The following is a 72,089-nucleotide window of genomic DNA, read 5'->3' as shown; positions in this document are numbered from 1 at the left end:
TGTTAAACAACTGACTTGGTGGGTGTTAAACAACTGTCTTGGTGGGTGTTAAACAACTGTCTTGGTGGGTGTTAAACAACTGACTTGGTGGGTGTTAAACAACTGTCTTGGTGGGTGTTAAACAACTGTCTTGGTGGGTGTTAAACAACTGACTTGGTGGGTGTTAAACAACTGACTTGGTGGGTGTTAAACAACTGACTTGGTGGGTGTTAAACAACTGACTTGGTGGGTGTTAAACAACTGACTTGGTGGGTGTTAAACAACTGACTTGGTGGGTGTTAAACAACTGACTTGGTGGGTGTTAAACAACTGACTTGGTGGGTGGTAAACAACTGACTTGGTGGGTGTTAAACAACTGACTTGTTGGTTTGTGTAGCTTCTAAACTTAACTCTCATAAATTTTTCCTTCTTTAATTAATTTTCAGAACGACATTAACCAAACTTAATTGACTACCACTTTTATTTACAGAAGCCTAAGCTCAGCTATTTAACTTAGAAATTCAAACGGTTTTGAATTCAGAATTAGGCGCGTCATGGTGCTTGCCACAGCCTACAGTGCTGCCTCTGCTCTGTAAGATCTCTTCTTGTTCCATTCCTCCTTCTCTGCTCTTATTAATGTTCTTGCCATCACTATCATCCTATGTACGACATGTATGAACATAATGTTGATATTACATGAGGATTTCACTTGGAATGAGTAAACGGAAAGGCGCAGAGCCGAAGGTTCCTTTCCCGCCGAAGTTACGCGACGTTAGAAACTTCCAGCAGCATGCTACGTGACGTTACCATGGAAACTGTCAATGACGCTGGAGGTGAAAGCCAATCAACGGAAGGAGAGGCTGTGATTGGCCCAAGGAACTCATTGAATGATTGGAAGCTGGAGAGGACGCATGTGTCACAACTGAGCTCTACCATTGCCCGATTTTGTCATCTAGTGGATGATTTGCCGGTAGGATTGACCCCTGTGAGGAAGGGAGGAGGAGGCCAGAAGCGTGTGTGGTAGGTCAGGAGCCGCGTTGAAATAGCAGTTCGTCAAGAACAAACACTACAAGCTGAGAAACAAGACTGTTTGGATGACAGTTTTATTGCTTCACCCAATGGACTGACTTATGCCGTCTGGGGAACAAACACTACGTATGTAGTGTGTGTGTCGGAGGAGGAGGAGGAGAGACGTTTCAAGTAATGTCTAAGTTTCGCGTCATGAGTCCTGTTCGAGTAGAGTGTGTGGTAGTGAAGGTCCTGACTGAGATAACTGAACGTGGGGACCGCAGAGAGTGTCTCCCTTGTCGTCATAGTGTGTGCACCACCACCTCATCGACAGACATTTACAAACTGCTCACGACAGCGACTAAGACGCTGGAGTTGTCCCTAAGGTTTGGGAGTTCAGTTGGCAGTACACCTCATCGTACGACGCTCTGAAACTGCTGACGGCTTAAGCCTTCATCTCGCATAACGTGTTCCAACAGTCTACGACTTTCTACAAATAAAACAGTCTAGATATTTAAAGAAATCTAATATTTTTATCACGTCTTTGTTTCCTTTGCTTGAATCTATAAGTCTTCTTGTTCTTGACGGTGTAGGATCAAATAATTCCTCTGACAATTTTGGGATTTATGCTTCTCTTTTGTAAGTTTACATCGTGAGAATATTCTTTCATGTCGCCTATTTTCCCTTCTATCTTTTAGTTTGACACATTTAACACCTCGAGCCTCTCCCACTGGCTCCTGCTTTTCAGTTCCGGAAGCCTTTTAGTAGTGTGGTGTACTCACCTAGTTGTGCTTGCGGGGGTTGAGCTCTGGCTCTGTGGTCCCAGCTCTCAACTGTCAATCAACTGGTGTACAGATTCCTGAGCCTGATCTATCATATCTACATTTTAAACTGTGTATGGAGTCAGCCTCCACCACATCATTACATAATTCATTCCATTTGTTAGCAATTCTGACACTTAAATATTTCTTTATAATGTCCCTGTGGCTCATTTGGGCACTAAGTTTCCACCTGTGTCCCCTTGTTCGTGTCCCACCCGTGCTAAAGAGCTTGTCTTTGTCCACCCTGTCAATTCCTCTGAGAATTTTGTAGGTGGTTATCATGTCTCTCCTTACTCTTCTGTTTTCCAGGGGACGTGAGGTTCAGCTCCTTTAGCATACCTCTCAGTTCCGGGACGAGTCTGGTGGCTTACCGCTGAATCTTCTATAACTTTGTCATGTTTTTAACTAGGAATTGTTATGATCCCAGGAAGCTGAAAAACGAGTCTACCCTTGAGAGTTATTTAGCCACTAACTAAGTTACTATAACTAAGTTAAGTTACTATAACTAAGTTAAGTTACAAACTTAAGTAGATGGGGTCGCCATGGGTTCTCCCCTAGGTGTCCTGTTTGCAAACTTCTACATGGGTACCATCAAACAAAAGGTCTTAGTCGACATGAACTTGAAACCGGCCATATACTGCAGGTATGTTGACGACATTTTTACACAGGTACCTGATGTCAGACATCTGCAGGAGCTGAAGGAGGCATTAGAGCGGAATTCTGTGTTGCGTTTCACGTACGAGATGGAGAAGGATGTGAAGCTGCCCTTTCTAGATGTAACAGTCATGGAAAGGAGCGGAGGTTTCCACACTGCAGTATACACTGAGGAAACAAACATAGGAATGTGCCTCAATGCCAACAGTGACTGCCCAGACAGGTACAAGAGGAGTGTCGTTAACGCTTATGTCGACTGTGCTCTCAGCCACAGCTCAGGATGGAAGCAAGTCGATGAAGAACTCTGTAGGGTAGGGCAGGTCCTAGTCAACAACAGCTTCTCCAATGGTTTCGTTGAAGACATCATAAGAAGGAAGGTGAAACGCCATGCAACCTCTGAAGAGACATCTAACACAACACCTGTACCCCCTATTAGACTATTTTACAGGAACTTCTTTTCCACAGCTCATAAAATGGAGGAAAGGGTCCTGAAAGATATTGTTAATAGAAACGTTATCCCTACAGACAAAAATCAGATGATGCAACTGACGATCTACTATAAAACCAAGAAAACGGCCAACCTACTCATGAGAAACTCTCCAGACACAAAGCAGAACGCTTTAAAAGAGACCAATGTAGTCTATGCCTTCAAATGCCCACTTGGGGACTGTAAGCCTCAAAGAATTCAGTATATAGGCAAGACAATAACATCTCTTTCCAGGCGATTAACGATGCATAAGCAACAGGGCTCCATTAAGGAACATATAATCTCTTCCCACAACCAGACCATCACCAGAGAAGTCTTAACAAAAAACACGGAAATCATCGATAGATACAGCGATAGTAGGCGGCTTGATATCTGCGAGGTACTACACATTAAGAAGTCGACACCAGCAATCAACAGCCAATTAATGCACAACTATATTCTACCCACTTCAAGACTCCGCACCAATATAGAAGTATCAAGAAATATGGGCCAATAGGCCCTCTGCAGTTACTTCCATTCTTCCCTTTAACTTACAAAATATTATACCCATTGTTTCGTGTTCTGTCGTGTGTTGAAAGTTTGTTTTCACCTCATCCAAAACTGTTGTAACATATCACCTCACCCAAATGCAGGTATAAAATCGAAGCTGTTTGAACTCTGTTCAGTTATAGTTGTGTGTGTGTAAACTAAAGTCTCTGAAAATGTAATAAGTTTTACGAAACGTTTTCAAGTGTCGCGTCAGACTAGAAATAAAAATGAATTTTGGAGAATTGATTTTTCAGTTGCCATCAACAGTGAAAAGAAATATAAGAAACATAGAGAAAATTCGTGTTAGAATTATTAATCTTACTTTTTCGGTCATATTTAATAGTATATGTCTACAGGAAAGACTGCTAACAATATATATATATATATATATATATATATATATATATATATATATATATATATATATATATATATATATATATATATATATATATATATATATATATATATACTATGTGCAATATTGTCTTATGAGACTTGATCTACTTGGTGAGGTTGGTGGTATAAGTGGTGAGACAGCAGTTACACTGCCGCTTGAGATAAGGAGCTGATTGAGTCCCGATGGGATTGGATGCAATCTGATTGCAATAGCATAGAGTGTTGGAGTTATTATTGTATCTTGTGTATGTTTGTATGTTATCTGTATATTAAATGTTTATAACTAGAAGGTGTTTGCCCTTGTCGTAGTGAGGCTTAACAGAAAGTAGAAAAGAGAGAAAGAGAGAGAAAGAACCACAGCTGTGGACAGGGTTGAACAGAATAATAATAAGAGAGAGGGAATTGAGGAGATCATACCAAATAAGGAGAGAGTGGGGAGTCACTGCGGCTCGAGTGGGTGTGTGCACGTGACAACGAGGTCAGTATTGGAGCCGCATCGCCTAAACGTGTGACGTTGAGCCCCTCTCCAAGTGCCAGAAGCACCCAGGGTGATCTCCTGGTCAAAATTAGCACTCTTCGGAATTTTGGGTTGGTTGTCCGAAAGGAAGGATGGATAACCGACCGACATCAACATCATAATAGTATGTACTCTATTCCAATCCTGGAATATGCAGCTAGAGCTGCATATTCCGGGATTGGTCTGACATGAGTGGTATGCAGGGTCCTGAACTATTGCTTACACAGGTTTCTAAAGGCGGTTCTTATGTTTGCCAACGTAGCATATGCTACTGATAATAACCTGTTCCTAGAAGCCCACTTCAAAAGGATCAGTGTGATATCAACCCCCAGATCTTTCTCTTTGTTTGACTCTTGCAGCATTTCACCTCCCAGATGGTACCTTGTGTTCGGCCATCTGCTCCCATCGCCTAATTTCATTATTGTACACTTTCCTGAGTTGAACTTTTGTAGCCATTTTCCGAACCATTCCTCCAGTTTGTCCAAGTCATCCTGTAGTCTCTGTCTATCTTCATCTGTCTTGATTCTTCTCATAATTTTTTCATCATCAGCAAACATTGAAATTGAGAGGAATGAATCTATACCCTCTGGAAGATCGTTTAACATATACTAGAAACAGGATGGGTTCAGGTACAGAGCCCTGTGGGACTCCGCTGGTGACTTCTCGCTAATCCGATATCTCCCCCCTCACAGTTACTGTTGTTTCCTGTTGCTTAATACTCCCTTATCCACCAACCCGATCTCGCACTTTCGTATGGTCAATATTGACTTATTAAATACGTGCATATGTGACACACTAAACATACTAGTTTACCTTGAAAAGCTTCATAAAAAACACCGACCTTACCTAACCTTCTTAGTATGTTAAGATAAGCATCTTATTGCTTCGTAATTACAATTATTACTTATACCTATTATAGGTATAGGTTAAGTAATAATTGTAATTACGAAGCGATAAGATGTTTATCTTAACATACTAAGAAGGTTAGGGAAGGTCGGTGTTTTCTATGAAGCTTTTCAAGGTAAACTAGTATGTTTAGTATGTCACATATGCACGTATTTAATAAGTCAATATTGACTATAAGAAAGTGCGAGAACTTGTTGTATCCACTGGAGCACCTTACCTTTTACACCTATGTATGCAGGTACCTGATGTCAGACGTCTGCAGCAGCTGAAGGAGGCATTTGAGCAAAATTTTGGAAAAATTTAGGGAAGACCCCCTTAATTATAGACCTGTATCATTGACAAGTGTAATAGTCAAAATATTGGAAAAAATAATTAAAACTAAATGGGTAGAACACCTGGAGAGAAATGATATAATATCAGACAGACAGTATGATTTTCGATCTGGAAGATCCTGTGTATCGAATGTACTCAGTTTCTATGATCGAGCAACAGAGATATTACAAGAAAGAGATGGTTGGGTTGACTGCATCTATCTGGACCTAAAAAAGGCTTTCGACAGAGTTCCACATAAGAGGTTGTTCTGGAAACTGGAAAATATTGGAAGGGAGACAGGTAAGCTTCTAACATGGATGAAAAATTTTCTGACTGATAGAAAAATGAGGGCAGTAATCAGAGGCTATGTATCGGACTGGAGAAATGTCACAAGTGGAGTACCACAGGGTTCAGTTCTTGCACCAGTGATATTTATTGTCTACATAAATGATCAACCAGTTGGTATACAGAATTATATGAACATGTTTGCTGACGATTCTAAGATAATAGGAAGGATAAGAAACTTAGATGATTGCCATGCCCTTCAAGATGACCTGGACAAAATAAGTATATGGAGCACCATTTGGCAAATGGAATTTAATTATAATAAATGCCATGTTATGGAATGTGGAATAGGAGAACATAGACCCCACACAACCTATATACTATGTGAGAAATCTTTAAATAATTTTGATAAAGAAAGAGATCTAGGGGTGGTTCTAGATAGAAAACTATCACCTGAGGACCACATAAAGAATATTGTACGAGGAGCCTATGCCACGCTTTCTAACTTCAGAATTGCTTTTAAATACATGGATGGCAATATACTAAAGAAATTGTTCACGACTTTTGTTAGGTCAAAGCTAGAATATGCAGCTGTTGTGTGGTGCCCATATCTTAAGAAGCACATCAACAAACTGGAAAAGGTGCAAATACATGCTACTAAGTGACTCCCAGAACTGAAGGGCAAGAGCTACGAGGAGAGGTTCGAGGCATTAAATATGCCAAAACTAGAAGAGAGAAGAAAAAGAGGTGATATGATCACTACTTACAAAATAGTAACAGGAATTGATAAAATCGATTTGGAAGATTTCCTGAGATCTGGAACTTTAAGAACAAGAGGTCATAGATTTAAACTAGCTAAACACAGATGCCGAAGAAATATAAGAAAATTCAATTTCGCAAACAGAGTGGTAGACGGTTGGAACAAGTTAGGTGAGAAGGTGGTGGAGGCCAAGACCGTCAGAAGTTTCAAAGCGTTATATGACAAAGAGTAGTGGGAAGACGGGACACCACGAGCGTAGCTCTCATCCTGTAACTACACTTAGGTAAAACACTAAGGTAAAACAAAAAAAAATGCCTGTTGCTCCAACTTTTGTAACTGTCTGTTATGGGGTACTGTGTCAAAGGCTTTCTGACCGTTCAAGAAAATGCAGTCTGCACACCCATGCTTTCCTTGCCTAATTTTTGTTGCTTGCTCATAGAATTCTATTAAACCTGTGAAGCACGATTTACCATCTCTGAACCTATGCTGGTGGTGTCTTACAAAGCTATTTCCTTCCAGATGCTCTACGAGCGTTTTCCTCACGATCTTCTCCATCACCTTGCATGGTATACAAGTTAGGGAAACTGGCCTGTAGTTCAGCGCCTCTTGCCTGTCACCCTTTTTGTATATTGCGACTACATTAGTACAACATTAGTACTACAACAGTACTACATTAGTATGACTACACTACAGCCGAATTGAAAACGAAGGTAAACAGATTGATGGAAACTGTGAACGCCAAGAAATCCGGACTCCACCTGCCAAATGTTATTGGGGAACACAAACCTGGGTATGCCTATGGGAATGTCAAGACCCACAAGCCTGAAAATCCACTTCGGCCAATCATCAGCCAGATACTCACACCCACATGCAGACTGGTTACTCAACTACCTGCTGACTCCTTGGTGTGCCTTGTGCTTTAAGCCTGAAGTCTCAGAAGGAATTCGTTGACTTACTGCCGGGAGCACAGGCCAATGGGAAAACAGCCTCTTTGGATGTGGAGTTGCTGTTTACCAACGTGCCTGTGGACGAAACAATCAGAATGATGATGATTTTAAGATTCACTTATGAGATGGAGAGTAATGGAGGTTGCCCTTTCTGGATGTAACAGTCATGGAAAGGAATGGAGGCTTCCACACTGCAGTCTACACTAAGGTAACGAACATAGGAATGTGCCTATCTATCGACGATTTCTGTGTTATTTGTTAAGATTTCTCTGGTGATGGTCTGGTTGTGAGAAGAGATCTCCTCTCTCTCTCTCTCTCTCTCTCTCTCTCTCTCTCTCTCTCTCTCTCTCTCTCTCTCTCTCTCTCTCTCTCTCTCTCTCCCTCTCTGTCTCTCTCTCTCTCTCTCTCTCTCTCTCTCTCTCTCTCTCTCTCTCTCTCTCTCTCTCTCTCTCTCTCTCTCTCTCTCTCTCTCTCTCTCTCTCTCTCTCTCTCTCTCTCTCTCTCTCTCTCTCTCTCTCCTCTCCCTCTCTCTCTCTCTCTCTCTCTCTCTCTCTCTCTCTCTCTCTCTCTCTCTCTCTCTCTCTCTCTCTCCTCTCCCTCTCTCTCTCTCTCTCTCTCTCTCTCTCTCTCTCTCTCTCTCTCTCTCTCTCTCTCTCTCTCTCTCTCTCTCTCTCTCTCTCTCTCTCTCTCTCTCTCTCTCTCTCTCTCTCTCTCTCCCTCTCTCTCTCTCTCTCTCTCTCTCTCTCTCTCTCTCTCTCTCTCTCTCTCTCTCTCTCTCTCTCTCTCATATATATATATATATATATATATATATATATATATATATATATATATATATATATATATATATATATATATATATATATATAAATATTTATATATAACCCTATGTACACCAGAACATAATTGGCACTGAAGGGGCAACAGAGAGCAAACTCATCATATGGAGGGAGGCTCGGAACAGTGCTTCTTCTTTTCGCCCAAGTTACTCCAGCGCTGGTGACCCCATTTATGGGGGCGTAAAAAGAATTTAAAGTCAGCGTAAACAATGGGAAGAGCAGGGCAGAGAGGGCGCGTGCTGTAGGGACAGAGAGGGAAAAGGGGTAGAAATGATCGTACAAATATGAGAAGTGGATAGGGGGCAGTTGGTGAAGAAATATATGGCTTTTGAACGGTGGATTTACGAGAGAGAGAGAGACAGAGAGAGAGGGAGAGAGAGAGAGAGACAGAGAGAGAGGGAGAGAGAGAGAGACAGAGAGAGAGGGAGAGAGAGAGAGACAGAGAGAGAGAGACAGAGAGAGAGAGAGAAAAGACAGAAACAAAGAAAATAAAAAATTATACAGAGAGAGAAAAGAGAAGGAAGTGAGTAGGGCACATATGTGTTGGAATAACGACATGTCAGCAAGAGTTGCGGCTTAACTCACCTGTTTGGCTTCTGGATCCCAACGTTACTCAGTTCGAACCCAACCATGAATTTCTTCCTTCTACATATATATATATATAATAGCTGTACCCGGCCACAGCAACCTTCCCTTGTCCCCTTGTCCTCCCCACCATTCCCTACTCCCTCGTCCGATGCATTTGCAAATGATCTGATATTCTCCATCAGAAAACTGGGAACATCAAATGATCTGTTGTTCCCATCACTGAAGAATATGAACACTTAAAAAACGAAATGAAAAATAATGAAAAAAAAATAAACTGTACTCACGAAATGAACGGTATGGTAAACAACACAGTTCAATTCCAATGCCATGTCACGCAAAATAATTAAAATCAAAATGAAAATAAATCGAAATTGATGAAAATTCAATTTATCAATGCAATCGGAAACATTGAAATGGAATCGTAACATATTTAGTATAACGTATGTGTTGCTCTTATGTGCAACAGATGACGCTGTTTATCGAAAAATGCATGTTTTTTTCCTGTCACAGGTGAGGCATGTATATAATAGGTACATAAATACACGCGCCTATTCAAATGCAACGTTGTAAAAAAAAATCAAAGCAATCGGTAAAGAGGTTTCGAAGATTTCCCTCACATGAAAAACACGCACGTTTTTTCCCGTCACAGACGTGTACAGTATGTATATAAAAATATATAGCTGTATGTATATATAGCTGTATAGTATGTATATAAAAACCCGCTCGGATGCCAATGGAACGTTGTGTGAAAATTTCAAAGCAATCGGCGAAGAACTTTTGGAGATTAGCGATTTTGAACAAATGAAAATTTACATTTATATTTATATACATATCTGACCACACTTACCATTCCATAAGTATTTGCCTAGCGAGCACACAAATAGGCTCCTTGATCACATATACAAATCAAGCACAATTCATACCTGGCACTTTTAAAGGAATCATTCAAACCCGTCAAAATTCCGGATGTTTAGGTAAATATTAATGACACAGAGATCGCGGGGAAGAAAACGGGCTGTGAAGACTTCATGGAGACACTTAATAAATAATAATAATAAATGTTTATTTAGGTAAGGTACATACATACAAGAGATTTTACAAAGATTGATGGATTTTAGATAGAGCTAGTACATACAATGCCTAAAGCCACTATTACGCAAAGCGTTTCGGGCAGACTTGAAACAAGCAGAGACTACCTGGAAACAGTCTACTGTTTCCTGATGAAATACCTTAAAATCCTGATTAGATCGGGGTTGGAATGATGGGACCAGAGCCCTTCTTGTCAGAATAGAACAGAATAGAAGCACAGAATAGATTTCTTAGGACCACATAAGCACAAGAGAGATTCTATTTTGAGTAACAATGACACGAACCTTATGGTTTGTCTTTATAATAAAAGGACAGATAATGTTTTGACAATGTGTAAATAATTAATGCAATCTGGGCAAATAAGTCCAGGAGTGATCCTATCATAGCCCAGGAGATCTGTTCGTGTCATTATTGCTCAAAATAAAATTTTTCTTGTGTTTATGTGGTCCTAAGAAATCTAATCTATTCTGTTCTATTCTGTCAAGAAGGGCTCTGGTCCCATCATTCCAACCATGATCTGATCAGGATTTTAAGGTTAATGGCCCAGGAGGTCATGACAGATTATTTCACAACATGAGACGAAGACAGATTCTAGGAAAAAACATGAGACCAGGACAGATCCCATCAAATATGTGAGACCATTAACGATTCTATCACAGCAATTTGACTTTGCCTCATGTGTCACAACACATGAGGCATAGAGCGATCCTATCAAAGTAAACTATGCAGAAAGCCAGGGAGAGTGATCACTGTACACCTTGCCTGAGAGAGTGATCACTGTACACGTAGCCTGAAGGAAGGATCACTATTAAAGAGGCAGTATAGTTCGAGGCTTCACAATCTAAGAGAATGCCTGCAAACCAACTGCTGCTTTCCCTGTGTAGTTAATGATACCTTCTCTGAGATTCTCCTTGATGATTGGCTGCCTCTGGGACCGTAACTACGTCATTGTCGTTGTTAGAGCACATGACAATGCCCACCTCGATGTTCGTGCCGTTGCCAAAGCCCATTCCGTTCTCCACGCCCTCCACGGAGCCAACACCAATGAGAGAGCCTTTGGCAGAGCCCTTGTTATCAACAGAGCCTATGACAGGGTCTATATCGTTAGCGCCCTTGGGCCCATACCGTTGCTCGTGCAATTGACAAAACCCATACAGTTGTTTGGGGCCTTGACAGAGTCCCATGTCACTGTTCGAGCCATTGACAGAATCTGTACCTTTGTTCGTGCCCCTGACAGAGTCCATATTGCTATTCGTGCCCTTGAGAGCCTTGACTTTTCTGGCTATTTAGCGTATTCGTTTCGCATTTCGTGCCAATGTCATTGCCAATAGGAAAGGTCAGATCTAATTATCAGTTCCCATATGCATGCCCTGAACTATGTCTGTGCCAATAGCCACACACGTGCCCAGACTCATGAGAGTGTCCAAAATCACACACATGCCCAGGTCTATGACAGTGACCATACCCATAGGCTTATTTATGTACATATCAGCCAATGAAAATGTTTCAGGAAAGAAAGAAATCACAGTTTTATTTATTCGATGTAATATTTTTATAAACATTTGTCGTTCATAAGGCTCTTCAGTTTGGGTATCAAGTGACGTCCAATGTGGCCAGTTGAGAGACACACCTGTACTAACTCTGGTAATATCATTACCGACTCGTGTAACGTCTGTCCCGACTCGTGTAACGTCAGTCCCGACTCGTGTAACGTCAGTCCCGACGCGGGTGACGTCAGTCCCGACTCGTGTAACGTCAGTCCCAACTCAGGTGACATCGGCTACAATTCCTCAAGTCACGCCGTTCACATAACATTATAACGAGGATTATTAAGGAATATGTCTGTTGCTAGACAAAAAAGATTTTACTCTGATAAATACACGACCATGAAAGGTGACCTCTGACCTTGAAGTGTCATCTATTGTACCAAATACAAGGTACACGTAACACGGAAGGTAATTTAAAATCAGAAATATTTGGAAAAAACAAAAACCCTGAAAAAGAGAGAGAGAGAGAGACTCTTATAGAGCTACGAATGCAACATGATCTCTACCCTTCGTTCGTTGTATGTATTTTCCGCTACAAGGAAGGGCACTTGTAGGTCAAAAGGTCAGCAGAGTTCAAGTTTGTGACCGGCGGCGCCTGTCAGCACTCACTCCATTATTAGCTTCATTTGAAAACATAAATATATAAAGGATTTTGAACGTGCCTGCAGCTATACCTAATACCTCTCCAGTTTAATTCATTCCCTATTTATATCAGTGTTTTACGTAACTCCCTCGGTTCTTTATGATGGGTATCTACGTGTGTCGCCTGGAGGGCCTTGCAAGGGTATGTACATGAATTCTTGGATTCATTTGGTAACTAAAATAATAACTAAGTGCATAATTTAGTCATAAGGAATATGGAGTTTAATAATGCAACCAGACACATAGACATTATTCAGCTCATAAACTTCCATATACAAACACACACACACACACACACACACACACACACACACACACACACACACACACACACACACACACACACACACACACACACACACACACACACACACACACACACACACACACACACACACACACACACACACACACACACACACACACACACACACACACACACACACAGGCAGGGCGAGACAGCTAGGCGCGTCTCCTTGCACCCGTTGACTCTGTTCACCTAGCAGTAATTAGAAACTTGGTTGTTAGTCGACCATTGTGGTCGTTTTCTGAGGAATAGTCAGATGCTGTTCATAAATTCGAAGAAAACTTCGAATTTCCAACAAAACATGGAAACTAGATGAGTACACACAAGCTTGAAAGAGAATCCTCCCCAATACCAAACGCAAACCACCCCTCAGGGAGATGGTAATGTTCCTGTAGAGGGAACATCTACAATACAACCATCATTTGCAGACTTGTTTAAAAAGAGCCCTGAAGCTGGGTCTGCAATAAGGCAAGTTGCCATGGGAGTGGCTTCTTCTCAGGAAGCAGCTAGATGTACTAGTCGGCTCATAGAGCAAAAAATATCAATAGTAATAGTAGGCATTAAGAAGCAAACAGAGACCTGTCCAGCGGAGTGGAGAGACAAGGACAACAACGAAGTTAATCAGATCCTTAAAGAGGTAAAGATGGAAAGGGCTGACCAGAATATTGAACAGATATTCACACATTGGGCAGTACAACAAGCACAGAGACCGAGTGATAAATGTGGTATTCACGAGCGAGAACACAAAAGAGGACCTGTTAGCAAGGAAGAGCGGATGTATGTACTGCAAATGTACTGAAGGTAAAAAAGGTATTCCTGCAGAGGGATAAGACAAAGGACGAGAGAATGAGGGCAGCAGCAGCAAGGAGGGAGCGCAGTTAGAAAGAAGGGAATCAGAGAACCAAAACCCCGAACCCTACAATCCCAGAGGGGAGTGGGGAACCGTCCACAAGCAGTTCAACAGTCACAATGAGAGAAGCACAACCCCCACCTTGCACCCAATAGACGTCCTACCTGCTCCAACCCCTATTAGCCTCCCACTAGGTTCCCACCTAGGGCTCCCTCCCCCACTCCCACCCCCTTCCCAGGACCTTCCTTCTTCCCCACCCCTCAAGCCCTCCATTCCCCCAACCCTCCTAAGCCCTCACTTCTCCCCCACTAACCTAAGCCCTCCCTATTTCCTCACCCCCTCTGCCCTCCCCCACTTCTCCCCCAACCCCGTGAAGCCCTCCCCTCCCCCCAAGCCTCCCTTTCTCCCACACTCCCCCAAGTCTATCCCTCTCACCCCCAAGCCTCCCCCTCTCACCCTCCCCCGGAAGCCCTCCCTCATCCCCCAAGACCTCCATCCTGCACCACGCTCCTCGTACCAGATCCTCCCAGCCCCCACACACCCCACATTCCCCAGGTCTTCCTTCCTAGACCCTACCATCCCGGACCCTCCCTGTTTCCCGGCTTCAGGGGAATCAACAGAAACTGAGGAAGGACAGAAGAGAGTCAGTCTCAGAGTGATGTACTCGAACATAGATGGGATTACAAGCAAGGCTCTCAGGAATCATAACGAATGCAGTGTTTCCCTAGGATTACACAGTAAAAAGGAAAGAGAGGGAAGGAAGGGGAGGAGGCGGAGTGGTCCTTCTAATGAGAAAGGAATGGAGTTTCAAGGAGACGGCTATCCCGGACTGCGAGGAATTCAAAGACTCCATAACAGGCACCATGACAATGGGAGGACCAAGAATAGTAGCAGCAGTGATATACAACCCTCCACCAAATGACAGAAGACCCAGGCAAGAGTATGACAACAACAATAAGGCAGTTAACACTATAATTGAGAGGGCAGCCGCAGCTGCCTGTAGAAATAGATCCCACCTGCTCATCATGTGGGACCTCAATCACGGAAGGATAGACTGGGAGAACAAAGAACCGCATAGAGATGAGGATACATGGAGAGCTAAACTATTGGAGGTGGCGACAAGAAACTTCTTAAGCCAGAATGTCAGGGAACCCACAAGAATGAGAGGAAACGACAAACCAGCGAGACTTGACCTGGTCTTTACTCTGAATGACTCCGACATAAGGGAAATCGGTTTCGAGGCACTTGTAGGAATGAGCGACCACAGTGTACTGACGTTTGAGTATCTGGTTGAAGACGGTTTAAAGAACTTGAGGAGGGGAACTGAAAAGAAAAGGCTGGCATTCCGAAATGGAAACTATGAGGAGATAAGGAAATTCCTAACATATATAACATGGGAAACAGAGCTCAGGGGAAAGACAACCCAAGACATGATGGACTACATCACGCAGAAGTGTAAGGAGGCAGCAGACGTCACAAGTTGAGTTCCACAGGGGTCAGTCCTTGGACCAATACTCTTTCTGATATATGTAAATGATCTCCAAGAGGGTATTGACTCGTTTCTCTCAATGTTTGCTGATGATGCAAAAATTATGAGGAGGATTGAAACAGAGGATGATAGTAGGAGGCTACAAGATGAAATAGAAAGACTGAATGAATGATTCAACAAATGAATGCTAAAGTTCAACACGAGTAAATGCAAAGTAATGAAACTAGGCAGTGGAAACAGGAGGCCAGGCATAGGATACATAATAGGAGATGAAGTACTTAATGAAACGGAAAAAGAGAAAGATCTAGGAGTTGATATCACACCAAACCTGTCTCCTGAAGCCCCCGTAAAAAGAATAACGTCTGCGGCATATGCGAGGCTGGCTAACATCAGAACAGCCTTCAAGAACCTGTGTAAGGAATCATTCAGAATCTTGTACACCACATATGTAAGACCAATCCTGGAGTATGTGGCCCTAGCATGGAGCCCGTACCTTGTCAAGCACAATACGAAAGTGGAAAAAGTTCAGAGGTATGCCACTAGACTAGTCCCAGAACTAAGAGGCATGAGTTACGAGGAAAGGCTGCGGGAAATGCACCTTACGACACTGGAAGACATAAGAGTGAGGGGAGATATGATCACTACCTACAAAATCCTCAGGAGGAATGGACAGGGTAGACAAGGATACACTATTCAACACTGGTGGTACGCGTACAAGGGGACACAGGTGGAAACTGAGTACCTAAATGAGCCACAGGGACGGTAGAAAGAATTTTTTCAATGTCTGAGTAGTTAACAGGTGGAATGCATTAGGCAGTGATGTGGTGGAGGCTGACTCCATACACAGTTTCAAATGTAGATATGATAGACCCAATAGGCTAAGGAATCTGTACACCAGTTGATTGACAGTTGAGAGGCAGGACCAATGAGCCAGAGCTCAACCCTCACAAGCACAACTAGGTGAGTACACACACACACACACACACACACACACACACACACACACACACACACACACACACACACACACACACACGGACACACACACACACACACACACACACACACGGACACACACTTGCCACTTGACTAATTCTCACACCAACTCACACATCAGCTAAGACAGGGCAGAGAGGGCACTCTGCATATTATATAAATATCAGAAAAGCCTTTAACATAGTACCTAATTCTAGTTGTGCACAATCTGAAGAAGCAAACAAAAGTGACAAAGGTGTTCCAGTGTAACAAAAAATGAGACTTTAGGCACCAGAAGACTGAGCGATTCACTGAGAGAGGTGAGATCTCAGAGTGGCGAGACTACGCAGGTAATCTCGCCTCTATAAGATCTTCGTCTCCGTCTTCCTAAATTATCTGAGGCAAAGATCAAAAGCATAGTTTGACGGAAATATAGAAATATAAAAAATATCTTCCATTTTCTATACTTTTGAAGGTGTAAGCAATCAGAAAAATGTTTCTACCCGAAAAAAATGAAATAAAAAATATATATGCTACACTGAATTAGTAATTGAGTATTTATTTCAAACGCTACGAGATGTGGATTCCAATATTTCCTTTGAATATTTCATACATTTATACACTGTTTACTTAAATTTTCCAACTATGGCCCCACCAGACGTCTTTCGTCATTTGATCTAGCCATTCCTGAAATTTTTCTCCGAAGATTATGAACTCTAGTTTCATTTCCACGGCTCTGCATTTGTCGGCCTTGCAAGCCACCCACCCGTCAATCACCCACTGGCAAACAGCAGCAGGGACGCGTCAGAGAAGAAAAACTGAGCAAATGAAAATAAAACAAACACTCACTTATTGAAGAAGATGCAGATATTAAGTGACTGGCCGCTTATGGTTTGTTAAACGTGTACAAAAATACACAAAATTTTAAAACTCACAAATACACAAAACTTTAAAATACAGAAATGCAGAAAAATTTAATAATATAAATACATAAAGCTTTAAAATACAGAAAACAAAAAAATTTTGAAAAAAACAGATATGCACACATCTTTAAAATAGAGAAATTCGTACACAAAGCACTGAATTTCAGAAATATACGAAGCTTTAAAGCACAGAAATACACAAAGCTTTAAAATACAGAAATACACGAAGCTTTGAAATACAGAAAAACACACAGCTATAAAATTCAGAGACCCACAAAGCTTAATTTTCACATATGATCTTCACTCGAGAAAATAGAGAATAGTGAGAAAACAATTTTATTTCTTTTATATTAATGTATTTTAAATAAATACATTTATCCCATACAAAGATAAAGATACAACTAAAACAATTAAATAAGATGGATGGTTCTATTAGCAAGAAGATGGATATAATGGGAAGACGATGGATATAATGGTTCAAGACTGAATGTAATTAGCAGCTAATATGGGAGGTTCGATCTAATGGGAAGGTTTATCTAATGGGAGGATGGATCTAATGGGAGGGGGGATATAATGGTTGAGAGACCATCACCCGGTGCTCTTCCCGCCTCTCCCTCTCCATTATATCCCTTAACCTTCGAAACTCGACCCTCCACTCCTGGCTCCTCCATTCAACCGTCTCTTCCCCTTCCCTTCCGTCCCATCTCTTACCCTGTCCTCCTTCCTTAAATCGTAATGGCAGATCTCTCTTGCTCCAGCCAATTTCATCTTGCTCAATGCATTTCCATTTTGCTTAAGCCAATTTCGTCTTGCTCAACCCAGTTCCCTCTAGGACAAGTCACTTCTGGGGTGTGGAGTTTTCATTCGCATGTATTCTTGGGGACCATTCAAGCTTGTTCGCATTTGTATTGCTCACGTGGCTCCATAAAGTGAAGTCATTTGATGAAATAACTATGCCCAAGATTACCATCAAAGTGCCGTCGGGGAGGTGGTTCAAATAACCTCGGCTATAACCTCCTTTTGTATGGTCACTGATGGTCGAGTGGTGAAGGTACCGTGTACACTAGTTACATAGTGCTCCTGGCGGTCCAGGTTTGAGTCACTTTGGGTAGGAGGGTCTTAACACCTTGTGGCAAAGGCGTATGGTTACAAACCCTATTACTCCACCCCCTCCCCCTCTTACCCCCCATCTCACTTTCCCAAAACACTCTCCCCCCCCCCACTCCCACTCTCCCCTACCACTGACCACACACACACACACACACACACACACACACACACACACACACACACACACACACACACACACACACACACACACACAGTAGTTAGTAAACAGTTGATCGACAGTTGAGAGGCGGGCCGAAAGAGCAAAGCTCAACCCCCGCAAAACACAACTAGTAAACACAACTAGTAAACACACACACACACACACACACACACACACACACACACACACACACACACACACACACACACACACACACACACACACACACACACACACACACACACACACACACACACACACGTCCAGTCAGGCTAGAAAGGATTAACACCTTTCGTGGAAAGGGGATAAAACCTCACTCATAATCCACCCCCTCTCTTACCCCCCTATCACACTAACCCAATACAGTCCCCCCCCCCCCCCGCCCTCCACTCCCACTCCCCACACTCTCTATCTCGCTCTCTCCTTCTTTCCCTCTCTCCTCCTCTCTCCCTCACACACACACACACACACACACACACACACACACACACACACACACACACACACACACACACACACACACACACACACACACACACACACACACACACACACACACACACACACACACACACACACACACACACACACACACACACACACACACACAGGTAACAGGGACAGCAACTGTGAGCTCACTGGGAACCCAGGTAAACCATTAATCCCCATTCCGGAATCTGAAGACAACACCTCACCCACCTCCTCTTAACCTCCATCACACCCCACCCTCTCTCTCTCGCTCTCTCTCTCTCTCCCTTGCTCTCTCTCTCTTGACAAGGGACAAAATGGCATGAGGATGCAACAGGGACACAGGGAATAGTCAAAGTGACCAAACGAGGGAAATGTTAACCCAAGTTCTGGAGGAATTCAGGAGGGAGATACATGAAATGAGGATTACAATTAACAACCTGCAAAGTGAGCTGACATCAGCAAGGGAGGAGATCAAATCTCTCACAGAGAAAAATAAAGAGACCGAACATCAGATTATCATCTAAAAGGAAGGTGGGAATGTAACGTTGGAAGGAAATGCCTCTGTACCTGAAACATTTGCGGAAAGACTGAGAAAGAGCTCAGAAGCAATGGACACAGTGAGGGAGGTAACCATGCAAGCAGCTACCTCACAGGAAGCAGCAAGGTGCACCAGTCAGCTGCTGGAGTGAAAAAGATCAGTGGTAGTTGTAGGCATCAAAGAATATGAAGGATCCAACAGGCAAGAATGGAATAGCAAGGATAGAGAGGCAGTACATGGGCTACTGAAGGGGGTTACAGATGGAAGGGGATGAACAAAACATTGAGAAGGTTTTCAGGTTGGGATGGTACAACAAGGACAGAAACCGACTTGTAAAGGTGGGATTTACAAACTAAGCCGTAAAGGAGGATATACTCGAAAGGAAGAGTCGTCTGCAGTATGTGGAGGGATACAAAAAAGTATTCCTGCAGAGGGACAGAACGAAGGAGGAGAGAGCCAGGGCAGTAAAAGCAAGGAGGAAGCACAGGGATAGAGGAGTAAACCAGGAAATTGCAGCCCCCATCACAACAGTCACAGAGCAAGAGGGGGAACTCACAACCAGCATCCCAGAAGGGAGGGCAACACTACCACTCCTCTCTGCATAGAAACCCTCCCTTCCCCTCACCCTACCTGCCCCCACTCAAATGATCACCCAACCCTCCCTCCCCCCACCCCATTCTGACCCTGTCACCCCCCCCCATTCCCACCATGTCCCCCCCCCCTCCTGCCTTTCCCCCCTGTCCACCCCTCTCCCTTCATCCCATACCATCCCTATCCCTCCTCCCTCCCTCACCCCCGTATACTCCATGTCCCCCCTATCTCCTTAACCCACACCCTACCTGTCAGCCCATTCCCTTCAACCCCCACCCCCCACCCCAAAATCCTCTGAGACCCTGCAAACCGTCTCACAGATCTTCTCACCGAGGGAACAGCTTTCCACATGGGCAGAATGCTTGTCAAGAAGAGGGCAAGAAAATGAACAGAAGAAAGTGAGCTTCAAGGCAATGTACACTAACATATATGGGATTACAAATAAAACAAATGAACTCAGAGAATGGGCACTAGAAGAAAATCCAGTCATAATAGCACTCACAGAAACAAAGCTAACAAAAACCATAACAAGTGCAGTGTTTCCACAGGGCTACTATGTAGTGAGGAAAGAGAGAGAAGGGAGAGGAGGTGGTGTAGCATCGCTAATAAGAGAAGGTTGGAATTTTAAAAAGATGGTAAATCAGAGCTGTGAAGGTTTCAGTGACTACATATCAAGCACCATAGCAACTGGAAGACAGAAAATTATAGTAGTAGTCATATATAAACAGCCACCGAACGACAGAAGAACCAGACACGAATATGATAGAAACAACATGGCCACCATCAATACAATAGAGAGAGCAGCTTCTGTGGCTAGCAGGAACGGATCCAGACTACTAATCATGGGAGACATCAACCATGGGAAGATAGATTGGGGAAACAGAGACCCACATGGAGGACCAGACAAATGGAGAGCTAAGATGCTGGACGTGGCAACAAGAAACTTTCTAAGTCAACACGTTAAGAGACCGACAAGAATGAGAGAAGATGAACCAGCTTTGCTTGATCTGATATTTACTCTAATTGAGTTGGATATAAGGAAAGATAAGTTGCAAGCCCCCTTGGAAATGAGTGATCATTGTGTATTGAACTTTGAGTACCTGGTTGAGCTAGGAATTATCTCCCCTCAAAAAGAACTGAGAAAGAAAGGGATGGCGTACTGAAATGGAAACTATGAGGAGATGAATAAATTCCTAAGGGATATACAATGGGACACAGAACTCAGAACCAAGTCCTTACAAGACATGATGGATATGTCACCCAAAAGTGTCAGGAGGCGATAAACAGGTTTATCCTGGCCCGACAGGAAAAAACCGAGAAGCAAAAGAAGAATTCATGGTTTAATAGGGCATGTATGACAGCAAAGGAGCTGAACAAAAGGGCATGGAGGAACTTCTGTAATAACAGAACACCAGAAAGTAGAGAGAGATACCAGAGAACCAGGAACGAGTATGTTAGTGTGAGAAGAGCAGCTGAGAAAAGGTATGAAAATGATATAGCTAATAAAGCCAAGACCGAACCCAAGCTACTACACAGTCACATCAGGAGGAAGACAACAGTGAAGGAACAGGTGATGAAACTTACCCCAGGTGAGGACAGGTACACAGAGAATGACAAAGAGGTGTGTGAAGAACTCAACAAAAGGTTCCAGAAGGTCTTTACAATAGAACAAGGAGAGGTCACGGCGCTAGGAGAGGTGGCAGCAAACCAAGCGACCTTGGAAAGGTTCGAAATTACAAGAGATGAGGTAAAGAAGCGCCTATTGGAGATGGACGTGAGAAACGATGTTGGGCTGGACGGAATCTCACCATGGGTATTGAAAGAGTATGCAGGACAACTTTGTTTGCCACTCTCCATAGTGTTATCTTGAGGTTATCTTGAGATGATTTCGGGGCTTTAGTGTCCCCGCGGCCCGGTCCTCGACCAAGCCTTCACCCCCAGGAAGCAGCCCGTGACAGCTGACTAACACCCAGGTACCTATTTTACTGCTAGGTAACAGGGGCATTCAGGGTGAAAGAAACTTTGCCCATTTGTTTCTGCCTCGTGCGGGAATCGAACCCGCGCCACAGAATTACGAGTCCTGCGCGCTATCCACCAGGCTACGAGGCCCCTTGTAGTGTATAGTAGGTCAGAAAATGATGTATTTCTGGAAGCGGACAACTTACCAGAAATATGGAAGACTGCTAATGTAGTCCCAATATACAAAAAGGGTGACAGACAAGAGGCACTTAACTACAGGCCAGTGTCCTTAACTTGTATACCATGCAAGGTGATGGAGAAGATTGTGAGAATAAACGTAGTAACACATTTGGGGAGAAGGGACTTTGTGACAACCCATCAACATAGGTTCTGGGAGGGTAAATCTTGCCTTAATAGAATTCTACGATCAGGTGACAAAGATTAAGCAAGAAAGAGAAGGATGGGCGTACTGCTTTTTTTTTGACTGTCGGAAAGGCTTTGACATAGTACCTCATAAAAGGCTAATGCACAAGCTGGAGAAAAAGGCAGAAGTAACTGGTAAGGCGCTCCAGTGGATAAGGGACTACCTAAGAAATAGGAAGCAGAGAGTTGCAGTGAAGGGTGAGACCCGTAGATTGGCGTGAAGTCACCAGTGGAATCCCAGAGGGCTCTGTACTCGGACCTATCCTGTTTCTGATATACGTAAATGATCTCCCAGAGGGTATAGACTCATTCCTCTCAATGTTCGCTGACGACGCCAAAATTATGAGAAGGATTAAAACAGAGGAGGACAGCTTGAGGCTTCAAGAAGACCTAGACAAGCTGCAGGAATGGTCGAACAAATGGTTGTTAGAGTTTATCCCAAGCAAGTGTAATGGAATAAAGATAGGTGTAGGGAGCAGGAGACCAGATTCAAGGTATCATTTAGGAGATGAAACACTTCAAGAGTCAGAGAGAGAGAAAGACCTTTGGGTTGATATCACGCCAGACCTGTCCCCTGAAGCTCATATCAAGAGGATACCATCAGCGGCATATGCCAGGTTGGCTAACATAAGAACGGCCTTTAGAAACTTGTGTAAGGAATCTTTCAGAACATTATATACCACACATGTCAGACCAATCCTGGAATATGCGGCTCCAGCATAGAGTCCATATCTAGTCAAGCATAAGACTAAACTGGAAAATGTTCAAAGGTTCGCCACCAGACTAGTACCCGAGCTGAGAGGTATGAGCTACGAGGAGAGACTAGGGGAATTAAACCTCACTTCGTTGGAAGACAGAAGAGTTAGGGGGGGCCATGATCACCACATTCAAGATTCTCAAGGGAATCGATAGGGTAGATAAAGACAGGTTATTTAACACAAGGGGCACACGCATTAAGGGACACAGGTGGAACTGAGTGCCCAAATGAGCCACATAGATATTAGAAAGAACTTTTTTAGTGTCAGAGTGGTTGACAAATGGAATGCATTAGGCAGTGATGTTGTGGAGGCTGACTCCATACACAGTTTCTCCATACACATACTACACTTTAAACACAGTTTCAAGTGTAGATATGATTGAGCCCAGTAGGCTCAGGAACCTGTACACCTGTTGATTGACGGTTGACAGGCGGGACCAAAGAGCCAGAGCTCAACCCCCGCAAGCACAATTAGGTGAGTGCAATTAGGTGAGTACAATTAGGTGAGTACAATTAGGTGAGTACACTCACACATACACATCAAACAGATCATTTTAACAGAGTTTGGATAACATGTTATTATTTAACAAGATAGTTAGATTTGAATAGAAACACAAACGATGGTACAAAAAGTCCTCTTCAGTCACTGCTGCCACACAAACAGTGGTACAAGAAGTCCTCTTCAGTCACTGCTGCCACACAAACAGTGGTACAAGAAGTCCTCTTCAGTCACTGCTGCCACACAAACGATGGTACAAAAAGTCTTCTTCAGTCACTGCTGCCACACAAACAGTGGTACAAGAAGTCCTCTTCAGTCACTGCTGCCACACAAACAGTGGTACAAGAAGTCCTCTTCAGTCACTGCTGCCACACAAACGATGGTACAAAATGTCCTCTTCAGTCACTGCTACAACACAAACGATGGTACAAAAAGTCTTCTTCAGTCACTGCTGCCACACAAACAGTGGTACAAGAAGTCCTCTTCAGTCACTGCTACAACACAAACGATGGTACAAAAAGTCTTCTTCAGTCACTGCTGCCACACAAACGATGGTACAAAAAGTCCTCTTCAGTCAGTGCTGGAACACAAACAGTGGTACAAGAAGTCCTCTTCAGTCACTGCTGCCACACAAACGATGGTACAAAATGTCCTCTTCAGTCACTGCTACAACACAAACGATGGTACAAAAAGTCTTCTTCAGTCACTGCTGCCACACAAACGATGGTACAAAAAGTCCTCTTCAGTCAGTGCTGCCACACAAACGATGGACCAAAAAGTCCTCTTCAGTCAGTGCTGCAACACAAACGATGGTACAAAATGTCCTCTTCAGTCACTGCTGCAACACAAACGATGGTACAAAAAGTCTTCTTCAGTCACTGCTGCCACACAAACAGTGGTACAAGAAGTCCTCTTCAGTCACTGCTGGAACACAAACAGTGGAACACAAACCCATGTTTCAGTTACGGCAATAATATATAGTGTTTCTTTGCAGACGCAAGCATTTAAATCGATTATTTTGATTCTAAGACTTCTAATCTTTGTGTAATACACCTAAAGGTATTGTTATGTTAATTAACATTTCCATCTATGTCCATTTTACCCAAACGTTTTCCCATTCCGACACTTGCTTCTATTGCCTCCTTTCCCCAAATCCATTCCCCTACTGCTATCAGTCAATAGATTAAACTCAAACAATCCTCTCCAAGCACAGATTCCAACGAATTCCTAGCGGCAATAACCTGTTACGACCCCTGACTCCATGATTGACACTCTATAGGAGCCAGAGGTAATATTCAAGAAGCAGATACGCAAATACTTACGAACCTGTACATTTTTTCTCAATCTTTGGCGGCTTTGTTTACAGTTATTAAACAGTTAATGAGCTCCGAAGCACCAGGAGGCTGTTTATAACAATAACAACAGTTGATTGGCAAGTTTTCATGCTTGTAAACTGTTTATTAAATGTAACCAAAACCGTCAAAGATTGAGGAAAGATGTTCACGTTCGTAAGTACTTGCATAACTGATTCGTGAATCTGGCCCCAGGATCGTGGTGCTTCTGTTTCACTTGAATTAAAGACCATTCACTTAAGTATTTTTAGTGATAGGCCTTCAATGTTTTGGATTGTGTGGGAATTTGATTAGTTAAGTTATTGAGCAATAATAGATATATGGAATTTTTGTGGGTGTGAAAGCTCTGGCAGTTTTAACTCTTCAAGAGGATCTGAAGCCTCTGCTTGGTTGATGGTTCCGCTTCCCTGCCAGACGTATAGGTACAACTTGAGGCTCACAGAGCTGTTATAATCTGTGGTAAATAATGTTAGTGTGACATAAAGCTAAGATGTTAGTTATGCTTTGAACTGTTCAGTAACAAGTAAATGTTTGTATGGTAGAATAAGAAATGTTACTGTACGATCAGTTCTACGAGCAGGCGCAACCGTATTGGTAAATGTTTTTCTTCTCTTTCTGGTGACGGCAAGAGCTGGGGCCAGATTCACGAAAGCACTTACGCAAGCACTTACGAACGTGTACATCTTAACTCAATATTTGACGGCTTTGGTTACATTTATTAAATTGTTTACGAGCATGAAAACTTCCCATTCGACTGTTGTTATTGTTATAAACAGCGTCCTGGTGCTTCGGAGCTCATTAACTGTTTAATAATTGGAAACAGAGCCGCCAAAGATTGAGAAAAAATGTACAAGTAAGTGCTTGCGTAAGTGCTTTTGTGAATCTGGCCCCTGGACGTCTTGGGGCTGTGTGGCTATTTATCTTTCTTACCTCCTTCCTTGTCCTCTTTCCTTATTATTTAAATAACCAGTAATAATTGTGTATCGTTACCGTGCCATAAGTGTTCTAAGGGAATTTATTTTGTGTCCACTTGGCCACTGTTTTGAGACCACAAGTGTTTGCCTTACTGGGGTGGCCTAGTGTGACCACGTGTAGTGTTTACCCTGGAAACACAAACCGAAACTGTCTCTATTTTCCGCTTGTTACAACTTGTAATAAAGTTGTTACATCTTGGCTTAACGTGTTTATGACGTATTAGAACGTTGTTACAACTTGCTATATTGGTTGTTATAACTGGTTAGGAGGTGTTAAAACTTGTTCGAACGTTGTACCAACGTCGTAGTTTCGGTGTGTGTTTGGCGGGTATCAAGTGTTGTGTTCTGCCCATAAGGGAAGTTGACTTACCTCTAGTTTGCTTGTCGTAACCTTCGTCTCCGGCTGATGTGGAGTCTGGGAATTAACATAAGATCCAGTTGGTAAGGTAAGGTGGCTATCACTATTGTACTTATAAAGAACAATAATATAAATACTATTGAATTTACTATTGTAATAATATAATATAAATACTATTGTATTTATATTATTGTACTTTATTGTTTAGGGTTAATAAATTATATATTAAAGTTTTTCCAGGTGTTTTCGTCGTGCTGGATCTCTCTAGACGTCAGTCCATATATTGTTATTCATACATTTCTGGGAATTGTTTTCCCTGGGTGGGGGGGGGGGGGGCAAACCCTTACCTAATCCCACTGATTGGAACTCCATGACCTTAAACATTGACCTACAAAAATGACCTACTTTCCTCCTCAGCTCTCTCTTGCCTATTTATTGCCTGACCCTACCTCCTCATCACAATCGACTTGAGAATGGTCCAGGACGGACCGAAACGTCGTCGTCCCTTCAACTTCTAGTGTGTGGTCTGGTCAACATACTTCAGCCACGTTATTGTGACTCCTCGCCTGCACATTGACCTACAGAGCAAGCACTTGTTTTAACACAGCCCAGCGCTTGATAAATAACCCACATTCCGTTCATAAAAGTATTCCCAGTGGTCAATGAATGATACTGAATTTGAATTGCAATATTCGTCTTGTCGGCAAGTGACGTCAAGTGCTCCTGGCAGCACTCTTCATTTCCAATTTCCGTTCTGGTAAAAATGCCAAATATGATCGGAATCCCTCCTCTTCTCTTAACCAATTAGATGACTCCTAAAACACTGTAACAGGTCTTCACTAATAATATCCCTACTGCATTTCCTCCGGAACTGATACAAATAACGTTTGTTTGTTCCAATTCCAGCTATAATATCTCATATTGTTAACAATATCTATTATTATCGCTCGAAGATAGAAAAGTTTAATCTCTTTTCGCTGTCTCAGTGCCCGAAAGGTTCCGTCTAAATACCTCACCTCGGAATCACTTACAAGCAAAATTCGCTTAATTTCTTCCTTCAGTGCCTCGGTTGCGTCGCCTTAGGGAACCGGTCGGCCGAGCGGACAGCACGCTGGACTTGTGATCCTGTGGTCCTGGGTTCGATCCCAGGCACCGGCGAGAAACAATGGCCAGAGTTTATTTCACCCTATGCCCCTGTTACCTAGCAGTAAAATAGGTACCTGGGTGTTAGTCAGTTTTCACGGGCTGCTTCCTGGGGGTGGAGGCCTGGTCGAGGAACGGGCCGCGGGGACACTAAAGCCCCGAAATCATCTCAAGATAACCTTAAGATAATCTTACCTTACGGGCGAACCGCAGCCTCCCCAAAAGCACTCAACCTTCAAACTGTTGAAGAACCATCAATGAACTCAAAGGCAGATATTAATAGTTACAAATAAGAAGTGAATCATCGCACTCACCAGGCAATTAGAGAAGATTTATAAGAATGTCTAGAAAGTAGTGAACTTTGCTTGGGGCGCTTGGTCCATCCTTACAGTTACTGCTGAGGAAGCAAACAACACGAAGGGACTATATTGACAGGAAGACAAAATAATTTATCGGAGGGCCTGAACATGTGGTTGCTGGAGTTTAACTCAAGAAATGGCAATGTAATGAAGATGGCTTCCAAGAAGAACCGACCACAAATAATGTACCAGATAGACAGGGAATGCCTTATGAACATGGAAAATAACCATGAGATTAATAACACACACACACACACACACACACACACACACACACACACACACACACACACACACACACACACACACACACACACACACACACACACACACACACACACACACACACACACGCACACACACACACACACACAACCTAAAAATACAAAATCCATATCAATAGCTGAGTATATAGCTCCCATGCATGAATGGTCAACATACGAAACATCTTCATAAACCTGAAAGGGATATGGCCCAGAATCTTGTTACCACATACGTCAGACTACCTCTGAAATATGCGGCTGGAACGTGACTCCATAACTGGTAAAAAGCGAAACGAAGCTTATCAAAATACATGAATATACCGCTACACATAAGCTACGGGAATGCGTTGTTATAGAGAGAACTTAAGGATTCATATTCATAATCACTGGAAAATTATAGAAACAGGAAATATAAACACAGAAAATATAATATAAATATAATATATTATATTATATAAATATATAAATATAATATAAATATAGACTCAGAAAATATAAACTATCCGGAAAATTAACATGATAGATTACTCCGGAATATAAATAATTTGTAATGAACAGGAACAAAGAACACATAACAATCCAACAAGAACACATGAACATATGTTCAACCAATAAGTGACGTGGATAATGAATTTATTATGTGGGTGAGTAAAAAAATAATAAAGAAAGCAGTAGTGAAGTCACACTTTTTACTCACATTCAAATAAATACGAAAAGAACCCTTTACAAACCCCTAAAACTAGTAGACAGGTGATGGAGAGGCGAGCCCCAAGCGCTAAAGCCCAACTCCTGGAGGCCCGTGGAGGCCAGGACCCGCGTCACCAGCCCCCTCGGACACGCCAGCACAGAGGTCGTGCTGCTGGAGAGAAAGAGAGAACACGCGACATTAACATTGCGTTAAATGAGAAAATATTTAGAGTTTGGTCACAAGAAATTATTACGATGCATTATTAATTTATTGAAAAGAATGACTTAGACGCTCAAGCAGAGCGACCTCAAGAAGCAGAGCGACCTCAAGAAGCAGAGCGACCTCAAGAAGCAGAGCGACCTCAAGAAGCAGAGCGACCTCAAGAAGCAGAGCGACCACAAGAAGCAGAGCGACCTCAAGAAGCAGAGCGACCTCAAGAAGCAGAGCGACCTCAAGAAGCAGAGCGACCTCAAGAAGCACGACCTCAAGCAGAATGGCATGGAGCAGAACGACCTTGAATCAGAACGACCTCAAACAGAACGATCTTAAGCAGACTGATGTCAATCAGCATAATCTTAAACAACACGAAGTCATGCAACAAGACGGCGTGCTGCTTGACGTCGTGCTGCTTGACGTCGTGCTGCTTGACGTCGTGATGCTTGACGTCGTGCTGCTTGACGTCGTGATGCTTGACGTCGTGCTGCTTGACGTCGTGATGCTTGACGTCGTGCTGCTTGACGTCGTGCTGCTTGACGTCGTGATGCTTGACGTCGTACTGCTTGACGTCGTGCTGCTTGACGTCGTACTGCTTGACGTCGTGCTGCTTGACGTCGTACTGCTTGACGTCGTGCTGCTTGACGTCGTACTGCTTGACGTCGTGCTGCTTGACGTCGTACTGCTTGACGTCGTGCTGCTTGACGTCGTACTGCTTGACGTCGTGCAGCTTGACGTCGTACTGCTTGACGTCGTGCTGCTTGACGTCGTACTGCTTAACGTCGTGCTGCTTAACGTCGTGCTGCTTGACGTCGTACTGCTTGACGTCGTGCTGCTTGACGGCGTGCTGCTTGACGTCGTGCTGCTTAACGTCGTGCTGCTTAACGTCGTGCTGCTTGACGTCGTGATGCTTGACGTCGTGCTGCTTGACGTCGTGCTGCTTGACGTCGTGATGCTTGACGTCGTGCTGCTTGACGTCGTACTGCTTGACGTCGTGCTGCTTGACGTCGTACTGCTTGACGTCGTGCTGCTTGACGTCGTACTGCTTGACGTCGTACTGCTTGACGTCGTACTGCTTGACGTCGTGCTGCTTGACGTCGTGCTGCTTGACGTCGTGCTGCTTGACGTCGTGCTGCTTGACGTCGTGCTGCTTAACGTCGTGCTGCTTAACGTCGTGCTGCTTGATGTCGTGATGCTTGACGTCGTGATGCTTGACGTTGTGCTGCTTGACGTCGTGCTGCTTAACGTCGTGCTGCTTGACGTCGTGCTGCTTGACGTCGTGCTGCTTGACGTCTTGATGATTAACGTCGTGAGACTTGACGTCGTGCTGCTTCGTACATCACAACGTCATAATCAGACAAGTAAAGGAGCAGACAGACCTGAGCAGACAAGTTAAGGAGCAGACTAGCCTGAGCAGACAAGTGAAGAAGCAGACTAGCCTGAGCAGACAAGTAAAGGAGCAGACTGGCCTGAGCAGACAAGTAAAGAAGCAGACTGGCCTGAGCAGACAAGTAAAGGAGCAGACTGACCTGAGTAGACAAGTAAAGGACCAGACTGACCTGAGCAGACAAGTAAAGAAGCAGGCTAACCTGAGCAGACAAGTAAAGAAGCAGGCTAACCTGAGCAGACAAGTAAAGAAGCAGACCAGCCTGAGCAGACAAGTAAAGGAGCAGACTAACCTGAACAGACAAGTAAAGGAGCAGACTGACCTGAGCAGACAAGTAAAGCTATTAGCATATTCTTAAACTAGATTAGCGCTCTCTGAGGATAATTTCTTTTTCTTTCGCAGATTCTCTAAATGAATCATTTTTGCAACTTGTATTCTTTAAGGGGAATATATCCTGTCCATATAATACGTTCACTTTAAATTCCTATTTCTCACCCTCATTGCACATTCATTCATTCAGTTGCAAGAATATCCGTCACTGCAATGAACAAACGTTGTTCGTTGTTCATTTTGTTCATTGCATGTTACCGATATTCATGCAACTGAATCAGCAGTTGAATTTCCTTGTTACTCTCAGAATTGCGATATATTAGAAAAAAATGTCCACCTAACGCCATATGGTTCAGATACAGCTATCCTGAGACGAGCCTGTCCTCCTCAGGTTCCATAACGTCCAGAAAATGTCGTACTAAAGTGCCCTTATCCTAACCTCCCAGAGGACCCAAAACAGAAAACGGGACAGTATTTCAGCGTCGCGAGCCAGCTTCCATTTTCTAATGCGACGGTTTTTGGCTTTAGGTGGAGTATACGTCTAAAAGCGACGTTCTATTAGGAAGATGCGTTTACGTGAGATCCTGAGAGAGAGGGAATTATCAGGGGAAGATGCCAAGCCCTCACGACTATATGCCACATGGAAGGGGTCAGGATAAGGGGGTCAGGATAAGGGGATCAGGATAAGGGGGTCAGGATAAAGGGATCAGGATAAGGATTTAGTGATCCTGTGAGAACCGCAGTGTGGAGGCTTGATGCCATGGGTTAAGCCTTAGTGCCCTGGGGCCAGATTCACGAAAACACTTACGCAAGCACTTACGAACCTGTACATCTTTTCACAATCTTTGGCGGCTTTGTTTCCAATTATTAAACAGTTAATGAGCTCCGAAGCACCAGGAGGCTGTTTATAACAATAACAACAGTTGAATGGCAAGTTTTCATGCTTGTAAACTGTTTAATAAATGTAACCAAAGCCGTTAAAGATTGTGGAAAGATGTACAGGGGCCAGATTCACGAAGCAGTTACGCAAGCTCTTACGAACCTGTCCATCTTTCATCTTTTCTCACTCTTTGGCGGCTTTGTTTACAATTATTAAATAATTATTGAGCTCCGAAGCCCCAGGAGGCTGTTTATAACAATAACGACAGTTGATTGGGAAGTTTTCAAGCTTGTAAACTGTTCAATAAATGTAACCAAAGCCGTCAAAGATTGAGGAAAGATGTACACGTTCGTAAGTGCTTGCGTAACTGCTTCGTGAATCTGGCCCCAGGATCGTAAGTGCTTGCGTAAGTGCTTTCGTGAATCTGGCCCCCCTGGTCAATGAAAGTGAATAAGCTTACCCGCACCAATTATCGCCTCACATAGCCAACACGATCATTTCCTCAATTATTCACTCTCCAGCGAGTGTGTATTGATCACGTAATGATTAGCAAAACGGTTTTCTTTGAATTTTTGTTCATGCGTAAAATACATGTGTTTGCGAAATCTCAGCTAAATGTTCTCTGCGGGGGTCGAGCTGCGGCTTTGGGTTTCCACCTCTCAACCCTCAATCAAGGGAGGGCAACTATAAGGGAAAACCGTCAAGCCATTGCGGCAATATAGCACACGGAACGGATCAGGATAAGGAAAGAAACAATCTTTATCCTGATTCCTTCAGTCAACTAGTGTCCTGGGGCCAGATTCACGAAAGTACTTACGCTAGCACTTACGAATCTGTACATCTTTCCTCAAACTTTGACGGCTTTGGTTACATTTATTAAACAGTTTACAAGCATGAAAACTTCCCATTGTTATTGTTATGAACAGCCTACTGGTGCTTCGGAGCTCATTAACTGTTTAATAATTGGAAACAAAGCCGCCAAAGATTGTGAAAAGATGTACAAGTTCGTAAGTGCTTGCGTAAGTGTTTTCGTGAATCTGACCCCAGATTCTTTAGCCTAATGGGTTCCATCATATCAACATTTGAATCTATGTATGGCGTGTTTCCACCACATCACTTCCTAAGGCAATCCATTTATTAACTACTCTGACAATTACAAAAAAATTTCTAACCTCTCTGTAGCTCATTTGGGTACTGAGCTTCCACTTGTGTCCCCTTGTTGCGAGAACCGCCCGTGATCAATAATCAGCCTATATTCAGCCTATCAATATTCCTGAGAATTGATAGGTCGAATATAGTGTGTTTGTGTGTGTATGTGTGTGTGTGTGTGTGTGTATTCACCTAGTTTTACTCACCTAGTTGTGCTTGCAGGGCTTGAGCTCTGGCTCTTTGGTCCCGCCTCTCAACTGTCTATCAACTGGTGTACAGATTCCTGAGCCTATTGGGCTCTATCATATCTAACCTTGAAACTGTGTATGGAGTCTGCCTCCACCACATCACTTCCTAATGCATTTCATTTGTCAACTACTCTGACAAAAAAAATCTAATGTCGCTTTGGCTCATTTGGGCACTTAATTTCCACCTGTGTCCCCCTAGTGTGTGTGCCATTTGGGTTAAATAGTTTGTCTTTATCTATCCTATCAATTCCTTTGAGAATCTTGTATGTGGTAATCATGTCCCCTCCTACTCTTCTGTCTTCCAGCGACGTAAGGGTTAATTCCCTTTGTCTCACCTCGTAGCTCATACCCCTCAGTTAGGGGACTTGTCTGGTGGCAAACCTGTGAACCTTTTTCAGTTTTACACACAGAGATCACACTAACGTGATGCATCAAATGAACAAATCCACAAGGGCCATGACGAGGATTCGAACCTGCTCCCGGACGCAGGTTCAAATCCTCGCCACGGCCCTTGTTGATTTGTTCTTTTCCAGTTTAGTCTTATGCTTGACTAGATATGGACTCCATGCTGGAACTGCATACTCCGGGATTGGTCTGACATATATGGTATACAAAGCTCTGAATGATTCCTTACACAAGTTTCTAAAGGGCGTTTTCATGTTGGTCAACCTGGCATATGAATATGATGTTATCCTCTTGATATGAGCTTCAGGAGACAGGTATGGCGTGATATCAACCCCCAGGTCTTTCTCTCTCTCTGACTCTTGAAGAATTTCATCTCCCAAATGGTACCTTGTATCTGGTCTCCTGCTTCCTACCCCTATCTTCATTACATTACATTTGCTTGGGTTAAAATCTAATAACCATTTGTTTGACCATTTCTTCAGTTATACTAGGCCTTCTTTAAGCCTCGCGCAGTCCTCCTATGTCTTAATCCTTCTCATAATTTTGGCCTCGTCAGCAAACATTAAGAGGAATGAGTCTATACCCTCTGGGAGTTCATTTACGTATATCAGAAACAAGATAGGCACGAGTACAAAGCCCTGTGGGACTCCACTGGTGACTTCACGCCAATCTGAGGTCTCACCCCTCACTGTAACTCTCTGCTTCCTATTGCTTAGGTACTCCCTTATCCACTGGAGCACCATACCAGCTACACCTGCCTGTTTCTCCAGCTTATGTACCAGCCTCTTATGGGGATACTATGTGAAAGGCTTTCCGACAGTCCAAGAAAATGCAGTCCGCCCAGCCTTCTCTTTCTTGCTTAGTCTTTGTCACCTGGTCGTAGAATTATACTAAGCCTGTAAGGCAAGATTTACCCTCCCTGAACCCATGTTGGCGATTTGTCACGAAGTCCTTTCTCTCCAGATGTGTTACTACGTTTTTTCTCACGATCTTCTCCATTACCTTGCATGGTATACAAGTCAAGGACACTGGCCTGTAGTTCAGTGCCTCTTGTCTGTCAACTTTTTTGTATATTGGGACTACATTAGCCGTCTTCCATATTTCTGGTATGTCTCCCGTCTCCAGTGACCTACTATACACTATGGAGAGTGGCAAGCAAAGTGCCTATGCACACTCTTTCAATACCTATGGTGAGATCCCGTCTGGACCAACAACCTTTCTCACATCCAGATCCAACAGATGTATCTTGACCTCATCTCTCGTAATTTCAAACCCTGCTAAAGCCGCCTGGTTTACTGCCCCCTCTCCTAGCACAGTGACCTCACCTTGTTCTATTGTGACGACCTCTTAGAACCTCTTGTTGATTTCTTCACACACCTCTTTGTCATTCTCTGAATACCTGTCCTCGCGTGTTCTATGTTTCATTTCCTGTTTTTTTCACGGTTGTTTTCCTCCTGTTGTGACTTTGGAGTAACTTTGGTTCGGTCTTAGCTTTGCTTGCTATATCATTATCATAATTTTTCTCTGCCTCTCTTCTCATACTAACATGTTCATTTCTGGTTCTCTGGTATATCTCCCTGCTTTCTGGTGTTCTGTTATTTCGGAAGTTTCTCCACGCCCTTTTGTTCAGTTCCTTTGCTTCCATACATGCCCTATTCAACCATGGATTCTTCCTTTGCTTCTCGGATTTTTCCTTTTGGGCCAGGATGAACCTGTTTATTGCCTCCTAACACTTTTCGGTGACATAGTCCATCATGTCTTGTACAGACTTAGCTCTGAGGTCTTTGTCCAATGGTATATTCCTTAGGAAACTTCTCATCTCATTATTTTCCTTTCGGTATGCCAGCCTTTTGTTTCATAGTTCATTTCGGGGGAAGTAATTCATAGCTCTACCAGGTACTCAAAGATCAATACACTGTGATCACTCATTCCCAAGGGTGCTTCCAACTTAACTTTTAATAATAATAATAATAATAATAATAATAATAATAATAATAATAATAATAATAATAATAATAATAATAATAATAATAATAATAATAATAATTTATTTAGGAACAGTACATACATAGTTGCAGCGTAACAGTACAAACATTCTGTTAGATTTAAAGATAGAGGTAGTACATACAATACCTAAAGCCACTAGTACGCATAGCGTTTCGGGTAAGTTTCACTTATATCCCACTCATTTAGGATAAATATCAGATCAAGCATGGCTGGTTTATTTTCCCCTCTCATTCTTGTCGGCCCTTGATGTGTTGGCTTAGAAAGTTTCTTGTTGCCACGTCCTGCAGCTTAGCTCTCCATGTATCTGGTCCTCCTACTCTGTCTTCCTGTGGTTGAAGTCAGCCATGATTAGTATTCCAGATCCGTTCCTGCTAGCAACAGAAAACAGAAGCTGCTCTCTCGATTATGTTAATGGTGGCCATGTTGTTTCTATCATATTCCTGTCTGGGTCTTCTGTCATTTGGTGGGGGGTTATATATGACTCCGACTTTAATTTTTTGTCCTCCAGTTGCTATGGTACCTGTTATGTAGTCACTGAAACCTTCACAGCCATGAACAACCATCTCCTCAAAACCACAGCCTTTTCCTACCAGCAGGGCTACACCACCCCCACCTCTTCCTTCTCTCTCTTTCCTCACAACATAGTAGTCCTGTGGGAACGCTGCATTTATTATGGTTTTCATTAGCTTTGTTTCTGTGAGTGACATTATGTCTGAATTTTCTCCTAGTACCCATTCTCCAGGTTCATTTGCTGTATTCGTAATCCCATCTATGTTAGTGTACATTGCCTTGAGACTCACTTTCTTCTGTCCCGTTGTACTCACCTATTTGTACTCACCTATTCGTTCTTGAAGCCTCGAACATTGACTCTTGGATCCCGCATTTATAGCCATCGGTTGTTTACAGCAATGACTCGTGTCCCATTTCCTTATCAAATCTAGTTTTAAAATTATGAATAGAGTTTGCTTCCACAACGTTTTCCTTAAGTGCATTCCATTTTTCCACTACTCCTCACACTAAAAGAATACTTCCTATCATCTCTGTGACTCATCTTAGTTTCCAGCTTCCACCATGTCCCCTCGTTCTGTTATTATTACGTGTGAACATTTCGTCTATTTCCACTTTATCAATCCCCTGAGTTTTTTATACGTTCCTTTCATATCCCCTCCTCTCCCTTCTTTTTTCTAGTGTTGTAAGGTTCAGTTTCTTCAGGCGCTCTTCATATCCCATCCCTCGTAAAGCTGGGACAAGCCTCGTCGTAAACTTCTGAACCTTTCCAGTTTCCTTATGTTTCGTCAGGTGGTGACTCCATGATGGCGCGGCATACTCTAAGACTGGTCTCACTTAGGCAGTGTATAGCGCCAAAAGCCTTCTAACTTAGGTTTCTGAATGATGTTTTAACTTTTGCCAGTATAGAGTACGCTGCTGACGTTATCCAATTTATATGTGCCTCAGGAGTTAGATTAGGTGTTACGTTCATTCCCAGGTCTCTGTCTCGAATCATCACAGGTAGGTAATTTCCCTTTATTGTGTACTGTCCCTTTGGTCTCCTTTCACCTGATCCCATTTCCATAACTTTACATTTACTCGTGTTGAACTCCAGTAGCCATTTCACTGACCATTTCTGCAACCTGTCCAGGTCCTCTTGGAGGATCCTACAGTCCTCATTTGTCACAACTCTTCTCATTGGTTTTGCATCATTCCCGAACATTGATATGTAGAATTGTGTATGGATGTGTGTGTGTGTGTGTGTGTGTGTGTGTGTGTGTGTGTGTGTGTGCGCAAGACAATGGTTGTCTCTCTGATTGGTCAGTTTTTCTGCGTCTATCCAAGAGTGTAGACCAGATGCTCGGGGGTAGCCTCATGAAACATTGAATAATGATCCGTATGGCCATAAAATGGAGTCTGCCCCCCCCCCCATGCCGCTCATTAAGTAAGATTGGCTCCTATTGCGCCAATAGACAATTACTATGAGGAAGTGAAATATGGGTTTGATTCTCCCAAGAGTGTTTTAAAATATTTGTTAAGATGTTAACGAAATTTATTCGATATCGATACTGTTGAATCGACGCTGAATCAAGATTGCTTGAATTATGAGGCAACGTCGATCGCTGGATTTACAGACCTGTTGAGGGTTGCATCCTGGGAAAGGTCAGTTGTTGACCTATTAACCCTTCGACAATCCAAAACACTTTCTTCGACTTGACACATCTGTTTAGGAATATTTTCAATATACTTTAGTTTATATTTGTTCGCATATATATATAATACAATAATGTATAGCTGTGATATAACATACAATATTGGTTACTAAACATACATATCAGCTAAAAGTATATTCTTCTGAGGAAAGTGTTAGAATTTGTATATTTATTATGGAAATTAATAGTTCTAAAATTATCAGAACTATTTAAATTTTCAGCGAGAGCGCTGAGAGTTAAGAGACTTGTCATCAGTATTACTAAACAAACTTTAAGGATTTTTGGATAATATAGAAATGGCAGTAAGTGTTCTTCCTGTAATACTACGCTCAAAGAAATTCACATTAACCCAACATTTCAATGAGAAAGACAAATTGCTTGGGAGTACCAATGTGGCAGGTCAGAATCCTCCACGTGGCTCAATTTGATTTTCTCATACGAATGCTATTTCAAAATACGGTGTCTCAACCTATACAGGAACAATGCAGGAACAAATCTTCTCATCTAATGCGGCTCGTTTTCCCCTTATACTGAAAAATCCGGAAAATACGAGACCTATTAATGAAATGAAGGCATTATGGTATTCACGTATTCTATCTGCACCGGCCTCTATAGGCGAGATGCCTTGTTTAGATTAGACGCTTCAAGTTAGTCAAAACCCTTGTAGGTTGACCAGACCACACACTAGAAGGTGAAGGGACGACAAAGTTTCGGTCCGTCCTGGATCATTCTCAAGTCGATTGTGTGACCATTATATGACCGTTGTATTTTTTACGGAGTGGCTTATAGAGATGGGACCGATCATTAGAGTTCAGCTTTATATAGGTCGTCGGGAAAGAGAATTTATAGAAATAAATTAGAAAATGGTGTTCATTAAATATAATAGTTATTTAGTATATAACTGTTTATTTTTATAATTTTGGAGTTTATTCTGTAATTAGGGATATTGAGGGGGCTTTTAGGACTTTTTTTGGTTAATTTTTTTGTTCCTTTGTTTGCTGCATAAAACATAGACATTTTATACAAACAGAAAATTCCAATATTGTTTACAATGAAAACATTGATAAAAGACCAAAGTAATGAGGGTTTTCGTTGATATTATTGTGAGCATAGAAATGTGAATGCTATTCATAGAATAGTTTATGATCACACATTCATTAGTGTTTCGTGTAATCACCTAGTTGTGCTTGCGGGGGTTGAGCTCTGGGTCTTTGGTCCCGCCTCTCAACCGTCAATCAACAGGTGTACAGGTTTCTGAGCCTATTGGGTTCTATCATATCTACACTTGAAACTGTGTATGGAGTCAGCCTCCACCACATCACTTCCTAATGCATTCCATTTGTCAACCACTCTGACACTAAAAAAGTTATTTCTAATATCTCTGTGGCTCATTTGGGCACTCAGTTTCCACATGTGTCCCCTAGTGCGTGTGCCCCTTGTGCGTGTGTGTTTGTTTGTGTGTGTGTGTGTGTGTGTGCGTGAGTATGTATACTCACCAAGTTGTACCACCTACTTGAGCTTGAAGGGTCGAGCATCAGCTCATAAGCCCCCCCCCCTCCAGTTGACCATCCATAGTTCAATGCATTGACTCTTTTCACTCGTTTCGCTTATCATATTTACATATATATATCTAGCTGTACCAGTCCAAGAAAATGAAGCCTGCCCTCCCTTCTCTTTCTTGCCTATTTTGTGTTGCTTGGTCAGAGAATTCTATTGAACTTACTAGCAGTACCCGGCCACGGGTTGCTGTGGCTCAGCAGCGCATGTGCCTAGCTGAGCTTCGGCAACCTTCCCGTGTCTCCCAGTTCTCCTCACCATTTCCCCCTCCCCCGTCCCCTCGTCCTCCGTACTATTCCCCTCTTCCCTGTCCCCTCGTCCTCCCCACGGTTCCCCCCTCCCCGTCCCCTCGTCCTCCCCACCATCTACCACTCCCCCATCCTCTCGTCCTCCCCACCATCTACCACTCCCCCATCCTCTCGTCCTCCCAAACATTCCCCCCTCCCTCGTCCCCTCGTCCTGTCTACCATCCTCCACTCCCCTGTCCTCTTGTCCTCCCCACCATTTTCCATTGTCCCATCCTCTAGTCCCCACCATCTCCCATCTCCCCCGTTCCCTTGTCTTCCCCACCATCCCTCACTCCCGTCCCCTCATCCTCCCCACCCTTCCCCACTCCCTCGTCTGATGCATTCCCAAATCATCTTATATTCCCATCACTGTAAAAAATGAAGAACAGTTAAAAAAATGACATAAAAAAACTATGAAAAAAACTATACTCAAAAAATTAACGGTAGGGAGCCGGTCGGCCGAGCGGACAGCACGCTGGACTTGTGATCCTGTGGTCCTGGGTTCGATCCCAGGCGCCGGCGAGAAACAATGGGCAGAGTTTCTTTCACCCTATGCCCCTGTTACCTAGCAGTAAAATAGGTACCTGGGTGTTAGTCAGTTGTCACGGGCTGCTTCCTGGGGGTGGAGGCCTGGTCGAGGACCGGGCCGCGGGGACACTAAAAAGCCCCGAAATCATCTCAAGATAACCTCAAGATGGCAAACAACAGCTCAATTCCATCGCAATGTCACACGAAATAATTAATTCAAAATAAAAATTTATCGAAATCTATGAAAATTCAATTTATCAATGCAATCGGAAACAGTGTAATGGAATCGAAACATATTTAGTAGCGCGTGTGTTACTGTTACGTGCAACAAATGGCGCTGTTTTAAAAAAAAATCATGTTTTTTCCTTTTACAGGTGAGGCAAGTATATAGTGGGTGTATACAAACACGCGCCTATTCAAATGCACCGTTGTGTCAAACTTTCAAAGCAATCAGTAAAGAGGTTTCGAAGATTTCCCTCACATGAAAAACACATTAAAAAAACACAGTTTTTTCTAAAAAGCATATTTTTCCCATACAGACGTGACATCTATATAGTATGCATATAAAAACCCGCTCGGATGCAATTGGAACGTTGTATCAAAATTTCAAAGCAATTGGTGAAGAACTTTTGGAGATTAGCGATTTTGAGTAAACGAACATTTCCATTTTTATTTATATAGATTGCATATCGAACTGGCTTTAACGACTTCCTCTTTTTTTTTTTTTTTTTTTGAGATATATACAAGAGTTGTTACATTCTTGTACAGCCACTAGTACGCGTACCGTTTCGGGCAAGTCCTTAATCCTATGGTCCCTGGAATACGATCCCCTGCCGCGAAGAATCGTTTTTTCATCCAAGTACACATTTTACTGTTGCGTTAAACAGATGCTACAGTTAAGGAATTGCGCCCAGTAAATCCTCCCCGGCCAGGATACGAACCCATGACATAGCGCTCGCGGAACGCCAGGCGAGTGTCTTACCACTACACCACGGGGACTAATTTAGTTCGTTGAACCTATTTACGACACTTAGAGTGAAAAAGGTGCGCTGCTAGGAATATTCAGGTCGCTGGTTTGAATTCCCGACTTGGCTCCAATTAATTTTCATTGGTCAAATTGATCATATGTCCCTAAGGGTCAATATGGATCACTTTTCCTTTATTAACCATGCGTCTCACGTCCTTTTGTTCAAAGCTAAGGTCATATCTGACCTTTGAAAGTGTATCCTCTCCTTTCCTTTCTCTCCCCTTTCCCACTTTGATTTCTTTCTCTTCTTGTCATCAGGTATTGTAAGGAAGGGGGGGGGGATACTGCATTAGTCATCATTTCAGATCATTTAGTTTCTACTGTTGCTATTATATAAGAATTCGTTTAATCAGTCATTTTTGCAGTTCATCCATATTTTTTGACATTGCATCAGCATTTGGTTTACCAAACTTTTAGGCTCTTCATTGCTACTGTGTTCACTGTATGGGCAGCTCCCAGCCTGGGAGTGCGATACTGGATTGGTTCACGACTATAAGGAATGGAAAGGGTTGGAGATTGGTGGGAGAAAAGAGCCTGGGAATGAAGGGCAGTGATGTAATGGTAGTTACGAGGGTAACTGGTCAGGGTGAGAAAAGGGGGACGGTTGGTTGGGAGTAGGATATGTACATATGTTGTGGATCGGGAACTAATGAGGTAATGGTAGTAAAAGTTTTGTGAAATGAAAGATTGATATTGGGAGGTTGTTAGAGTAGGCTGGGGAAAAGGTATAGAAGGAGAGCATGGAGGCTACTGTGTGTGTGTACTCACCTAGTTGTGCTTGCAGGGGTTGAGCTTTCTCTCTTTGGTCCCGCCTCTCAACTGTCAACTAACTGGTGTACAGGTTCCTGAGCCACCTGGACTCTATCAAATGTTCCTCTGAAACTGTGTATGGAGTCAGCTTCCACCACATCACTGCCTAATGAATTCCATTTGTTAACTGCTCTGACACTGAAAAAAATTCTTTCTAATGTCTCTGTGGCTCATTTGGCTATTATGTTTCCACCTGTGTCCCCTTGTTCGTGTTCTACCCGTGCTAAACAGTTTGTCTTTGTCCACCCTGTTAATTCCCCTCAAAATTTTGTAGGTGATTATCATGTCTCCCCTTACTCTTCTGTTTTCCAGGGGCGTGAGTTTCAGCTCCCTTAGCCTTTCCTCGTAGCTCATTCCTCTCAGTTCCGGGACGAGCCTGGTGGCATACCTCTGAATCTTCTCTAACTTTGTCTTGTGTTTAACTAGGTATGGACTTAAGGCTAGAGCAGCATATTTCAGTATTGGTCTGACATAAATGGTATACAGGGTCCTGAACGATTCCTTACACAAGTTTCTAAAGGCAGTTCTTACATTGTTCAGTCTAGAATATGCTGCTGATGATATCCTTTTGATGTGGGCCTCTGGGAACAGGTTCGGTGTGACATCAACCCCCAGATCTTTCTATCTTTGACTCTTCAAGAATATCACCTCCCAGATGGTACCTTGTGTTCAGCCTTCTGCTCCCTTTGCCTAATTTCATTACTTTACACTTTCCTGAGTTTAACTTTAGTATCCACTTTCTAGACCATTCCTCTAGTTTGTCCAGGTCATCCTGTAGTCTCTGTCTATCTTCATCTGTCTCGATTCTTCTCATAATTTTTGCATCATCAGCAAACATTGAGAGGAACGAGTCTATACCCTCTGGAAGGTCGTTTACCTATATTAGAAACAGGATGGGTCCAAGTACAGAGCCCTATGGAACCCCGCTGGTGACATCTCGCCAATCTCGCCATCTTAATTTGAGTGTGCTGAATATACAGGTAATGGTGGTTTCAGGCAGGAGTAGCAGACCTTCACTACCTGAGAGAGTGGGTTATGTCGGAGACAACAGTCGTCCCTCTCAAGGCGTTCTGTCTCAGGTCGGGCGACACTTTCATGGGCAAGATGGCAGTTTACTGACTCTTATAGTAAACTAGACGAAGTACCCGGCGTTGCCCAGGTCCTTCCTCTGCCCAGGTTCACTCTTATGGTTGACTTCATAATTTAACTAAGTATGAATTAAACAATTAATTCTAAATAACATCTACATTTCTCAACACACACACACACACACACACATACACATAAACACACACACACACACACACACAAACACACACACACACACACACACACACACACACACACACACACACACACACACACACACACACACACACACACACACACACACACACACACACACACACACACACACACACACACACACACACACACACACACACACACACACACACACACACACACACAGAGATTGGCGAGACGTTACGAGTGGAGTCCAGTGGAGTGGGTCAGTCCTTGGACCTATACTGTTTCTGATATATGTAAATGATCTCCCAGAGGGTATAGAATCGTTTCTCTCAATTTTTGCCGATGATGCAAAAATTATGAGGAGGATTGAAACTGAGGACGATAGTAGGAGGCTACAAGATGACCTAGACAGACTGAGTGAATGGTCCAACAAATGGCTGTTGAAGTTCAACCCGAGTAAATGCAAAGTAATGAAACTAGGCAGTGGAAATAGGAGGCCAGACACAGGATACAGAATAGGAGGTGAAGTACTTGATGAAACGAACAGAGAGAAAGATCTAGGAGTTGATATCACACCAAACCTGTCTCCTGAAGCCCACATAAAAAGAATAACGTCTGCGGCATATGCGAGGCTGGCTAACATCAGAACAGCGTTCAGGAACCTGTGTAAGGAATCATTCAGAATCTTGTACACCACATATGTAAGACCAATCCTGGAGTATGCGGCCCCAGCATGGAGCCCGTACCTTGTCAAGCACAAGACGAAGCTGTCCAAAGGTATGCCACTAGACTAGTCCCAGAACTAAGAGGCATGAGTTACGAGGAAAGGTTGCGGGAAATGCACCTTACGACACTGGAAGACAGAAGAGTAAGGGGAGACATGATCACAACCTACAAAATCCTCAGAGAAACCGACCGGGTAAACAAGGATGAAATATTCAACACTGGTGGGACGCGAACAAGGGGACACAGGTGGAAACTGAGTACCCACATGAGCCACAGAGACGTTAGAAGGAACTTTTTCAGTGTCAGAGTGGTTAACGGATGGAATGCATTAGGCAGTGATGTGGTGGAGGCTGACTCCATACACAGTTTTAAATGTAGATATGATAGAGCCCAGTAGGCTCAGGAATCTGTACACCAGTTGATTGACAGTTGAGAGGCGGGACCAAAGAGCCGAAGCTCTTTGTGCTCGAAGCTCGTAGGTGAGTACAAATAGGTGAGTTTACACACACACACACACACACACACACACACACACACACACACACACACACACACACACACACACACACACACACACACACACACACACACACACACAGCCCCGAAGGGGTTGGGGTTTTGGGACTTAAACCTCCAAAAAAGACCTCTGGGTGTTGCACCAGAGTGTTGCTTACATACAGGTGAACAACGTCCTCAACCACTCCTTCACAGAACAAGCAACCAACCTCGGCAGCCACACTCCCGCTACCTTCTTGAGTTATCAAATAGGTCCCTTAAAAGTGTCATAAGACGAGAACTCCTGGAGATGAATTTGAAGAAAGTAGAATTGTGCAAAGTGGAACTAGCAGGTCCATTGTTCATCACAATGAAATGTGTGAAGTAAAACATGTGTACGGGGCAAGTAACAAAGTCAGTAGACTAACAGATGTTGTCACAGCTCCTATAAGACTTGGCTACAAGTATCTCTGGCAGTTCGGCTTGTATAGGGATCTAGATGAAGTAAAGTGTGTGGATAAAGACAGGGACACACACTCGAACACTATATCTTGGATTGTAGTAAAATTGAGCCTATTAGAGATAAATCTAAGCTCACTCTGTATGATATGGCAACCTATCTTATTACCATGGATAATTTACCTGAAATCCTTGCACTGTACCCACATTTCGCTTCCAGTAGGTGAACGACATATGAGATTCAGAAACAAGTAGTGTATTGTGAGGACTAATAATAAACAGAAGCTCTCCTATGACTCTGTAATATCCCCATTGGTCAAACTATTATGTATTAGCGATAAGACCTACCATTAATGTATGATGACTTACTGTAAATATGTAGCTCTTGTAATAGCACTTTCTCTGTAACTAGCTGACATTGTAACTATAAGGTGAGAAGGATAGATGAAATTGTTTATGTAATAATCTAAGATAACGTCTGATAAAGACCTTTTGTGCCCTTTGTAACGCTTTTGCGCTACTGCTCACAGGATGAGTATGGGGTGCACAAAAAACTAGCCGCCTTTGGCGGCAACAAACAAACTCCCGCTACCGTCGGTCGATCAGCAATGGACACTGGAGTGCTAGTAATTTACCTAGGAGACCACCCTGTACGCCTCATGATCTTGGAGAGTGGTTCAGCATTACATATTTAGGTGTGCGGCTCCAATACTGGCCTCGTTGTCGTGTGTACACACCCTACTCGAGCCGCCGTGACTCCCCACTCTCTCCTTGTTTGGAATGATATCCTAAATCCCTCTTTTTGGGAATCAGTATCTTTTGCCGCCCTGTCTGCAGCCGTGACCCTGTCTCTCCCTCTCTATCTCTCTCTCTCTTTCTCTCTCTTTCTGGCTTTCTGGGAAACCTCACCAGGACAAGAGCAAAAGCCAGCTAACATACATTTAACCTGCAAATAAAACATACAAAATACAAGACATAAACAACAGAACATTATCATACAACACTCTAACCTGTTACAACCCGGTAGGAATCCAATATCATACCTTGGCTTCACTAACTGTCCATACCAAGTGGCTGCCCAACTCTTGGCTTACCACTTACTACTCCCTCCCTAAATGAGGCTGAAATCCTGTCACAACAATACTGTATCCTCAGCCCTAAAAGAATATGAAATTCAGCCTGGGACTGAAACACCAGAAACATTCTGCACCTTACATGCCAATAAGCATTCAAGCTCTCCCCTTATATATTCATATATGTCCACCATGATCCTCCATTCTGCTCCTAGAGGCTCACTACCAATATATATCTCTAGGTCCTCCAAAATATTAGGAAAGGCACTTCTGCAATTTTCCAAATCTGCTGTACAACGAAGTCCTAATCCGACATCAGAGATGCTTCACCACTGATTCCACAGAGACACGTGTAACTCCTCTGCACTGCTTGAAGTCAACTCCTCACTATGGAGTTCTGCTTTACCACAGAGTTCAGCACACAGGTTATGTTAAAAAATTCAGCACACTTCTTCTCTAACCTCGAAGTTCCTCCATTAACTTCTTCTCTAACCTTGAAGTTTCTCCACGAACTCCTTCTCAAACAAACCTACAATTCCATTACCATGCCAATAAAAAAATTCCCAAACAGAACATAAAAAATAAACTATATCCCAGCATTAAATTCATGCAGGTCGGCATTCAATTCCCGACCGTCCAAGTGGTTTGGCACCATTCCTTTCCCTCGTCCCATCCCAAATCCTTATCCTAATCCCTTCCCAGTGCTATATAGTCGTAATGGCTTGACGCTTTCTCCTGATACTTCCCTTCCCTTCCCCGGCATTAAATTTCACCCTCCGATGCCGCACCGCGTCATCCGATTGTGGTGGGTATTCCCCCAAACTGGACGGGTCCAAGCGAGGGACATGTTTTGACACACCACCAGCCTTCGCCACCTCAGTTGCCTCTTGACCTTCAGCGAGGGAGGATGTACCGCTCCTCCCTCCAGCAAGTCTTCCCAACCTAACAACTTATTTTAGCTCACTGTCCTAATAAAATATTTATCCTACATATACATATGTTCAGTGTGATTGCTGGGCACACGATCAAACACTAGTGCCTAAATTAACAACTGATTAAACAGACTTTCTCCCGAAATCTCTGACGTGAGGACGCTCACTGAAGCTCAACATGGCGCTCACATAGGCCGTCCACAAAAATGCTTGAGGACCGCTTCGCATAGCTTCACTGAAAAAAAATCATGTAATATAGTCATATACGGAAAAAAAAAAATTCATTTGATAGAAAATGTATATAACATGTATTCGAAATATGTGTTTTGTATGTGCGTTTATACATACAAAGAGAGAGGCAGGAATTATGTGAGAGCGTTGTACAGGACCTGCAATAATGGAGTAGTTGGAGTAAGGCTTCACTCGCCCTGCTTCATAAAAGAGAACTCAAGCGTTGTGTTCTGGTTACTTGTGTACGCACCTGTACTGGCGGTACACACACCTGAAACTCTTTCTGTTGTTATACACACCTGCAACTCTTCCTGTTGTGTATACACACCTGCAACTCTTTCTGTTGTGTATACACACCTGCAACTTTTCCTGTTGTGTATACACACCTGCAACCCTTCCTGTTGTGTATACACACCTGCAACTCATTCTGTTGTGAATACACACCTGCAACCCTTTCTGTTGTTTATACACACCTGCAACTCATTCTGTTGTACTGTTTAACCTCTGGAGCAGAGAAGAGTGTATCAGTGAAGTTCTAAAAACTATCTAGAACTTATATAGCTTCACTACTAGTGGCAGTGAGGCTATAGAGCCTATATAATTTGACTCCCAATGGTGGCAGTGAGGCTATCGAGCTCTATACTCTGACCCCCCATTGGAGGCTAAGGGGGTTGTAGAACATGTATACTGTCACCTCAGTATGGTTGTATACCCAGGATCACTGAGGAGGGGACGGTGTATACTTGATGAAACTGAAGGGAATTTGGAGGAGTGAGAGGTAAGGGAACGAGCCCTCTAATGTCAACAGAGAAGTCAAGAAGGGGAAGATGAAAGGCCTTTATAACAACAATGGGAGAGGAGTGACGAGTTCATACTTTCATCCAAGCAGTGAATGAGGAATGCTACTCAAATATGACCTTTGCTGTGAATGCAAGGGCGAGAAGAACGTCAGATGGATGATTAGTGAGGAAAAGAGGAATCTATATAGACACTTTGGAACAGATGCACACTTTGATTATTATAATTAAAAATTAATTGGGCAAGGTGCGTGGTTTCTTATTGTATATACAACCTGGGATTCCTATTAATCCACATGAATCTTTGATGACATATGGAATTAATCCACAGCAAATCCTTTTCATCAATAGAAACATCGAGCTTACATCTGATAAATATTTTGACGGAACTTTTATACCGTATTCCTTCTACTCACTTGACCCACGGCACTCGGTACACGCCTTGGCCCTCTAAGGCCTTGTAAGACGCTGGCCCCAGACCTAAGGATGCTAGGATAGAATGTCTTATGCCGGGATAGAATACACGTAAGACGTAATCCCTAACCCAGTCTACCAACATCCGAGAACACAAGAGATGTTGAAACAAATTGCAAGAAAATATCAATGAACTCTGAATGTGGATAGAGAATTTGTAAATTTAGTTGACATACGTTAATTGACAGGCTTTGGAAACTACAGCGTACCTTTGCATACGTGCAGTAAGAATTGTAAGGTGTTTTATTTATGCCTTGAAGCGTTAGTATTCAGGATAATGATGTTCACAAATTTTACTATGCAAATTTGAGACCATATTTGGACAATTAAATATTAAATATTTAACCCCAATAATTTTCCGTACTAAGACGTGACTGAAATATTATTATATTAAATATTATTATTGTTAGAAGCATGCGATTAAAATTCTTAAATAAAGAACCAATAAAGAGGCTTTTAATTAATAATCATGACTTTAGGAGGATTCTAGAGGGAAACCATTTTATATAAAAGGAAATAAGCAAACAGTGGTTGACCAAGAGAGCTCAAGTGAGTGAAACAGAAGCACAACAGAGCCAGTTACACGAGAGAAAACAGTCAAGTAAGATAAGTGTAAACATTCCTTACTGAACATATTTCTAGGATATTTCTCTTCCTAGAATCCAAGAACATGGCTCTCTATTTTTTTGTATTTTCAAGCTGGAATTTCTCGTCCTGCTGCAGATCTCCGTTGATCTGCAGTGTCCAAGTATGAGGTGATTTTATCGCTTTTTATATGATCTATAGTCATACTGGCTTATCGATTTCTCCTCATAATTTCTTTACCTTACCTCATAGTATATGTAAATAGTGAGGCAAACTATAACATGTTTCTGGTAAATGTTGTGATTTTACAGTTGTAAAAGTTGTAAATCTTCGTGTTGTTGATCTCACTGGTGGATTTCCAGTTTTTTTAAGTATTTACAGATATTCCAGTCAATTTGTCATTTCAATGGAGAGTTTTCCCTGGCGTTCTCGTTCTCTTGTTTCATCGCCCAGGTTCAGCAGCGGTATTCCCACAAGATATGTGGGAATACCAGTGTCTCCATATCCAGGACAGACAAATTTACCTCTGTCTCGGTAATAAGTTAGTTCGCTATTGTTGACCAGACCACACACTAGAAATTGAAGGGACGACGACGTTTCGGTCCGTCCTGGACCATTCTCAATCGACTTGAGAATGGTCCAGGACGGACCGAAACGTCGTCGTCCCTTCAATTTCTAGTGTGTGGTCTGGTCAACATACTTCAGCCACGTTATTGTGACTCATCGCCTGCTTAGTTCGCTATTGTTTACAACTCCAATTATATCTCCTGTGCTCATGTTTTTAACTTATTGCATCTCATTTTCTGTCCTAAATGTGTGTGTACTCACCTATTTGTGCTTGCGGGGGTTGAGCTTTGGCTCTTTGGTCCCGCCTGTGTGTGTGTGTGTGTGTGTTAATTGTTCTATTTCATGCTTCGTTGTATCAATTTTATCACCAGATGCTGTCCTTGTGGCCGAGGTAATTGGTCCTTTATGGCTACAATTACTTCTCATGTTTTCATACCATTTGCGTCAGTCTGTTTTTTTTTTAATATATTGTTCATTTCGCTTTATAATGATTTTTAGTTTAATTATCTGCTTGAGATTTCCAATATTTTCTAATACTTATATACTATTCGGCTCAAAACTGGTAATTTGAAACCGTGTGCATGTATGGTCTCCCTTAATTACAGTCATCAATTTGGACAAACAGTTGTTAAGCTTCAACTCTTAACTTCTGCTTTTCAAACATCATTGGAATTGTGTGTGTAGGTTCATGAACCTTTACGGCTGTCATGCCTACATATTAAGGTGTGTATGTAGCCTGCATGTGAAGCTTTATTTCTCAGCACATAGTGATTATTTAATACATACGTGTATTCACCTACATGTATTTGTGGGGATTGTGCCTCTCAACTGAGAGGCTTCAATTGATTTGTGGGGATTGTGCCTCTCAACTGAGAGGCTTCAATTGATTTGTGGGGATTGAGTCTCTTGGGTCCCGCCTCTCAACTGCTAATCAACTGATGCAAACGTTAAAGAGCCTATTAGATTCTGTCACATCTGCATTTATAACTGTGTAGGGAGTCTGCCTCCACTGTATGTCTTCCTAGTATATATATATACTATATATATATACTGTTGATTGACCGTTGAGTATATATATAGATATATAATAATAAACAATAAACCAATAATTTAGGTATATTAAAAATACAATTGTCTCAGCACCGACCCTTGAGGTACTCCTCTCGTTACTGCTCACCAATCCGACTTCTCGCTCCTTACTGTTACTCTTTGGCTCCTGCCTGGTAGCTAATTCCTAATTACCCATGGTAGGGTTTTTTTCGCTTACTTCTGAATGCCTTTCAATTTCGTATAGTAATCTCTTGTGAGGTATTGTCAAAGGCTTTTTGGCAGTCCAAGAATACGAAGTCTTCCCATCCTTCCCGTTTCTGCCTAATTCTTGTTAGTTTATCATAGAGCTCCAGGAGATACATAAGCCATGATTACACTTCTCTAAACCCATGTTGAGGATTGTTTACATGCCTAATTGTGTGTTTAACCAGTCTTAACTCTCACACACATACGCATAAACACACACACAAACACACACACACACACACACACACACACACACACACACACACACACACACACACACACACACACACACATTATTAAAGGAAGGATTAAAACAGAAGAGGACTGTTTGAGGCTTCAAGAAGACCTAGACAAGCTGAAGGAATGGTCGAACAAATGGTTGTTAGAGTTTAACCCAACCAAATGTAATGTTATGAAGATAGGTGTAGGGAGCAGAAGACCAGATACAAGGTATCATCTGGGAGAGGAAATTCTTCAAGAGTCAGAGAAGGAAAAAGACTTGGGGGTTGATATCACGCCAGACCTGTCTCCTGCAGCACATATCAAGCGGATAACATCAGCGACATATGCCAGGCTGGCCAGCATACGAACGGCATTCAGAAACTTGTGTAAAGAATCATTCAGAACTTTTTATACCACATATGTCAGGCCAATCCTGGAGTATGCAGCCCCAGCATGGAGTCCATATCTAGTCAAGGATAAGACTAAACTGGAAAAGGTTCAAAGGTTTGCCACCAAGCTGAGAGGTATGAGCTACGAGGAGAGACTACGGGAATTAAACCTCACTTCGCTGGAAGACAGAAGAGTTAGGGGGGACATGATCACCACATTCAAAATTCTGAAGGGAATTGATAGGGTAGATAAAGACAGTCTATTTAACACAAGGGGAACACGTACAAGGGGACACAGGTGGAAACTGAGTGCCCAAATGAGCCACAAAGATATTAGAAAGAACTTTTTTAGTGTCAGAGTGGTGGACAAATGGAATGCATTAGGCAATGATGTGGTGGAGGCTGACTCCATACACAGTTTCAAGTGTAGATATGATAGAGCCAGATAGGCTCAGGAATCTGTACACCTGTTGATTGACCGTTGAGAGGCGGGACCAAAGAGCCAGAGCTCAACCCCCGCAAACACAACTAGGTGAGTACTCACACACACACACACACACAGTAAAAGGAGACATGATCACTACCTACAAAATTATCAGGGGAATTGACAAGTTAGATAAGGATAAACTGTTTAACACTGGTGGTACGCGAACAAGGGGACACAGGTGGAAACTGAGTACCCAAATGAGCCACAGGGACGTTAGAAAGGACTTTTTCAGTGTCAGAGTAGTTAACAGGTGGAATGCATTAGGCAGTGATGTAATGGAGGCTGACTCCATACACAGTTTCAAGTGTAGATAGAGCCCAGTAGGCTCAGGAACCTGTACACCTGTTGATTGACAGTTGAGAAGCGGAACCAAAGACCAGAGCTCAACCCCAGCAAGCACAAATAGGTGAGTACATTCTCAGGACGCAGTCACTAGCAGCTGCCTAACTCCTAGGTACCTATTTATTGCTAGGTGAAAAGTTGGATCAGGTGAAAGAGACTCTTTGCCCATTTGTTTTTTCCTCGAGCGAGAGGACCTGTGTGTATGTGTGTTTGTGTGTATATGTGTATGTGTGTTTGTGTGTTTAATTGACCGTGTTAACTGGCGCATGCGTACTTTTTAGAACCTCGATGAAAGGAGTTGGTATTCATTTTCCATCAAAATAATAATTAGTTCAATTTGTTGAACTACCTTGTTCCTAGAGCGCGAATGCAACAGTTCAGCTTTAACGTCGGTAATAACTGAGTGAATGTAGTAACTGAGTGAACGTAGTAACTGAGTGAACTTAATAACTGAGTGAACGTAGTAACTGAGTGAACGTAATAAATGAGTGAACGTAATAACTGAGTGAACGTAATAACTGTGTGAACGTAATAACTGAGTGAACGTAATAACTGAGTGAACGTAATAACTGAGTGAACGTAATAACTGAGTGAACGTAATAACTGAGTGAACGTAATAACTGAGTGAACGTTATAACTGAGTGAACGTAATAACTGAGTAAACGTAATAACTGAGTGAACGTAATAACTGAGTGAACGTAATAACTGAGTGAACGTAATAACTGAGTGAACGTAATAACTGAGTGAACGTAATAACTGAGTGAACGTAATAACTGAGTGAACGTAATAACTGAGTGAACGTAATAACTGAGTGAACGTAATAACTGAGTGAACGTAATACAACGAAAATAGGGACTGCAAAAAGTTTTGAGCAATATGACGAAATATATCCCGACCACAATCTGTCATAGAAGAATTCAAAACACTAAAAATGTGAGTCTATGTGGTCACGGAACATTTATTAAGCGATCATTTTTGACAATGGTAACATATATTTTATCCGCGGAAACATTACCATTTATTTATAATGGTGCGAATCCGTTCAACGGACCTGTGTTAGTTGGCACACGTATGTGTGTGTGTGTGTGTACTCACCTACCTATTTGTACTCACCTATTTGTGCTTGCGGGGGTTGAGCTCTGGTTCTTTGGTCCCGCCTCTCAACTGTCAATCAACTGGTGTACTGATTCCTGAGCCTACTGGGCTCTATCATATCTACATTTAAAACTGTGAATGGAGTCAGCCTCCACCACATCACTGCCTAATGCATTCCACCTGTTAACTACTCTGACACTGAAACAATTCTTTTTAACGTCTCTGTGGCTCATTTGGGTACTCAGTTTCCACCTGTGTCCCCTTGTTCGCGTACCACCAGTGTTAAACAGTTTAACAGTGTGTATATTCACCTTGTTGAATTCACCTAGTTATGCTTGCTGGGGGTTGAGCTCTGCACTTTCGGCCCGCCTCTCAACGGTCAATCAGCTATTACTATTTACTAACTAATTTTTCACACACACACACACACACACACACACACACACACACACACACACACACACACACACACACACACACACACACACACACACACACAGGAAAACCCAGACATAATAGCCCTCACAGAAACAAAGATCACGAAAACGATAACAAATGCAGTGTTCCCACAGGACTATTATGTTATGAGGAAAGAGAGGGAAGGAAGAGGTGGGGGTGGTGTAGCTCTGCTGGTAAGACAAGGCTGGGATTTTGAGGAGATGGATATTCAGGGCTGCGAAGGTTTCAGTGACTACATAGCAGGTACTGTAACAAATGGAGGGAAAAAAATTATAGTCGCAGTCATATATAATCCACCACCAAATGACAGAAGACCTAGACAGGAATATGATAGAAACAACATGGCCACCATTAACATAATAGAAAGAGCAGCTTCTGTTGCTAGCAGGAATGGATCTGGACTACTAATTATGGGAGACTTCAACCATGGGAAGATAGATTGGAAGAACAGAGACCCGCATGGAGGACCAGAAACATGGAGAGCTAAGCTGCTGGACGTGGCAACAAGAAACTTTCTAAGCCAGCACACCAAAGAACCAACAAGAATGAGAGGAGAAGATGAACCAGCAATGCTTGATTTGATATTTACCCTAAATGAATGGGATATAAGGGAAGTTAAGATGGAAGCGCCCTTGGGAATGAGTGACCACAGTGTATTGAATTTTGAGTACCTGGTAGAGCTAGGACTTATCTCCCCCCAAAAAGAACTAGGAATCAAAAGGCTGGCATACCGAAAGGGGAATTATGAACAGATGAGAAGTTTCCTAAGTGAAATGCCTTGGGACACAGACCTCAGAGACAAGTCTGTACAGGGTATGATGGACTATGTTACCCAAAAGTGTCAGGAGGCAGTAAACAGGTTCATCCCGGCCCAAAGGGAAAAATCCGAGAAGCAACAGAAGAATCCATGGTATAATAGGGCATGTATGGAAGCGAAGAAACTGAACAAAAAGGCGTGGAGGAACTTCCGGAATAACAGAACACCAGAAAGCAGAGAGAGATACCAGAGAACCAGGAATGAGTACGTCAGGGTGAGAAGAGAAGCAGAGAAAAATTTTGAAAATGATATAGCAAACAAAGCCAAGACCGAACCAAAGCTACTCCTCAGTCACATCAGAAGGAAAACAACAGTGAAAGAACAGGTATTGAAACTTAGAACAGGCGAGGACAGGTATACAGAGAATGACAGAGAGGTGTGTGAGGAACTCAACAAGAGGTTCCAGGAGGTCTTCACAATAGAACAGGGTGAGGTCACTGTGTTAGGAGAAAGGGAGGTAAACCAGGCGGCCTTGGAGGAGTTCGAAATTACGAGAGAGGAGGTCAAGAGACACCTGCTGGATCTGGATGTTAGAAAGGCTGTTGGTCCAGATGGGATCTCACCATGGGTACTGAAAGAGTGTGCAGAGGCACTTTGCCTGCCACTCTCCATAGTGTATAGTAAGTCACTAGAGACGGGAGACCTACCAGAAATATGGAAGACGGCGAATGTGGTCCCAATATACAAAAAGGGCGACAGACAAGAGGCACTGAACTACAGGCCAGTGTCCTTGACTTGTATACCATGCAAGGTGATGGAGAAGATCGTGAGAAAAAACCTGGTAACACATCTGGAGAGAAGGGACTTCGTGACAAATCGCCAACATGGATTCAGGGAGGGTAAATCTTGCCTTACAGGCTTGATAGAATTCTACGATCAGGTGACACAGATTAAGCAAGAAAGAGAGGGCTGGGCGGACTGCATTTTCTTGGATTGTCGGAAAGCCTTTGACACAGTACCGCATAAGAGGCTGGTACATAAGCTGGAGAGACAGGCAGGTGTAGCTGGTAAGGTGCTCCAGTGGATAAGGGAGTATCTAAGCAATAGGAAGCAGAGAGTTACGGTGAGGGGTGAGACCTCCGATTGGCGTGAAGTCACCAGTGGAGTCCCACATGGCTCTGTACTCGGTCCTATCTTGTTTCTGATATATGTAAATGATCTCCCGGAGGGTATCGATTCATTTCTCTCAATGTTTGCGGACGATGCTAAAATTATGAGAAGGATTAAAACAGAAGAGGACTGTTTGAGGCTTCAAGAAGACCTAGACAAGCTGAAGGAATGGTCGAACAAATGGTTGTTAGAGTTTAACCCAACCAAATGTAGTGTAATGAAGATAGGTGTAGGGAGCAGGAGGCCAGATACAAGGTATCATCTTGGAGAGGAAATTCTTCAGGAGTCAGAGAAGGAAAAAGACTTGGGGGTTGATATCACGCCAGACCTGTCTCCTGCAGCACATATCAAGCGGATAACCTCAGCGGCATATGCCAGGCTGGCCAACATACGAACGGCATTCAGAAACTTGTGTAAAGAATCATTCAGAACTTTGTATACCACATATGTCAGGCCAATCCTGGAGTATGCAGCCCCAGCATGGAGTCCATATCTAGTCAAGGATAAGACTAAACTGGAAAAGGTTCAAAGGTTTGCCACCAGACTAGTACCCGAGCTGAGAGGTATGAGCTACGAGGAGAGACTACGGGAATTAAACCTCACTTCGCTGGAAGACAGAAGAGTTAGGGGGGACATGATCACCACATTCAAGATTCTGAAGGGGATTGATAGGGTAGATAAAGACAGTCTATTTAACACAAGGGGCACACGTACTAGGGGACACAGGTGGAAACTGAGTGCCCAAATGAGCCACAGAGATATTAGAAAGAACTTTTTTAGTGTCAGAATGGTTGACAAATGGAATGCATTAGGAAGTGATGTGGTGGAGGCTGACTCCATACACAGTTTCAAGTGTAGATATGACAGAGCCCGATAGGCTCATGAATCTGTACACCTGTTGATTGACGGTTGAGAGGCGGGACCAAAGAGCCAGAGCTCAACCCCCGCAAACACAACTAGGTGAGTACAACTAGGTGAGTACACACACACACACACACACACACACACACACACACACACACACAATTGAGAGGGCAGCCTCTGCTGCCTGTAGAAATAGATCCCACCTGCTCATCATGGGCGACTTCAATCACGGAAAGATTGACTGGGAGAACAAGGAACCGCATGGAGGCGAGGATACGTGGAGAGCCAAACTATTGGAGGTGGTGACAAGCAACTTTTTAACGCAGCATGTCGGAGAACCCACAAGGATGAGAGGCAATGACGAACCAGCGAGACTCGACCTAGTCTTCACTCTGAACGACTCCGACATAAGAGAAATCGGTTTTGAGGACCCAGTAGGAATGAGCGACCACAGTGTACTGGTGTTTGAGTACTTGATTGAAGAAGGGTTATTGAACTCGAGGAGGGATACCGAAACCAAAAGGTTAGCATACCGAAAGGGAAACTATGAGGGGATAAGAAAATTCCTAACAGATATAGCATGGGAAACAGAGCTCAGGGGAAAGACGGCCCAAGATATGATGGATTACATCACGCAGAAGTGCAAGGACGCAGCAAACAAGTTTGTCCCAGTCCAAAAGGAAAACAGAGAAATGAAGATGAGAAACCCATGGTTTAATCAAAGATGTAGGCTAGCTAAGCAGCAAAGTAAAAGGGCATGGAGAAACTATAGGAATAACAGGACACTGGAGAGCAGAGAAAGATACCAGAATGCCAGGAATGAATATGTCAGGATGAGAAGAGAGGCAGAAAGACAATACGAAAATGACATCGCAAGCAAGGCAAAGACTCAGCCTAAATTGTTGCATAGCCACATTAGGAGAAAAACAACAGTAAAGGAACAGGTTATGAGATTAAGGATAGGGGCGGAAGGATTCACTACAAATGACAAGGAAGTGTGTGAGGAATTGAATAAGAAATTCCAGGAGGTCTTCACCTTAGAACAAGGAGAAATTCCAGAGGTAAGTGAGGGAATAGCTAACCAGGAACCACTGGAAGAGTTTGAGATTACCAGTGGGGAAGTAAGGAAGTGTTTACTAGAGTTGGACGTGACGAAGGCTATAGGCCCAGATGGAATCTCCCCTTGGGTTCTAAAGGAAGGAGCAAGAGAACTGAGCCTACCACTCTCCATAGTGTATAACAAATCACTGGCAACAGGGGAACTGCCAGATACTTGGAAAGCAGCTAACGTAGTCCCGATATACAAGAAAGGGGATAGACAGGAGGCACTGAACTACAGGCCAGTGTCCCTAACCTGCATACCATGCAAGCTGATGGAGAAGATTGTGCGAAAAAAACTAGTGGAGCATCTGGAGCGAAGGAACTTTGTAACACAGCATCAACATGGGTTCAGGGATGGCAGGTCCTGCCTCACAGGGTTACTTGAATTCTACGACCAGGCAACAAAAATAAGGCAAGAAAGAGAAGGGTGGGCAGACTGCATATTTTTGGATTGTCAGAAAGCCTTTGATACAGTGCCACACAAGAGGCTAGTGCGAAAGTTGGAGATGCAGGCTGGAGTGAGAGGGAAGGTACTCCGGTGGATAGAGGAATACCTAAGCAACAGGAGACAACGAGTCTGTGTGAGGGGTGAGGTCTCAGATTGGCGAGACGTCACAAGTGGAGTCCCGCAGGGGTCAGTCCTTGGACCTATACTGTTTCTGGTATATGTAAATGATCTCCCAGAGGGTATAGATTCGTTCCTCTCAATGTTTGCCGACGATGCAAAAATTATGAGGAGGATTGAAACAGAGGATGATAGTAGGAGGCTACAAGATGACCTGGATAGACTGAGTGAATGGTCCAACAAATGGCTGTTGAAGTTCAACCCGAGTAAATGCAAAGTAATGAAACTAGGCAGTGGAAACAGGAGGCCAGGCACAGGATACAGAATAGGAGATGAAGTACTTAATGAAACAGACAGAGAGAAAGATCTAGGAGTTGATATCACACCAAACCTGTCTCCTGAAGCCCACATAAAGAGAATAACGTCTGCGGCATATGCGAGGCTGGCTAACATCAGAACGGCGTTCAGGAACCTGTGTAAGGAATCATTCAGAATCTTGTACACCACATATGTAAGACCAATCCTGGAGTATGCGGCCCCAGCATGGAGCCCGTACCTTGTCAAGCACAAGACGAAGCTGGAAAAAGTCCAAAGGTATGCTACTAGACTAGTCCCAGAACTAAGAGGCATGAGTTATGAGGAAAGGCTGCGGGAAATGCACCTCACGACACTGGAAGACAGAAGAGTAAGGGGGGACATGATCACAACCTACAAAATCCTCAGGGGAATCGACCGGGTAAACAAGGACGAACTTTTCAACACTGGTGGGACGCGAACAAGGGGACACAGGTGGAAGCTGAGTACCCAAATGAGCCACAGAGACGTTAGAAAGAACTTTTTCAGTGTCAGAGTAGTTAGCAAATGGAATGCATTAGGAAGTGATGTGGTGGAGGCTGACTCCATTCACAGTTTCAAATGTAGATATGATAGAGCCCAATAGGCTCAGGAATCTGTACACCAGTTGATTGACGGTTGAGAGGCGGGACCAAAGAGCCAGAGCTCAACCCCCGCAAGCACAATTAGGTGAGTACAATTAGGTGAGTACACACACACACACACACACACACACACACACACACACACACACACACACACACACACACACACACACACACAAACACACACACACACACACACATACACACACACACACACACACACACACACACACACACACACACACACACACACACACACACACACACACACACGAGCAAATGTAAAGTTATGGAAATGGGACTAGGAGATAGGAGGCCAAAGGAACAGTACACAATGAAGGGGAACAGCCTACCTGTGACGACGCGTGAAAGAGACCTGGGGGTGGACGTAACACCTAATCTATCTCCTGAGGCACATATAAATAGGATAACGACAGCAGCCTACTCTACACTGGCAAAAGTTAGAACATCATTCAGAAACCTAAGTAAGGAGGCATTTAGGGCGCTTTACACTGCCTACGTGAGGCCAGTCTTAGAGTATGCCGCCTCATCATGGAGTCCCCATCTGAAGAAGCATATAATGAAACTGGAAAAGGTTCAGAGGTTTGCAACGAGACTCGTCCCAGAGCTACGAGTGATGGGGTATGTGGAGCGCCTGAGGGAACTGTTCCTTATGACACTAGAAAGAAGAAGGGAGAGAGGGGGACATGATAGGAACGTATAAAATACTCAGAGGGATTGACAGAGTGGACATAGACGAAATGTTCACACGGAATAGTAACAGAACGCGGGGACATGGATGGAAGCTTGAAACTCAGATGAGTCACAGAGATGTTATGAAGTTTTCTTTTAGCGTGAGAGTAGTGGGGAAATGGAATGCACTTCAGGAACAGGTTGTGGAAGCAAATACTATTCATAATTTTAAAACCAGGTATGAAAGGGAAATGGGACAGGAGTCATTGCTGTATCTTTTTCAGAGGTTGAATCTTGCCTTCGTTTCATCCTGTACTGTATTTGAGGCTTTTTTGCTCCGTCTCCTATAATCATAATCTTGCATTTACCAGGGGTTGAAGTCTAGTAGCCATTTCTCGGACCAGCTCATGAGATTGCCTTGGCCATTTTTTAATGTATTGCAACCCTACTCAGGTCTGAATCGCCTCATTAGTTTAGCATCGTCAGCAAGCATGGATAGAAATTAGCTTGTAATCGCTGTTTTTTTTTTATTTATCAGCATTTGCATTTACTAACAACTGGATACATCTTAGTACCCACCCATGAGGTACTACTCTTGCTACTTCTCTATATTCTGATAACTCTCCTCTTGCTATGACGCATTGTCTTCTTTCTAAAAAGTTCTCCTTTCCTTTCTTGAATTCTTTTCTTGATACACCAGCTTGTTCTTCGAGTTTGCATTGAAGTCAATGTGTCTTCAAGATTTCCAATCTTAGTTTATTCCACTTAATTCACTTTCTGACACCGATATTTATTAAAGTTGTATATATGGATCAATTTGGTAGTTAGTCTCCATCTATGTCCGCTCGTTAGTATACAATCCTTCATAAATAGGTTGTTCTTGTCTGTTCTCTATATTTTAATTCCTTCAGTCTTCATTCGACAGTATTGTCCTCACAGCTATGGTTAATATCGTGACCAGTGTCCATTTTCTCCAGTATTTTAGGATACGAAAAGCATTATATACTGTTTTTCCAGATCACGACTGAACTATGTGTTACATGAGGTCTATAATGATTCCGTTTTTCTGAAATAAAGAGGCAGTTGAACAAATCCACAAGGGCCGTGACGAGGATTCGAACCTGAGTCCGGAAGCATCCCAGATATTGCCTTAATCGACTGAGCTACGACAGGGTAAAAGGGTAGCTCAGTCGATTAAGGCAGTGTCTGGGATGCTCCCGGACGCAGGTTCGAATCCTCGTTACGGCCCTTGTGGATTTGTTCATTTGATGCATCACGTTAGTGTGATTTCTGTGTGTAAAAAGGCAGTTCTTATATTAACCAAGTCTAGAACATTCATTCCTTTCATATTTGATATCGTGTAGTTGCCCAGCTCTGCCCAACACCCACCTGGATTTCTCTACACTTGCTTAAGTTAAATTCTGGATATCTTCTTGTTGAGACATTACTTCATTCTGTGAAGATCATCCTGGAGCTTCTTGCAGTATTCCTTATAACTTTTGCATCGTCAAACGATGAGAGGCAGGGTGAATCCCATCTGAAAACTTGTGTCATATTCCTGGAACAAGATGAGTCCTGAAGCATATACCACTGTTGCACTCCGTAAGTAACATCCCGTAACACTGATGTATTTTTTGTTTCGCTAAATAAAACCCTTTTATTACTGTGAAACTTCGAAATACAACTTAGTGACTCTCTGTCACTCCTCCCTGGATCCCTGACGGGCAATATTCTTGTTTCCTGTGTCGAAACATTTCTTAGTTTGCTACAAATGTGCATTGTGTTCATCCTTCTTTGTCTTGCCAAATAAATGCCTTTTTTCGGTCACAAAAAGATAAGATAGCAGCGTCACCTTCCCAGGCGGAGACGAAACTCCCGCATTCCAGAATTACAAAGAGGTAAGTTAAGATTTTCTATCCCTGAACCCATGCTTTTGATGCATTAAAGTTTCTCTGCACGTTCTGTGTTCTAAATACATCTCTTAATGGTTCTTTTTCACCAACTTGCTTAATATGTATTCCAGAGATATCCCTGGATATCTCTGGGATACATTTGCTATATTAGGAGAACTCAAACTGTCTTATAATCCCCATACAGATATCCTGTTTCTAAAGGACTTGTATATGAATTCCTCTTCTCCACTTAGAAACAATGATCCTGGAGTGTGCTCGTCTCTAGCAGATGACTTCTAACTTTGTCTCTAATAATGTACATGTTTTCTAGTGATTGTTGGACTGACTCCATCCCATTCAGATCAAGTACTTACCGTTGCTCCGTTATGGGGAGCCCTGTTGAGCCCTCAACTTCCCTGTTGAGTTCCCCATACAAGTTCCAAGTGTTGAGCCAGGTCACTTCTGACCTGAGTAAGGTCATGGGGGAGGTGAAGATGATAATGGTACAGCAGGGTCAAATCTTAGTTATTTTTCATGGGTTCTAATGACGCGATTCTCAAAGCAGTGGCTGAAAGGGCGTTTGAAGATTATAGGAAAATTATAGTCAGGTGTTAATGTGGATCAAAATAAGGTTATAGAATTGGAGAGTGAAGGAAATCGATGGTAAGGTCAGTCCGGGAAGGACAAAGACTGGTTGAAGGAAAGTCTTCTTTCTGAAAAAATAGCAAAATACAAATTGTTGCAGCCAGAAGTCTCATTCAGTGTCATGATGGAGTGATAATACAAACTCTTAAAAGCAGATGCAAGACGATGCATTGATAATAACATAAAAAATCAAGAGTCTGACACGAATAAATTGGCAATATTAGATGCGAGTGAGGAACTTAGAAAAAAGTAGAGGAAATATCACGAATAATAGACAAAATAACTACATGACAGAGAAGAGACGAAAAAAAGTGATGCTTTTGGCTTTACCGAACAAGTGATATTGGAGGAGCAGGTGCGGAGAATGTATGCTAAGGGGTTCAAGGCTAGGAGGAGGCAGAGAACACCACAAACAAGTTGAAGAGACAAAAAGTGTGTGAAAAAAGTGCAGAGTTGGAATCATCTGAAAACTCTCGGAATATGGTAAAGGGTAAACACGCTCGGACAGAAGCGATTTGTAAGATGGGAGCCAATTTATTTTAATATTTGTATGATGACAATTAACGAGGAATGCTGTACACCTGGTCCTGTGAAGCGTTGCTGTGGATGACTGGTGGAGTGTGGTGGTGCACGAAGTGTCCACCTGGTCCTGTGAAGCGTTGCTGTGGATGACTGGTGGAGTGTGGTGGTGCACGAAGTGTCCACCTGGTCCTGTGAAGCGTTGCTGTGGATGACTGGTGGAGTGTGGTGGTGCTCGAAGTGTACACCTGGTCCTGTGAAGCGGTTAATGCTGTTGCTAACAAAATTTAACCTAAAGTAACTTACTTACCCAACCTAATCCTACTTTACTTAACCTAACTTTAACAAACCTCATTACTTAATTTTAAGTAACCTTACCAAAAAAGAAACTAATTTTACCCTAAAGTAACCTAACTTAAACTATCTTCTTCTAATTATAACCTAACCTAACCTAACCTAACATAATCTTACTTAAAAAAAAATCCCTTTTTCCTGGTTAGGTTTTTTTTTTAACCTAACTTTAACTAACCTCATTATTTAATTTTAAGTAACCTTACCAAAAAAGAAACTAATTTTACCCTAAAGTAACCTAACTAAAACTATCTTAGTCTAATTATAACCTAACCTAACCTAACCTAACATAATCTTACTTAAAAAAAAAATCCCTTTCTTCTGGCTCCAATTATATTTTTTGGTAACTTCACATTCGTCTTTACATTGTCATTCGTGTATCCATGATTTAAACCATGGGAGTAAGTTAATGTAATCATCGACATGGATAGAATTCCTGAACTGTTCCCTCTATTCTAATGATCCCCACAGTTGCGTCGGTAGATGCATAAACAGATTATGGTGACAAATATAAATCTATTGAAATGTTTATATTTGAGTGTATGAATTCGCCTCGTCGGCGCCTGTATGTTATATTCTGTTATCGAATTCAGCATTTTCCCGATTGTGGGATCTCGCGGAAATGTGCATTTGACAGCATGATTGGAAGTGGTTCAGGCGATCGGATAAGCTTTATTGCGGCGTTAATAGGGCCTTCAATATTCAGAGTTATGAAATGGGATTGAGTGAGACCGGATCTCCATCAATATTGGGAGATAGAGATGCGATTTTGAGTGGCGGAGTCCAGCCCAGTTATAGCAGCGTCACCTTCCTAGGTGGAGACGGAACGGCCTCATTCATGCAGAATCTCTCTCTTCTGTGTCTACGTCACTGTTCTCTCTCTCTCTCTCTCTCTCTCTCTCTCTCTCTCTCTCTCTCTCTCTCTCTCTACGTCACTGTTCTCTCTCTCTCTCTCTCTCTCTCTCTCTCTCTCTCTCTCTCTCTCTCTCTCTCTCTCTCTCTCTCTCTCTCTCTCTCTCTCTCTCTCTCTACGTCACTGTTCTCTCTCTCTCTCTCTCTCTCTCTCTCTCTCTCTCTCTCTCTCTCTCTCTCTCTCTCTCTCTCTCTCTCTCTCTCTCTCTCTCTCTCTCTCTCTCTCTCTCTCTCTCTCTCTCTCTCTCTCTCTCTCCCTCTCTCTCTCTCTCTCTCCCTCTCTCCCTCTCTCTCTCTCTCTCTCTCTCTCTCTCTCTCTCTCTCTCTCTCTCTCTCTCTCTCTCTCTCTCTCTCTCTCTCTCTCTCTCTCTCTCTCTCTCTCTCTCTCTCTCCCTCTCTCTCTCTCCCTCTCTCTCCCTCTCTCTCTCTCCCTCTCTCTCTCTCTCTCTCTCTCTCTCTCTCTCTCTCTCTCTCTCTCTCTCTCTCTCTCTCTCTCTCTCTCTCTCTCTCTCTCTCTCTCTCTCTCTCTCTCTCTCTCTCTCCCTCTCTCTCTCTCTCCCTCTCTCTCTCTCTCTCTCTCTCTCTCTCTCTCTCTCTCTCTCTCTCTCTCTCTCTCTCTCTCTCTCTCTCTCTCTCTCTCTCTCTCGCTCTCTCTCTCTCTCTCTCTCTCTCTCTCTCTCTCTCTCTCTCTCTCCCTCTCTCTCTCTCCCTCTCTCCCTCTCTCTCTCTCTCTCTCTCTCTCTCTCTCTCTCTCTCTCTCTCTCTCTCTCTCTCTCTCTCTCTCTCTCTCTCTCTCTCTCTCTCTCTCTCTCTCTCTCTCTCACTCTCTCGCTCTCTCTCTCTCTCTCTCTCTCTCTCTCTCTCTCTCTCTCTCTCTCTCTCTCTCTCTCTCTCTCTCTCTCTCTCTCTCTCTCTCTCTCTCTCTCTCTCTCTCTCTCTCTCTCTCTCTCTCTCTCTCTCTCTCTCTCTCACCTACACAACTGCGCACATTTAACACAGAAAACTGCAACATGTACACTAATTAAGTTGCACGAGCGTAATGCTATGAGCAACAAAAGATTTATATAGTTGACAGGTCCCGTCCGGCAGGCCAGAGCTCATTAGCGAGACCGTTGTTTGGTACGTACACAGAACACTGTATTATATTTGCAACACGAATACAGTCGCTCTGCTCTAGGCTATTACGACACAGACGCAATTTGCATTACGAAGATGTGGGTTGGACAGGAGCAAGTCCAAAGAACACAAAATACTGTAACAAAAACAATATTTTTATGTTTTAAAAAGATAAATGAGTCTTATAATGTATAACTGTATTTACTGGCATATAAGACGCTATTATATAATAATGTTTTGTGCATTTTTTTTAATACGTTGCTATTTATAAATATACTGAAAGGGGCATTTTTTGGCTTTTTGAAAAACCGGATTTTTTGCATGTAAATTCAATAATATATTCTCTTGCTGGAGGACCAAAAATCATGTATCCTATCCACAAGCAAGGACGGTATACACATTTCCTTTTGTTTTAGTGGAAGTGTATTATCAGAAGCGAGGGCTAGGTCATTAGTTTTCTGTATGTTTTAAAAATATATAATTAGGGATATTTACTTCTCTGTTGATTCTAACTTTAGACTCGACATTCTTGTGCCCGAAACGCTATACGTATTTTGCCCGAAACGCTATGCATAGTAGTGGCTTTAGGTATTGTATGTACTAGCTCTATATGTAAATCCAACATTGTTTGTAACTCATCTTCTATGTATGTAATTTTACCTGAATAAAAATTTGAATTTGAATTTGAATTTGAATTTGTGGAGGTAACGTGCTGGCTGAGCATGGAAAGATGGGAGCTGGAGAAGTGATAGCTATCACAGATTTTTAATATATATATATCTTGTTAAAGTTGCGAATAAAGCAAAGTACATAGTACATATCTGTACTATGAGAGATAATGTATGTCTGTCTAAAGGGGACTAAAGTATGTCTGTCTAAAGTTAAAGTCCAACACCCCAGAAGTGACTTGAACCCGGACAGCTAGGGGGCACTATGCAACTAGCATAACTGGTACCTTAACCACTTGACCAACCGTGACCGTGCAAAAGACGATGGTAGACGAAGCTATTTCCCCCACCGTCCCAACGGCACTTGGTGGTGAGCTTGGGCATAATTGTGCAGGCGATGAGTCACAATAACGTGGCTAAAGTATGTTGACCAGACCACACACTAGAAGGAGAAGGGACGACGACGTTTCGGTCCGTCCTGGACCATTCTCAAGTCGATTCCTAATGGTCGCTCACAATGGACTTGAGAATGGTCCAGGACGGAGCGAAACGTCGTCGTCCCTTCACCTTCTAGTGTGTGGTCTGGTCAACATACTTGGATATAGTTATTTCATCAAATCACCTAACTTTGCGAGGCCCCTTGAGCAACGTAAATGTGAACAAGCATTACTAGCTGTACCCGGCCATGTGTTGCTGAGCCACAGCAACCTTCCCCTGTCCCCCAGTCTTCCCCACCATTTCCCCCCACTTCCCTCTTCCTCCCACCCTTTCCTCACTCCCCTGTCCCCTCGTCCTCCCCTCCATTCCCCCCCCCCTACCCCTCCCTTTGTCCTCCCCACCATCCCCCACCCCAGTGTCCCGTAGTCCTCCCCACCATCTCTCACTCCCCCGTCCCTTCATCCTCCCTACTATTCCCCACTCCCGTTCTCTCGTCCTCCCCACCATTCCCCACGCCCTCATCCGATGTATTCCCAAATGATCTGATGATCCCATCAGAAAATTGGGAACATCAAATGATCTGATGTTCCCATCCCTGAAATATAAGAAAAACAGTAAAAAAAAAAACGAAATGAAAGGCAATGAAAACAAAAAAAATAAAGTATACTCACGAAATGAAGGGTATGGTAAACAACACAGCTCAATTCCAATGCACTGTCACACAAAATAATTAAATCAAAATGAAAATAAATCGAAATCTATGAAAATTTCATTTATCATTGTAATTGGAAACATTGACATGGAATCGCAACATATTTAACATAGCGTTTGTGGCTCTTTCATGATACAGATGACGGTGTTTTTCAAAAGAAGAATGTGTTTACCTGTCACGGGTGTGGCATCCATACTTATACTTAGGAAATGAATGGTATGGTAAACAACACAGCCCAATTTCAATTCAATGTCACACAAAATAATTAAATGAAAACGTAAATAAATCAAAATCTATGAAAATTCATTTTATCAATGCAATCGGAAATATTGAAATGGAATCGTAACATATTTAGTTGTGTTATTATGTCAGCGCCAACAGATGGCTCTGTTAAAAAAAATGTTTTTACCCGTCACATGTGTTGCATCTATATACTAGGTATATATAAACACGCGCCTACTCGAATGCAACGTTGTGTCAAAATTTCAAAGCAATCGGTAAAGAGGTTTCGAAGATTTCCCTCACATGAAAAACTCAGTTGTCAAAAAAGCATGTTTTTCCTGTCATAGACGTGACATCTATATAGTGTGTATATAAAAACCCAATCAACCATGATATCACTGTATAGTTTGAGCACAATCATACACCAGCCTCAGTATGATCATACTGGTGTATGTATGGTCATAACCCTACTATATGCATGCCTCACCTGTGACAGGAAAAAACACACGTTTTTTTTTTAATTAGCGCCATCTGTTGGATGTAACAGCATCACACATTGCAATTTCCAAAAGTTCTTTACCGATTGATTTAAAATTTTGACACAACGTTCCATTCGAATATGCTCGTGTTTTTATATACCTACTATATACATGCCACACATGTGACAGGTAAAAACATGCTGTTTTTGAAAAACAGTGCCATCTGTTGCACATAATAGCAAGACATGCTTTACTAATTATATTACGATTCCATTTCAATGTTTCCAACTGCATTGACAAATTGAATTTTCGTAGATTTCGATTTATTTTCAGTTTGATTTAATTCTTTTGTGTGACATTGCGAGGGAATTGAGCTGTGTTGTTTACCATACCGTTCATTTCGTGAGTGTAGTTTACTTTTTCATTGTTTTTCATTTCGTTTTTAACTGTTTTTCTTAAATTTCTGTGATGGGCACATCAGATCATTGAGGAATGCATCGGACGAGGGTGTGGGGTATAGTGGAGAGGACGAGGGGACGGGAGTGGGGGATAGTGAGGAGGACGAGGGGACAGGGGAGAGGGTAATAGTCGGGAGGATAAAGAGATGGGGGAGAAGGGGACAGTGGGGACGAGGGGACAGGGAAATGAAGAATGGTGGGGAGAACAAGATGACAGAGGAGTGTAGGATGTTGGGAAGGACGAGGGACGGTGGAGTGGGAGATGGTGGGGAGTACGAGGGGATGGTGGGGAGGACCAGGGAACAGGGGCAAGGGGAATGGTATGGAGGACTAAAAGACAGGGAAAGGTTACTGCTGCTCAGCAACACACATACGTTGCTGAGCCACAGCAACGTGTGGCCAGGTACAACTAATGTTTACTTTGAAAAAATTAGAGCAGGCTACTTTAATGGCCTGAATGTCTATTCGTGTGGTCTATATATATATATATATATATATATATATATATATATATATATATATATATATATATATATATATATATATATATATATATATATATATATATATATATATGTATATATATATATATATATACATATATATATATATATATATATATGTCGTACCTAATAGCCAGAACGCACTTTTCAGCCAACTATGCATGGCCCAATTTGCCTAATAAGCCAAGTTTTCATGAATTAATGTTTTTTTGACTACCTAACCTACCTAACCTAACCTAACCTAACTTTTTCTGCTACCTAACCTAACCTAACCGATAGAGATAGGTTAGGTTAGGTTAGGGAGGGTTGGTTAGGTTCGGTCATATATCTACGTTAATTTTAACTCCAATAATAAAAAATTGACCTCATACATAATGAAATGGGTAGCTTTATCATTTCATAAGAAAAAAATTAGAAAAAATATATTAATTCAGGAAAACTTGGATTATTAGGCAAATCGGGCCTTGCATAGTAGTCTGAGAAGTGCGTTCTGGCTATTAGGTACGACATATATATATATATATATATATATATATATATATATATATATATATATATATATGTCGTACCTAGTAGCCAGAACTCACTTCTCAGCCTACTATTCAAGGCCCGATTTGCCTAATAAGTCAAGTTTTCCTGAATTAATATATTTACTATAATTTTTTTCTTATGAAATGATAAAGCAACCCTTTTCTCTATGTATGAGGTAAATTTTTTTTTATTGGAGTTAAAATTAACGTAGATATATGACCGAACCTAACCAACCCTACCTAACCTAACCTAACCTATATTTATCGGTAAGGTTAGGTTAGGTAGCCAAAAAAAGCTAGGTTAGGTTAGGTTAGGTAGGTTAGGTAGACGAAAAAACATTAATTCATGAAAACTTGGCTTATTAGGCAAATCGGGCCTTGAATAGTAGGCTGAGAAGTGCGTTCTGGCTATTAGGTACGACATATATATATATATATATATATATATATATATATATATATATATATATATATATATATATATATATATATATATATATATGTCGTACCTAATAGCCAGAACGCACTTCTCAGCCTACTATTCAAGGCCCGATTTGCCTAATAAGCCAAGTTTTCATGAATTAATGTTTTTTCGTCTACCTAACCTACCTAACCTAACCTAACCTAGCTTTTTTTGGCTACCTAACCTAACCTTACCTATAAATATAGGTTAGGTTAGGTTAGGTAGGGTTGGTTAGGTTCGGTCATATATCTACGTTAATTTTAACTCCAATAAAAAAAAATTGACCTCATACATAGAGAAAAGGGTTGCTTTATCATTTCATAAGAAAAAAATTATAGTAAATATATTAATTCAGGAAAACTTGGCTTATTAGGCAAATCGGGCCTTGAATAGTAGGCTGAGAAGTGAGTTCTGGCTACTAGGTACGACATATATATATATATATATATATATATGTCGTACCTAGTAGCCAGAACGCACTTCTCAGCCTACTATGCAAGGCCCGATTTACCTAATAAGCCAAGTTTTCACGAATTAATTGTTTTTCGACTACCTAACCTACCTAACCTAACCTAACCTAACTTTTTCGGCTACCTAACCTAACCTAACCTATAAAGATAGGTTAGGTTAGGTTAGGTAGGGTTGGTTTGGTTCGGTCATATATCTACGTTAATTTTAACTCCAATAAAAAAAAATTACCACATACATAATGAAATGGGTTGCTTTATCATTTCATAAGAAAAAAATTTGAGAAAATATATTAATTCTTGAAAATTTGGCTTATTAGGCAAATCGGGCCTTGCATAGTAGGCTGAGAAGTGCGTTCTGGCTACTAGGTACCACATATATATATATATATATATATATATATATATATATATATATATATATATATATATATATATATATATATATATATATATATATATATATATTTATATATTATATATTATATAAAATCGAAGCTGTTTTAAACTCTGTTCAGTTATAGTTGTGTGTGCGTGTGTAAACTAAAGTCTTTGAAAATGTAACAAGTTTTACGAAACGCGTTCAAGTGTCTCATCAGACTAGAAATAAAAATGAATTCTGGAGAATTGATTTTTCAGTTACCATCAATAGTGAAAAGAAATGTAAGAAACATTGAGAAAATTCGTGTTAGAATTATTAATCTTACTTTTTCGGCCATATTAAATAATATATGTCTACAGGAAAGACTGCTACCAAAATATACAAATATTAAAGTGCACGACCCAGCAGCAAGGAATCAAGCCTTCACGATAAAATATCGCCAGGATCTGATTCGTGATCAGATATACAAGGAAGAGAATGAAATCAAAGACAACAAAACGCAACTACTTCATGCTACAAACCAATGGAGAAACAGCAACATCGACGAAAGTCTCCGTACTCGCATGGAGCAACACCTCGACATCCTCACAGATCGACATCACCTCAGCACCGAAACAAGGATAATCAAGAAACTAACAACGTTATATGGAGGACCTATGGCAATTCCACGACCAAGAGATGGCTTCCTGAACCTTGCAGGACTCAACCTCACTGAGGACCAAGTCACTCTCCTAAATCTGGGTATAAACTGTCACGTTATGTCCAGACCAAGTGAGAAGGCCCGGAAAGTGGAGTTGGAGATCCTGTTGGACGACATATTCGACCTCGAGACACAAAAGAAGGTCACCACCAAAGACACCTTACAAGCAGAACTTATTGCGGAAGGAGGACACATATGAACATAAGAACAAAGGCAACTGCAGAAGGCCTATTGGCCCATACGAGGCAGCTCCTATTTATAACCACCCAATCCCACTCATATACATGTCCAACCCATGCTTGAAACAATCGAGGGACCCCACCTCCACAATGTTACGCGGCAATTGGTTCCACAAATCAACAACCCTGTTACTGAACCAGTATTTACCCAAGTCTTTCCTAAATCTAAACTTATCCAATTTATACCCATTGTTTAAAGGTGGTGAACCACATTTTGTCTGAAATCAAAGTCAAAATCCTTCATGCAGGCAGGAGTTCAGCCCTGAGCTCCACCAGGCAACACTGCAGAGCTATACTCAACAAAACAAAACAAACACACAGGTTTCCTTCCCCCTTCAGCTGCATTGTCGAACCTCATTCTATTTTTTTGTAGGCAAATAACTGTCAAGGGAACTGCATTTCTTTCTTAAAAAAAAATTCCAAGAGGTGTTGTTACGAATAGACAATTTTATACACTCAAAGTTCGGTTCAAAGTTGAGAAGTAAGGCTGCCTTCAACCGCTGCTTTAATGTTAGGCAAACTAAAGTTAATCTTTCCCTGGACGACTTAAGTGAGGGTCTTAGTAAGACTATGACCCGGGGTGGAGGGGGGACTTAAGAGGAAGTCTTAATAAGACGAGGAGCAGTGGAAAGGATGACTTAAGTAATGGTCTTAGTAAGACCAAGTAGAGGAGCGGAGGAGAACTTGCGAGAGAGTCTTAGGAACGCGGGATAGTGAGGGGACTCAGGTTAGAGTCTTCGTAAGAACAGAAATTGAGGAAGACGAAGAGAGACAGAAGTTGATTGGGGTAGATATAGTCCCTCACTTCTATCTTTCTCTCTTAATCCTCTCCGTGGTGTCGCCATGACGTGGTGAAGGGCTCACGTACATCTCCCTGTGACCGGTGAGAGTTGCTTTTA

General features: G+C 42.4%; 1 protein-coding gene across 1 annotated transcript; it reads right to left on the bottom strand.

The window, feature by feature from the left end:
* Window positions 1-29,042: 29,042 nt before the first annotated feature.
* LOC138370824 (sex-determining region Y protein-like) lies at window positions 29,043-48,049 on the bottom strand. Its single transcript, XM_069335429.1, has 4 exons — window positions 47,907-48,049; window positions 46,616-46,697; window positions 29,102-30,037; window positions 29,043-29,051 (listed from the first exon to the last, which is right to left on the bottom strand). Exons 1-4 carry the CDS (start codon window positions 48,047-48,049, stop codon window positions 29,043-29,045), a joined length of 1,170 nt encoding a protein of 389 aa, XP_069191530.1.
* Window positions 48,050-72,089: the final 24,040 nt, after the last annotated feature.

This window comes from Procambarus clarkii, chromosome 33 (genome assembly GCF_040958095.1).
Source record: "Procambarus clarkii isolate CNS0578487 chromosome 33, FALCON_Pclarkii_2.0, whole genome shotgun sequence".
Classification (NCBI taxonomy): Eukaryota; Metazoa; Arthropoda; class Malacostraca; order Decapoda; family Cambaridae; genus Procambarus; species Procambarus clarkii.
The sequence above is the reverse complement of the archived record's forward strand: the minus strand, read 5'-3'. Positions and strand labels throughout refer to the sequence as shown.

Excerpts from the sequence above, each read along its gene's own strand:
- LOC138370824 (XM_069335429.1), bottom strand. The coding sequence starts at position 48,049 with ATGTTGGTAGACTGGGTTAGGGATTACGTCTTACGTGTATTCTATCCC. Across the intron at positions 46,698-47,906 it reads TACCGAGTGCCGTGGGTCAA|TGAAGCTATGCGAAGCGGTC; the intron begins GTGAGTAGAAGG and ends ATTTTTTTTCAG. Across the intron at positions 30,038-46,615 it reads GCTTCAGTGAGCGTCCTCAC|CACGACGTCAAGTCTCACGA; the intron begins GTCAGAGATTTC and ends TGTACGAAGCAG.